The sequence below is a fragment of the Colletotrichum chrysophilum genome, assembly GCF_026319265.1.
Source record: "Colletotrichum chrysophilum strain AFK26 chromosome Unknown scaffold_90, whole genome shotgun sequence".
Lineage (NCBI taxonomy): Eukaryota > Fungi > Ascomycota > Sordariomycetes > Glomerellales > Glomerellaceae > Colletotrichum > Colletotrichum chrysophilum.
In genome coordinates, this window is record NW_026517377.1 from 84,581 (window position 1) to 153,147 (window position 68,567).

Below are 68,567 nucleotides of genomic sequence, written 5' to 3' on the forward strand. Positions count from 1 at the left end.
GCGCCATAACTGAGGCTATCGCGGCATCTGATACTCGTACAAGCTTCATCCGATTTTCCCAGTCTCAGCGTGGACGGACCGGGAGAGAGATGAGATGAGGCACCATATCTCGTTGAGCCGCGGTGCCAGCAAGCACGTGTGTTATCGCATGCATGGCGTCATACCCGATAGGGGGCGGGCCCCGGCTTATCGCGGGCAAGTCTCCGATGAGCGGCCCCGACGAGGGGAGAGCGATACCGTATGCAGCAGCCGGATTAGCAATCTTTGGTAAGGAGACGACGGGGGGAGCGGAGAGATAGTGGTGCAGAATTGAAAAGAGCGGAGATTGGCGATTGTTGCTTTTGTCGAAAACCAGAGGAGGCGGAAGAAGAAGAAGAAAAGTAGTCTTCAATTTTTTTTTCCAGCATCAATTGACTTCGGCCCCATCTTACAATGACCGGCTTACCGAACGGCGCCTCCGCCCCGTCGGAGACGTCCCCTCTACTGCGCAGCACCGATCCGGGGCCCGTCAACGGTAACGGCAACGGCGCCATTCAAAATGGCGGCGCCGGCCGCGACGACAAGCGGGACGGCAACCCCGAGATGGCCAAAAAGATGCACCTCCTGCTCCCGGCCATCGGCATCGGCGTAGGTCTCACTTCTGCCCCGCAGTCTCCCGCGCGACTCGCATGCTCACCCGGGATATACCCAGATCTACCTCTGCGCCGTGGACCAGCTTCTCACCGTAGCCACATACGCCAAGATAGGCAGTGAACTACACGCCTTGAACAACACGAGCTGGCTGGCGACAGCGTACGTACTTCCCTCACTCTCTCTAAGGTGTTTATTGTTGACCGCATCCCAGCTACTTCATCACCCTGACCTCCTTCCAGCCCCTCTACGGCAAGCTCTCAGACATTTTCGGCCGCAAGGAGTGCCTCCTCTTCGCGTACACCGTCTTCGCCCTCGGCTCGCTGGGCTGCGGCCTCGCGCGTACCTTCACGCAGCTGTGCCTCGCGCGCGCCGTCGCCGGCATCGGCGGCGGCGGCATGAACAGCGTCGTCAGCATCCTCATGTCCGACATCGTGCCCCTGCGCGACCGCGGCGTCTGGCAGGGCTACATCAACATCATCTTCGCCGCCGGCACCTCCACCGGCGCCCCGCTCGGCGGCCTGCTCGCCGACTCCGTCGGCTGGCGCTGGTCCTTCATCGGCCAGGTCCCCCTGTGCGTCGCGGCCTTCGCGGCCGTGTATTTCGTCCTCGACCTGCCGCAGACCAGTCACGACCACTGGCGCGAGAAGGTGCGCCGCATCGATTTCCTCGGCGCGGGATGTCTGGTTGCTGCCGTCGTGGCGCTGCTGGTCGGGCTCGATGCGGGCTCGAACCGCGGGTGGGCGAACGGCGTGACGCTCGCGGGGCTGGCGGCCGCCCCCGTGCTGTTCGGCGTGTTCGTCTTCGTCGAGATGCGCGTCGCGAGCCACCCGTTCGCGCCGGGGCACATCATCTTCGACCGCAGCCTGTTCGCGGGGTACCTCACCAACTTCTTCGGCGTGGCGGGGCACATTGCGAGCATCTTCTTCCTGCCGCTCTTCTTCCAGGCCGTGCAGGGCGCGTCGGCGACGCAGGCGGGCGCGTTCTTGGTGCCTGCGATGATCTTCTCGGTGGTTGCGTCGGTGGGCAGCGGCGTGATTATGAAGCGGACGGGGCGGTACTACAAGCTAACCGTGGCGGCGTTCGGGCTGATGTGCGCGGCGCTGGTGCCGGTCGTGGCGGCGCTGTGGGTACGGTCGACGGCGGGGGTTGTGGGCGGGATGGCGGTGCTGGCGCTCGGCGGCGGGGCGGGGATCACGACGACGCTGGTGGCGCTGCTGTCGAACGGGTCGGTGGAGGACACGGCGGTCGTGGTGGCGTGTTCGTATCTGTTCCGGAGTTTGGGCAGCAGCATCGGCATCAGCGTGTGCTCGGCGGTGCTGCAGCAGGTGTTAAGGACGCAACTAAGGGTCAGGCTGAGCGACGGGGAGGAGGCGCGGAGGATCGAAGAGAGGGTGAGGGAGAGTCTGGACTATATCCGCGAGCTGGAGCCGGGGGTTCAGGGGGAGGTGAGGGGTAGTTATCAGGTGGCTACGTTGGGGGCCATGGTGCCCATGACGGCGTTTTTGGTGCTTGCTTTCGCGTCGACATTCTTCATCCGGGAGCGGGCTTTGAGTAAGTGAGGGCTGTGTCGGTGGTGGTGGTGGTTGTTGTCGCGACGGGAAGCGGGTGGATATTCATGATGAAAGTTCCCTTCGACCACACAGGGCAGCTGCCAGCTGTTGGGCTCTGTATAAGGCGGGCGTAACATCTCCTGGCGCACTTATAAAACATCGACATGACGTCCAAATTCTCGCTTCTCCCGCAAGAAACATTTGATGAAAACAGCAACTGCGAAGCTGAACAGCCCTGTGTAGCAGACTCGAGCCAGAAGAGACCCCTTTTTGCCGTATTTAGAAAACCCGAGACGGCAAGATATAAGCGGTATTACCCGTCGGAATAAATGCTGGACGGAGACAGTGACGACCAACGGATGTAGATCGAGATGCTGCGTCAAGACCTCAGGGCCTTCTTGGCTGGGCAGTGAACCAATCCTATCTGGTGTTATTTTCAAGTCCATGACGGCAGAGTCTTGCCCAATTGCGCTTGGGCGTGCCTGAAGGAGCTCGCCAGGGGCGTTTATATTTGTACCACTTTCAAACAGCAATAAGTCGGCGTCATTATTTCTACATACCAAGGTACGTAAGCTGTTAGCCCACTCGTGAGATCATCATCTATGGACGACCTTGAGAAGGGTTTTGCGCGCGCAGAAGTATGAGACCGTGTTGGCATTGACCTGAGAAGTGCATATAAAATTACGGCAGCCAGCTTTTGGAAGCCCACGACCAAATCGTGGAGTCATCGACAGTTTTGAAATTTGCGGGATTGGACATCTCCACTGGCACTTCCAAATTGGCAGGAGACCCGGGGCATCTTTTCCGGTATTGGCTCCGCCTGCTTGGAGGGGTCTCCATGAATACGTGCCCTATCAACCCCAGGACAAAGCCAGTGACGAATGAAAGACGCTCTTCCACGTGTAAGAAGTCGCTGTTGCGAGCTCATGGCCTCAGGACATGTATACATTGGAAGATAGCTAAGCCTCACCTCTTGCGTGGCAACTGGATTTTTCTTGTTCAGCCACTCCTGAAATCTCCATCTCTATGGTGTTATATAACTGCACGGTGACGTTGTTTCTCTCAATAACGGTGTCAATGCGGCGGTTCTGCCCCCTGGAAGCCATGAATCTGCCCTGCCCATAAATGCCTCTCCTCAGATTCAATACCGCTTCTGAAAATCACAGAAGAATTGTGTTCTCAGTGTTAAATTTCAACGGAGACAGATGACTATGATATGCTTCGCGAAATCCGTTCCCTAAAGACAGCATAAACGCTTAAATTGTACTCTCTTTAATAATCTCGTCTCTTTCCCGGATCCGCTTTGAATGATTTGGTGGGTATAAGAAAAAGACGCTGTTAGTTAAGTGACACTCATCTCTCGCTTCTAGAGAAAAGAGGCAGAGGGGGGAAGGAGTCTGGCGAGCCGTCAGGGCAGAGTGTCTCTTACTGACCTGCGATTCGAGGATACAGTGAGGACCCGATCATTCTCGCTGGTGAAGAAGCACCACCAAAATTGAATTAGACATCGCAATATGTAGGCGAGTGAATTAATGAGCGAAGCCTCTCCCTTTCTTCGTTTTTCTTCTGCACTATCAACATTCTCATCATCTATCGATTCGTAGATCAGCGGGCACGGAGCATCCTCCTGTAAGTGCCATGACTTCGGATGCATCAAGACTCGAAACAATGCACAGGGGCGTCAGTCAGATCAATGAAGAACCATTCCCACTGCAGTATTTCTATAATCGGTTCCCGGCAAGGAAATATTGCATAATGCCGAATTCTTGCGATGGATGAAGTGTCGAGGCTGAACTAGATCACTCAGAGTCAGAGCCATAGTCCACCAAGGAAGGGGTAGCGGGCGGAGCTTTTGCTTGCGTTTGCTTCAGCCCTGGCAGCAACTTGGTCTGCTTCGGATGGCGTTTCGTTTTGATGAGGGCGTTGATGTTGGTATGTCTTGCGGTGTGTGCTTCAATCTGATCCGATACTTCAGCTTCGGACCTCGCATGCAAAGAGAAAGCGCGCCTTGCGTCCTCTTCATCCTTCTGGTCCTCCACCGTCATAGCAGCGTTCTTATCCACAGTGATCCCGTCTCGGTTGCGAGGGCTTCTTTTTCGAGATCCCCCAACGTGGGGTTTTCGGTGTTCTCGCGTTTCTCGTGCTCTCGCTCTAGTCGATCTAGACGCTCGTCCGCCGTCTCGTTGGCCACGTCGTCACCTATGCGCCATGGTTCTGTGATACGCTTTGCGCCAGTCTCACAGACATAGTCGCTTGCTTGGGGAACGGTTCTAAGAGTGATTTCTCGCGACTGATGAGACTGGGTAGCAATCTACGCCTTGAAATTCAAGTCAGAGGATGGGGGATGGGGGAAGGGGGACTTACATATCGTGTGCAACGAATGAAGAGGCGGTAGATCTGGATAGCACCCAGGTAATTCTCGTCTAGCGTCAGCTTCCGGGCATTGAACTTGCGCCCCTTTCCGATATACTCGCCGCATGAGGTGCATTGCATCGAAAAGGGTGCCGCCCATCGGACTTGTTGCCCCTGCGGTGCAGCTGCCTCCCCCCTGTGTCGTACCAGTAGCAGCTGGCTAGGGTCGAAGGTGGGCGGATAGTACTTGGAAACAGCTTTGCGTTCTGACATCTTCGGAGCAGATAAGTTTGTGTTGAAGTTGATAGTTGTGAGGGTGATGTTGTGAGCTATCAGATTGAAGATGGTATCGGGGTGTTTGGGAAGAATCCAGTTTCCAGGTGAAGAAGAAGTTGAGGAATAGTTTCTCTGCATAACCATAATATTTCTGTAGTGTTCAACATGCTTCTATTGTAAATATGAAGTTATCTGACAAGGTGCTCAGACGGAGACCTGGATAATATAGATACCTTGGGATCCTTCGATGGATACACCGAAATGGTATTCAACATCTCATATAACATTACCTAGGTCGCATCTACCTTACAGGGTACTCAATGCATGCACTTTCGAAGTTGTCTCGATACTCGCAAAGGTCTTATCAAACCTCGGCATACAAAACTTGGATGGATACTCACAAAGAGAAAACACATAGCGTCCGCAGAGCGTTTAGTAGGTCGCGAATGTGAAGTCAATAAAAGCGTCCTTTGAGAGCTTCCCTGTTCTCAATTTAAGACAACCAATGTGTTTAGCAGACAGATCTTGCTGTGAGAAGTGAGCTAATCGGAATTTTGCACATCGGAGCACCCCCGTTTTGTCATGGAGGATCCGTGTCAACATCCGAACCTTCTGTTAGTCTTGGTTGTCATAATTCGCAGCATATTGTGAGTATTCAGTGATGTTTTCGATTCAGTGGGTAAAAACCGTGTACAATGTGTGTTCATGCGGCACTTGCAAGGCTACTTACAACGCAAGGGGAATGCTCGCTCTACTTAAGGCTAGATGTACCATGAAGATTTGCGAGACCTAGGTCACGACATACAATCAAACGGCACTAGAGCCTGTCTGTCTGCGTCCTAACCCTTCATCGTCGTTACCTTGGCCTGTTCTGAAGCCATTCCAGAATTTGGAGACGACGATGTTATGCCAACCAGTTGGCATTGCGCTCAAATCTCATCGTGTGGTCGAAACTAGACCACTTCCCGGTGTATCTCATATAAAAACTGCTGAATGAGAGCTGTGCCATTGATACTTAAAGATCCGAAGTCTGACATCTGAAGTCTCGGGCCTATTGTTTCCCTGGTGGCGCGTTTCATAGAGACGATAAAAGACTGGGATTCTCGTCTGAAAAGCTCGTAACAGCTCTCAAATTCGCCAAAGCAAAGCTTTCAAAACCCCGTCATCTTTCGTTTGTATCTTCCAAGCGACGATAGATGTAAACCAATGGGTTGCTTGGGGAACATTCTGACAGGAGTACACAGCCTCGCCTACCTTAACCGTCAAGAAAGTTCGGGATATGCGACTCTTTCACGCGGCCAAAACTTGTGCCCAATGAGGACACAGGTGTATAGAGTACCAACCATGACTGACGGCGAACGGAGAATGTTCCTATCTCGCTTCACCTCACTCAGTTGGAATGCGCCGAATTGAGTTCCTCGGAGATCCCCTAATCATACGCGAGACATCTGAATTGCCATGAACAAACTCTTTCGAATTGCTTTGTAGCATACAGTGGGTTGAGGACTCGAGGCAATAAATAGTGAACGCAGTGTCTGTCAATCTGGGGGCATTGGCATTGCCAAAGCCTTCGGATTCTGAGCAAAAGGCGCAAGTGCGGTAGTATATATAACCGTCTCAGTATGATCAGCTACCGGGGGTTAAGAAAATCGCTCTTCTGTCGTTCAGTTGTACATCAGAGTCGGTGAGGAATGGGACGCATTGTCCCTTGGGTATGGGCAGTCTGAGGTCTATGTGATCAATCGGCGGCTCGTCTATCTCAACGTTTCATTTGATCGCTAGGTAATCAATGAGAAGCATTGCGAATGACTATATAATACTCTGGCAGTGGTGACAGTGAAGGTGGATGAAGACAACTTCGAACACACGTCGAGCGAAGTGTAGACGGGCATGCTGTAAATATGCTCCATTTTGTCACATTCTCTCCCAGCTCATCCAGTGACATTTGTTGGGAACCTCCGGTGGTGGCCAGCATTTGGGTTGATTCGAAAGACTTCTGGGCGTCCCAAATAAATACCCTTCGAAGATATTTCTAGAGGGCAGCTCTCGCCGTGCATCCAGACGCTTCAGATTTCATTAACCGGAAGCTATCTCTGCGCCTGCCTACAGAAAACCCAGAGCCATGTTTCTTTCACCCACCCACTCGTGCCTTCCATCACAACCTCCAGCGTTGCTCCCTCCTTCCTCACATTCAACCTAGCCCCACCACCACCTTCCCATTCCTTATCCTCAACGCGCCTTCCTGCCTGCCTGCCTACTTATCCAACTTCCGTCCCATCCCCCTCAACCAGTTCAACAGCGACGGCGTGACCCATTTGGTAATCACCTAGCTTAAACAAATTCCTCGGAAGGATTCCTGGTTATCCTAGAGGGGCGCTAAGTTCGAATCCCGTCACGCGGTATTCTTACAGGAAAGGGCCTAGAGGTGGGGACGTGTGTCCCATCTTTTGCTTTTTGTGACTCTCATTTTGATGTGATATGTGTTTATCTTAATTCTGTGGCGATGTGAGAGCATGGTGGTGTTGTCCTGTCGTTTTTGTCATTGACCCTTCCACGATCTCACCTAAAGCATACCAGGCCTGCATCACGGAAACTATCAACCCACACACATGCACCATCCGGCCCGCAAGATTTCCCTGCCCGCATCGGAAGCCCATCGTTCTTCGCCGATCACCCGTGAGACAAATGATGGGTGCATACAAGCTCGGCAAAACCGGACGTCCCTATCTCCCCCTCAGCCCTACGGAGATCGTCGTCCGCGGGGTGAGGTAGGTGGCGCTAGCCCGCCAAGGTACTTGCATAGAAGCAAGGCAACCATTGCGTCTCGCCACCTGCCTCGATGGCAGTGATGAAGAAGACTAGTCATGCAAACACTCTACGAGCCCTTGAAGTCATTGGACGGCCACGTTAAACAGCAACGGCTTATGGACCTTGGGAAATGTTTTGGTTTTTGGAATTTTATCTCTCTAGTATCCTTTTCCTAAGCGTGAAGCGAGAGTCCATCAGACACTGGGTAGTAAAAAAACGGTGATCCCCTCATTCCTTTCATATCATGAAATCATAATTGGTTTTTTTTGGTTTTGACATTGGTAGGGGGTGGGATATCAAAGCTGGCAGGGACTTCTTGCGACCAAAAGGCGAAAATCAAAGAAGGGGGAACAGCGGAGAAGAAAAGCCCAAAGATGGAAAACATATGGCAAAGACGAATAAAGATCCAGCTTTCGCTCCCAATGGTGATATCCGCGACAAGCGCCCGCGACCCGGCGGACACAGACTGTTGTTTGGGTTTGCCTTCTTTTGCTTTTTTGGTCCTTCGCAATCGCATCCCTTCTAGAGATATGCCGTTTCGTCTGGGTCCCTTGTCTATCTGAAATGAGCAATGTGGTTTTTAAATACGCGCAAGATTCCTCCCACGTATCTCCAGGTTTTCCCTCTTCTAACCTCCCGCGACTTCCCGCTTTCGACCCGTTTACAAGAAGGAGCGGCGGGGGAAGCTGACGCCCTCGACGGCCGGGTTATCGACGAACCAGCTGACGCGGTCGCCGGCGCCCTCGTTGACCAGGGCGCAGGGGAGGCCGTCGCCGTGCTCAAAGATCCTCTTCATGATGTCCTTCTTGCCGCCGCCGGTGGCGACGAAGGCGATCTTGACGCCGTGGTTGACGACGGGGAGGGTGAGGGTGATGCGCTTCGGCGGGGGCTTGGGGGAGTCCTCGATGGGAGCGACCCAGGCGGTGGTCTCGCGCAGGAGCTCGTGGCCGGGGAACAGGCTGCAGGTGTGGCCGTCGGGGCCGGAGCCGAGCAGCAGGAGGTCGAAGATGGGCAGGCGCACGCTGTCGCGGCTGGCGAAGCTGGTGACGAGGGTCTTTTCGTACTGGTCGGCCAGCTCCTGGGTGTCGTTGAGGTAGGTGGTGTCGATGGGGTGGACGGTCGGGGCGCCGAGCTCCTCGGGGATCTTCTCGAGCAGCTCCTTCTTCAGGAGGGCGTAGTTGGAGTCTTCGTGGTCGAGGGGCACGGCGCGCTCGTCGGCGAAGAAGATCTCCCACTTACCAAAGTGGACGGTGTCTTCGGGGCCGGAGGACGGGGTGAGCAGGGCTTGCGCCAGCGTCTTGGGGAGGGAACCGCCAGAGACGGCAACCTTGAAGGCACCGTGACGACTCAGGCCGGCATTCTGTGCTTGGATGACGTAGGCTCGCAGAGCGGGCGCGAGCTCGCTGACCGATGGGTAGGCGTAGAGGTTTGGCTGTTTGTTGCTCATGGTGGGGTAATTTTTTGGCAGGTGAAAGGCGGGGGCGGAGGTGTTGTCGGAAGCGAGGTTGTGAAGAATGGAAGAGGGGAGGTAGGCGGAAGCGAGCAGGCTGCTTAGGGTGCAGAATCTGAGAAAAATGTTTGCTGGTGGGTTGGCCTGAAATTTGGCGAAGCTGTGTGGCTCGGAGTGTGCAGTAAGGTATCTGCAGGATGCCGTTGATTCGGCAGGCGTGGACGGGTGGTGTTGGTGGTGGTGGTGCGCCTTTGGTTTATCTGGAGGTTCAGACGAAAAAGGCTCGAGTCGGAACGACGACACACGGGAGACAGGTAATAAGGCCCGAGGAGTGGCAGGGTCGGTCTAAGAATCTAGCGGGCGACGGATGGGTCATGGATGTTTCCAGATGCCTGGAACAACACACACGGTGACACACACTGACCTTTGGAGAGGGCAGAAAATAAAGACAAAAAAAACGATAGCGGGGCTAGAATGTTTTGTCTTTTTCGGGGCAGGATGTCCAGAATGCAGGCAGGCAGTTGCGAAATGAAATTGTAAAGCACAGCACAGACGAGGGTGCAGGCGCGGCAGGGCAGCTCAGGCTGTGGCTTGACTGTTGGTGCTTTGGTTGGATCTCGGCGTGTTTTGTCGCTCAAATCCAGCCGTTTTGTTTGTCGGTGGTCAGTGTGAGCCGTTTAGTGGTGGTTGGATGTGCAACAGCAATGCCGGGGCGCGGGCGGAAGTGTGCGAGCTGCAGGTAAATTTGTACGGTTTCACCATCGATCACGGCGGGAGACAAGAAAGTGACGCTGCAATTGACGGCCAGTGATGCGAGATGGTGGGGTTGCGATATTCCAGGTTGCCAATGGTGGACCGCCGGTTACGATATGCAGTGGACAACGAGGTGGACTCAGCGGGCGATGATAATGCGGTATTATGTGCGAGAACGAAGAGACTATCTTGCTACAAGCTGGAGGCAGGTATTTCAAGCAAGCCATCCAGGGCTCCCCGGGTGAAGGGACGAGTTGCCGTCAGTCATCATGACAGCTCACCTCATGTATCTATTCGCCCCATCCATCTCTTTGTGAAGTGAGGTGCTGATAAGAGTCAGATCCCCCATGTACGGTAGACGACGTGCCTCTGTAATTCGCAGACGGCTAGGTACTGGCGACTCAGGGACCGGATAATCTTTCGCCAGGCTTGGTTCCGCCGGCAACCGCGCAACCAGTCCCAAAGAGCTGCTGGGTCGGAGTTAGAGTCCGTCCGTCAAGATGAGGTCGGGACGCCGGGTGGCTGGCGGATGCAGAGGCCTTGGGACGGCTGGTGGTGGGCGAATGGGGTGGGACGATTGCAGTGGGATGACTGGTGTTGCTGGGATGGAGGCGCTCGATGATGGACGGGACTTGGGCCCTTGGGCTAGGACAGCCGGCCGCCGGGAAGCAGCGCCGCTAGAGCAAGCAGTGACAGCGGCCCCGTTTAGAGTCTAGAGGCAGATCCGGCGGCGTCGCCTGGGTACCGCACGCGTGGGAATTCCGAAGCGCGAGGATCAGATTGCAGGGCGACAGAGGATCAAGAGAGTTGCCTTGGATGTTCCGCTTGATGAGGTGCTCTCGGCGAAGGTCCGGGCCTTTCAGGACCGCCAGGCTTACCATTACTAAAGACCCGGTAAAGCCACAAGTGCCTCTGTTGAAAAGGCAAGAGCAAGCGTGGCTGCGGAGACGAGGCAAGAAAGAGCTGGGTCCTGTCGAGGAAGGAAGCAGTGATATTGTCATCGCTCGGGTGCCCCCCTCTTGCCTCAACCACCAACAAAGGGTAACGACTGCCGAAAGATAGCACTCGCAGAGACCGGGCCCGGAAACGCGTTGACCGGACATGAATTAGGAAAAGTATTCGGACGGCCTACCTAGTGTGAGGTAGGATGTCTGTACCTGCCTTGCCTATTGAAGGCTTAGCTGCCTTAGTCACGCCACGGACCGGCTGGCATGCGGGATGGCTTGTTTCCTGATTCATCGGTGCGCCATCTGCACTGCCTAAGGTAGGTAGGAGCAAATGCCCCGCGTGCTTTCCCGGCTTCATTCTTCGCACCTTCCAAGAGCTGCCTGTGCCTCGAGCATTTTCAGAAGGAATGGGGTGAGTTGCGATCAAGGACGAAGGCAGGCGTCGGCCCATAAGGTATGCAATTGTTGCCTGCCTTGCTGGTACGATAATTGTTACTTACACATGAACCTCCCTTACGTCCAATGTCAGGCCTCATCACTATCTGACCGACTGCAAGCGGCCGGACGACGGCTCAGATGATCTAGGAGCCATGGCCCGTCTTTTGTTGGCCAATTAACAAGCCTATCGGAGCTACCGCCGCCCGTCCAAAGCCATAGGGCATTTCAAGCCCTCCGCCACTGTTGCGTGCTCGATCATCAATTACCTCCTAAGGTATGCAGTGCTTCCGCTGGATCGACGCTGCGATGCACCTCAGAACCACCCAAGCGATTTCCCACGTTGTTGTGGCCCGTCTGTTCGTGTACGACCATCTCTGGGGTAAAGAGTCTAGAACCAACCGACGGGATGGCATGAGAGCCGGCGCGTCTGGAGCCGCGAAACGGACCAACACCAAGACGTTAATGCTATTCACAGGCCCGGTAACCGTTACAGGCTGTCGAATCCGCAGAGGCGACAAGCGACCTGCAACGACGTCAATCCGGAGTGCCAAGTCGCGTGATTTTGGGTCTCTATGTCCGTTTACCCTTCACAACCGTCGATGACTATAGATCGAAGAGATTCCGCCCTCGCGACCCAGATGCGATCCGGTCACAGCGTTACACAAAGCCATCCATGGGGGCGCGGCCAAGGGTTCAGTGCCTTATTCGCAGCCGGCAAAACAAGTATTATGTCAAATTGACGAAATACTCTCTCGTGTATCCACCATGCGCCCCTCCAGTCACCACCACCACAGCACCACCGCCCAACCCATGCATAACATTCCAACACGAAGCTGCCACCCCCAGCGCCTCGTCATTTCTCCCGTTCAGCCTTTCCCGCGCCCGCAACGCAATGGTACCGTCAGCTTCATCTCCAATCTCCGGGGTTTGAGATTCAGACTTCCGGAGAGCATCAAAAATAGGGGAGCAATGCGTCATGTTTTCCGGCGAGTTTGATGGATACCTACAGACATGACTCGATGAAGCAGTGCAAGAGGCTCGATTGACTCGGAGCTGGAGTTTGGTATCGCAAGCTGAGGTTGGTCGGAATATCCCATCGGAGTATTTTAGTGTTGCGTCCTACATCGAGGCATCACGACAATGACGTAGCTCTCGCCGGACTGACTCGGGATTCCTCGATTCACTGATCAGGGGAACCATCACGAACCGCCGGGCGGGCGGGGGTTCACCAAGCCCTGGCCTGGCGCTGCGGAGACACTGGCGTCATTGCCTTGAGTTAGAGGGGGAGAGGGAGGGGTGCTGGCGGGTCGCCGCCGCGCGCTCTGAGCTGAGACGAACAACTTTGAAACGGACATACCATCGTCCACAAACGGTCCGCATAGCAACAGACATCACGATGATTGCGCGTTGTCGACCTAAAAAGACCAAAAGAGCAGATGCTGCATCGACGATGGATGTGTCAGAGGCGTCGGCACTGCAGGACATTACAGGACATTGCAGAACATGAACATCACCCAGGGCGGTGTGCTGCAAATCCAACGTCCAACCCACACTGCGAGACAAGGCGCGAGAGTCCAGGATGTTGCAAAACGAGGCAAGGCAAATGAAGCCGCAGTGCCTTCCATGTTTTGCAATGTTCCCGGCCAATGTCACCGTCAAAGTTGGGTTGGGTGACAAACGGGACAGGGGAAGCTTTTGCCAAAACCGCCAACCATGAGCTCCGAGCTTTGGACCCTGAAGTTTAGTGTTGGCAACTGGATGCTTCAGCAGCGGCTGGGGCTGGCTAGGGCCCTTGTACGTAAGCCTCATTCTTCATATTCCGTGGAGCCAACCCCCAACACGGCCATGCAGCAGACGGTGATCAACGGTGATCAGGCACTGATCAGGAGAAACATTTATTTAGCAGAAACGACGGGGAGCGGCAGACGGCGGCAATACGCCCCCAGGAAACCGTTTCCAGGTAACAGGGCGTCAATTGCCCCATCAAACGCGTCTAATCCGTCGCTGCTGGAAGCTTGTCTCAACCCGTGACGGGAGTGGCATGTGAAATGGCACACGATAGAGTACACGACGAAGGGTTCATGCGAAAACCAAACGAGCCCATAAAAAAGGACCCAGCGCAAAACGGACGTGACGGGACGAAGGGTTCTGAGTGAACTCATGACGTCACGGATCATCATGTTCCTTGGAGAGCTTCCAACCCAATTTGCGCCGGGAGGGGGCCCATGGAGGAAGCATGGAGGAGCATGCACGGGGAGACGCATGGTACGTGAGCTTGGGGGAGACGTTGGAGGAGGGTACGCAGCACTATGCGGTATGTGGTACTTGGGGAAGTCTCCAGGTCTCTGTGTCTCTCGCCGGCTCTGGGCCGTCCTCACGTTGCGCATCGTCCCAAACCAAGAGCGTCGGGACGGTGCCATCCCCCCTAATTCCAAGGTTGCGCCAACTGTCTTGTTTTGGGCATCGGGCGCAGAAACTGTTCAACATACACAAAGACAAAGGAGAGGGGACCAGATGTACAAAGTACCCAGGGCCTCAGGAACGTCTTGGAACGCTGCATGGCCTGCCCTACCATCCATCCAGCCAGCCATGATCCATCCCTCCATCCATCGACCATCGACCGGCTGGCACGTCGTGGTGGTCCTGGTCCCGGTCCTGGTCCTGGACAGTTACCCCTCCACGCCTTGGACCCTGAAGTTCCATTTTTCAAGGGTCCAGACCCCCCACTTGTCACCGCGCACCGGAGCGGACTCCAATCCGCGCCACTATCCAATTGATGAGTTGCAAATTTCTTCCCAAAGGTCGACGTCTCGCGACAGTCAGTCCCCTTTAACCCCTCACAAAACGGCGTCGTTCTACGGCAGCTGCTACTCACATCCAACGGAACAGGGTTCAATGTGCGTCTAGCACGATTTTCAATCAGTTAATCTCCTTGCCAAGCCTGTCAAAACGAAGGAATAGGTCCGACTAAAAAAAGACCTTACGCCTGGCCCTAGGCAACCCCCTCTCCAATTCAGTCCAGGGCGCAACACCGCGCCAACCACGAACGCTCCTTCAATTTACCTACTTCATACCCTGTCTGTCCATCTGGCGAATACGGACATCGCACCGTTCTAGACGAGGCCTTTCCTTTTCCCCTAGTATTTTTCTTCCTCTTCCCTCTACTTTGACAATACCTCCGTGTTCAATCTTACCACACTTTTATTTTCAAAATCACCAACGGACCCGGTCCGGCAGGGTTGCCTTGAAGTGGTCTGACCAGTGTGGGCTCGCCCCGTTCGTTGGCCGAAAAAAACCCAAAAACCAAATCCTTGAGACACCATCGGCCGTGTGCCGGTTTTCATTTTCTAGGGTTCGAATTCTCACCGTCCCGTCCGCCGAGACGGTGTTCCAGTTAGGTACCACAGCGCTTCCGCCTGACTTGGACCTTGAGTCCAGCAAGACCAGGATCGCTGTTCTCCTCACTGACGTCAGTGTCGCTTGCTATTTCGATTTCTTCGATTGCAATCTCGATCTCTCGCCCGAATTTTCCTTCCTCTTCATTTTATCAGGGAGTCGCTCCTGCATCTCTGTGGCCTAGGCTGCTTACTGCTAGACCCGAACCGTGCTTGGCTTAACCGACAGGCATTGTACACGCTCTCTACTTTTCACAATGTCTACATCCAGCATTGGCGGCAACGAGTCGCCCATGGAAGACGACTCCTGTCGTCGCTTCCTAGAACTGGAAACGTTGCGTGAGCGTCGCGAACACCTCACCAATGCCCTTAAAGAGCTCCCCTACGACTTGATCCTCTACCTTGAGCGGGCCAAGGTCCACTCTGATCTGGGCTACCCTGACCTCGCTGTTGGGGATGCCTACCGAGCTCTGCTTTTGACCGACGAAGTTCTCACCGAGGGTTTCGAATACCACGAGCAAGCCGTGGAAGCGTTGCAGTCCCGCCCTCTCGACCCACTACCGTTAGTTCTTGACCACGGCCGCTTGTCAGAGCTCCGAAGCGATTTTATCGATGGCGAGGCTAAGGACCAAGCCGGCCTGGTTGCTCATGTCGCCAAGCTGGCTTCTATCCGATGCTATCAGATACTGTCACTCAGCTCATTGTTGTGCTCGTGTCTGAAGCCGGCCTACGACTTCGCCGAGAAGGGCCTGCAACTGGCCCCTGATAATGAAGAGCTGCTCACCAGTATGGAGCAAGTCGTTAAGATTGCTCGCCAAAGGCTCCGAAAAGATGATATCAACTCCAACATGCTACCGGAATGGGGCATGGTTCGGCGAGAGGTCTATCCCTGGAACGACCACGAGCCTGATCGTTACGGTCCTCAGACCCTCCAGTATCTCAACAACCAGCTCTCCGAATTCTCGCCCAAATGCGAGGTCAGAGTTTCCAATCTCCCTGTTCTATTCGAGGAAGACGACAACAGCCAAGGCACAATAACGTGCGAACAACTCGGGCTCTTCGCCAAGGAAGACATTGCGCCTGGAGAGCCAGTCCTCGAAGAATACTCTCTCTTGACGGCAAATAACCGCCACAAGGACCCGGTCTGCGATGCCTGCGGTGCTGAACTGCCTCCACTGGATGCCGAATCGCCCGCCATCAAATGCGAAGAATGCTACGATACAGTATTCTGCTCTCAGTACTGCCACGACAAGGCCCAGGAACTTTACCATCCAGCAGTCTGCGAGAAGGACGTGGATAATATCAACAAGGACCCCGATGCGTCAGAGGCTGACGAGGCTTTGTACTTTCTGCTTCTAGCCCGTGTCTTGGCTCTTGCGGAACACCAAGGTGTCCACCCCCTTGATCTCCCACAAGTCAAGTATATATGGGGTGACTTTGTGCGTTCGGACTCCCAGAACATCGATATATCGCCGAGACCGATCCCGCCGCCGACTTGGACGCTTCGATTCTCGTTCGAGTACAATGTCAAGCAACCTCTGCACATCCTCGAAAATATGGACGTGGATATCTTTGCGGGGATGCCTGAATACGATCTATGGGTTTTCAATACCCTCTACAGCAAATTCCGCGGCACGGCGTCGAGTCACAAGAACCCCCGCACCGGCCGGCCAGAGGTTGCTGCAGTGCATCCTTTCTGGTGCATAGCCAATCACGACTGCAACCCGAACGTAACATGGGACTGGGCAGGGCGCATCATACTGAGGGCAAGAGAAGAAAAGATCATGGGAGACGAGCCGGGGCTCAAGGCCGGGGACGAGGTTCTGAATCACTACACCGACATCAGATTGCCTGTTGAGGAACGACGCGCGTGGGCAAAGGGAGCTCTTGGCGGTTTGTGCATGTGCTCTCGTTGCCGAACGGAAGCTGCGGCGACGTCTTGAGAGGCATCGCCTGCCTCGAGACGTTTCGGACTTGCACGACGCACCATCAATGATGACGGGTGGAATTTTGCGAAAATCGAGCGACTTGCGAATAGAATATATCGGGTAGACACTTCGGTTCTGGGCGGAGTAGGCAACAAATAAGACCCAGACGACACGTGTCTTGTGGTCGCATCATTTGGTTTTGTACACGAGCGGGAACGGGTATGGAGGGAAGCATACACGACATCGAATCGCGAAATATCCTTTGCCTCTTTCATATCTCTTTGGCAGCCTCTCGACTGTCAGAGACTGCTCTTTCTAACTGCCCTCTATGTCGCGAAATTCTCTCTCACCAGACCGTATGCACAAACCCCGTTTTAGACCGTCGACCATCAAGCCCGATCTTGATTTCCGAGACCAGTGTGCTCCTTCATTCCACTCCAACGTATATACTCTGGTTAGTCGATCAAGTAGCCGTGAACGCCTTGGTGTAATCAATGGTCGGTGGTACCGCATAATTTGCTCCAAGTTTAGGGGACGAATTGGTCAACGTTTAAGGTCGGTCCAAAACGAATTTCAAAGCATCCTGCCCCGCAATTGTGCCGCCCAGTTCTGAGAGGGCTTGTCATGAAGCTGCATGTTTGTCGCTGGACTCGCTGGCAAGTCCACACCGTTGGCCCGTTGGCGCGTTAAAGAAGCCAACGATGTCTGCAGACACAATCTCGGTGATTGCTTGCAGAGTGCGTCTGCATTATGACGAAGTGGCTAGCCACCGACCACTCGGGCCAACTTGACCTGTTGGGCTAGCATGGCCGCACGGCGGGTTCCGACAACTTGCGAAGTTGACTCTCAACTTTTCCCCTCCATTCCCCAACTGCCGACATGCTGTAGAAGATGCGCGCTTCTCGCTTCTCACTTCTTTCGCCATGGTTTTGCTGGCCCATGGGCGTGCATGGAAAACAACTTGGTTGCTGCAGGCTTGCAATGACAAACTGAACCCTTGCAATTTTTTCCGTGTTTTCTGATGTCATTGCGACCATTTTCTTGGCACCCTAATTGCCTGCACACATTAGTTTTGACGTCGTCTGCTTGGGACAACTCTTTTCTGTCCTTGTGCAAGGCAGAGACCCTGGTAACAGGCTTCGCCATGGCACATGACACCTTGTTCCTTCCACCGACGTCGATGTGCCTGCCTCCTTCATCGCGATTTCTATGTTGGCGAATATGACATCAAGCCTTAGGTTCCATGTTTGTTTGAAGTACTATGTGGTCGCAGACGCCCGTCGTGACGTTTGGAGCAATTGAGGTCGGCGGCGCAGACTACTGTGGGGCCGACGTGCAGGAGCCAACTTTGCATGATGGGATATTGAACACCGTCACTGTTGCTGCAAAAACAAGCCTGTGAAAGAGGGCGGAAGTCGCGACGACACTCGGAATATTGTGAAAGCAAACGGGGGAGAAGAATTGTGGGAAAGGGAGCGGAAAAGAAGCGACAACGAGGAAAATCGCACCCAGAGATTCCCCCAGCATTGGACAACATGAATCTTTGTGTTGAGCTGGCATTTGGACCTTCGGCATCCACGGCCACCTCTTCACCCCCTGTTTTCTGGTCTTGAATCGAACGACCTTAAGTACTGTATTCGGGTCCTAGATGTGCGTTTTCTACATTCTTCGTGACGTTGTGCTGGATGGACTGGGCTAGGTGTTAATCGCGGTTCATCGACGAGGACCGGCCCCTGTGAGTTTGGCTGGTCCTTTCGTTAGATAAGAGTATTAAAGTAAGGTGGGTTCGGATACAAGATGCAAGCAGTCTTCGTTCCGTATCATATCAAAGACGCAAACACACGAATCGGACCAGAGTCCTCGCGTGGCCTTGGCGCCTGAGCGCCGGGGAGACATGCAAGTTGTCTGAGTGGCGAGTCTTATTGAAATCAGAGTTGAGAGCGACTTTAAATCCCTAAACCCTTAAGTTCTCGGATACATATCAACTCGTATGATTGAGTGGGTGAGTTGAAAGTCTGTTGTGAAACGGGCTGTATGTTTCAGCTGAGGTTGCTGGCCGAGTTGAGAGGTTGCGGCTGCCCAGGTTGAAGTGTCGCTATTCGCGTAATATTGAATTGGACTAGAGAAACCCTTATGAAGAGCTTTATACAGCGTTATTGCGGCTGAAAGAAGGTAGGTTGGGCTCGTTCTGTGATGATGGAATAGTTGATATGTTGATGCACCAGTACTTGGTAGTTCATTCAGCGTTGAGATGACGTTGCCCCGCTTCTAAAACCGCGACGAGGCCTTTCTCCCAGCGACTCAAACCTGTTCTTAAAGGGGGGGAAATGGCATTTAATTCCTTCTGAGGACCGCAAGCAATGAAACACGCAAGGCATCCGTATCGAATGGGGGAAGATAGCGCGCCGGTCCAGCTCTGCCCGGGACCAAGTCGCTCACGACAACCAACCCATGTTTGACACAACAATGACTAAAGCCGGAAATTATAGTCTCTCCTTTCGGCCTAGTATTTGGAATAGAATATCTATAGGACCACGTTGGACAGGGGTGGTTGGGCGGGGTAGCGAGACAGGTCGTCGGCGATGGAGCCCGCCTCCGAAGGAAGCGGGACGTGCTCAGTGATGGTGGTTCGACATGCGGATGCCGTCATGCCAACTCGCAGTACAAGTGACGAACACCCATACTTATTTGGCTTGCTTTCTGTTAGTACAAGAGTTCGTGTGACATCGCAGCCTTTATAGGCGACGCCATCGTCTCAATCAAGGGTGATCACGGGGATGGTCCGCCCCCTGAGTCGATGGATTGAGGTTTGAACGATCCCTGCAACGAAGCTGTTCGACTGATTATTTCACTCTCTGAAACGCGGTTTCGAGGTGCACAACAGCAAATTTGGTCGTGGATTGGCCTCCTGTCCATCACATCACGCATCTCTTCCTGGATCCACAATGAAGGGCAACTTCTGGGATCGGAGACATTGTCTCTTCAGACGCTGTCTTGTTGAAAAGCGACTCGAGAGTTGATTCAGAGTAATAGCGTCGCATAAATGAGTGATAGAAGAGAAGAGAATTGACAGGGTGTGAGTTGATGATTCGAGACGGTGATGCACCCTTGTTGGGAAGCGGCCGAGCAGGCGATTGGTTCACCTGTCACCCAACATCAACCCAGAAGGCCCAGAATCAAATAACAACATAACCCATTTGAACGATCATTTTTAGTGTTCTGGCCGTCCTATGCTACTTGTAGCAATATATACTTCCTAGACATCGAGGCGTGGGCTGCGAATCCAGGACCAAAGCGATTAGGTCAACCTGTCGAAACGTCACGACGTTTGCAACTAACCGCAAGAACTCTTCAAAAAGAAGACATCGTTGCTTTACCTGCGTTTCGAACAAAACTATCGCTGACCACGGTCACCGCCTTCCTCGTACTGACAGGTAATATGGCCCCGGCACTTTGTTGACGGAAGACCACCTACCCAGGTCAAAGCTAGGCTGTAGCTCGAGGTTGCTAGATCCAGAACTTGTCCCCTCACGACGTATTCAACATCTCTTGCGTCGAATAACGTGGAATCAATAGAGCGGGGTGAGACCGAGCCGATCATGCGGCAAAGACTGTTGAGCCCATGGCCGTCTACTGCTTAAGCGAGAATTAGGATGAGCTCCGTTGTAAATTGTGGGAGCTGATGATACACCATGCCTACGCACATTTCGTTGCGGATATCGACAAAGACATGTCTGACTCTATTTATTTGGAGCATTTACCAGAGACGCTGCTTTTGAACCAGTCCTCGGCATTCCTGATGCGTGGAATGAGGAGCCGCTTTCGAAATCTGATTGAGCATAAGTATGGACCCATCCCAAGTTGTGGGATAGCTTGGGCAGAGATTGACCATGCTTCCTTCCAATTGCTTCAATATCTAGGTACTTAGGGGCAAGTATATTGGTGGATGTTGTATGCAGTCACTTGTATGTCAGCTTCGGAGGATCGTCAATTTGTAACAACGTAGTAATAACACCCAAGTGATAGAGACAAAAGACGTACTTGGAATGTGTGGAATATGGTAAATTCAAACTTGAGTCGTGTGAAAGCACAGAACCATGCCGAAAATTGAAGAGTCTTCAACGAGATGCCGTAATTTAAAAAGGCATCTACTTCCGAAGAGATACCGCCGTCAAGAGGCCACAAAACGAGGAAAATCATATCCTGAAAGATGGAGCTGTTCCTCGGGGAGTCTTCTCAATTTCGAGACATCAAGACACAGACTCAACTTTTCTGCTAATAGTCAGTTGGCGATGCTACTAAAGCCACCCGTGTCACTTTCGCAAGACGTGCTTGCTTTGAAAATTTTCTTAAATGTTGCACACTATTTCTTGACTTCAATTTTCCCATTTATCACAAGATACACCGCTGTCCCTTCTTTGGCATTAATAGACCATATATGTCAGAAGTTGAGGTAGTAGGAAGATGAGTGATTGGGCCGTGAATTTGAGTGCGGAGGAGAGGCTATTGGGCTATTGATGAGCTGATTAAATCGAAAGATTCAGGAAGGCTTGTGCAGATCGGCCTTTCTGCCATTTCCCCTGGAATTAGCGTTCTTTAGGACATGCGAAGGTGGAATGTGGCATCGATGTTTACTTCATGGTTTCATGTACTACTCGTCACCTTCCAAACTCCTACCATCACTCATTTCCCAGTCTTATGCGAGCGAGTCTGTGCCAAATAGGTCCGGAAAAGAATGTCTCATGCTCGTGGCCCCTCGTCGGGATAGAATTTCTTTGTCAAAAATCCGTCGTTTTATCCACTACCAAAGACTAGAAGACAATGCTTAACGCACACGTGGAGGCGGATGTTTGAGCGTTGTGTGACACTATCAGGGAGCATTTGCCCAAAGCTATTGGTCATACGATCAGGGCCATTTATGGGTAGTCAATTTGAGAAGTCTTTGTACGCATGGCGTGTTTTCAGCAACGCCAACTTTGGCGAGTCTGCTGCATCCGTCGCCAATGGAACACTTTTTCTTTCGCTCAAATCAATGGCGAAGGACTCGGATGGAGATGTGAAAGAGCAACTGTGGTAAGGGAGAAAAAGCAAGGGCTGAATGCAGGCAAAAGCGCATACTGCTGAAGTTGGTTTTGAGTCTTGTTTTACTGAAAGTGTTTATATAATAGTCGTGGACGTGCAGCCATATGTAATCGGAAGTCCTACACATCATCATCACTCTCGTTTATCAAGCCAGTCCTATCGCTATTTACTTTGAACTCCAGACCGACTGTAATGTTTCAATCACTATTTTTGGCCCTCGCCGTTTTGGCAGTCGTCCCAATTGCCACCGCCGCCCCGACGGTAGATATAAGCAAAACGAATGCTCTCCTAACAAGCCCATCATCAACGCCCTCACAAGATCTGCTTTCATTCGAGTCATGGATCGACGGCATCAGCACGAATCCCAATGGAACCCACTTGTCGTCTGACGAGGCTATCGCTGCCGCTATTCGGACCCCAATGAGTCGCGGAAAGGGCATCGAGCAGCCAGACTTGCAACGCAAGAATTCTCCCACTATGAATGTTTTCAGGAGAAGTCTGCTTAAGGTTCGCAAAGTTGTCAAGAGCATTAAGCCTGGCGAGAAGGGCTTGAAGACCGACGAGGCCTCAACTGTCGGGATTGGCCTCGAAGGCGTCCAATGCAACACATATCCGAGACAGCTGTCGGTGGTAAGAAACTCCACGGCCCATCAATAACGAAGCGGGGGTCTGATTTGAATCAAAACATAGGTTTCCAACGTCGTATTTTGCATTGAGCATTTAGCCCGAATCGGGAATAAGCCTTGCTACACACAACAGGTCACGAGCTACTGCCAGTCGGGGCCAGACTTCATCCTCGGATGGAGGAAAGTTGATGAGCTGTCTATAAACGCTCCGTCTTGGTAAGAATTTCATGCATCACACGCTGGATCAGCAAATGCAGAAAGCTGACCTCTACATAGTGCAGGGGTTGCTCGAAGTGCTGGTAGGATCATGGATTTCTGCACATTCAATGGTAAGGTGATGGGACAGACAACGGCGTTCGATGACCCTGCCGTGGGTGTGATGATCAGGGCTTTCCCTGAGGGCAAGCTCCCTGACAATATCACGGCTGAGTAGCGGGAACAAGTGGTCTTTTGGGATGCCTTCTGAGAATCATCTCCCTCGGTGGAAACTGTGAAATCCCGGCGAAACCTTTCATGTTTCAATTCTATTCTTCGAGGCCTCATCGGAATCCCTCGTTGACGGTCGCTTTGTACTCACAACTCCCCCGGTTTCGCACTGAGATCTGCCCTCATCGCGAGATGATAGGGTTAACAGTTCAGCGTATTATCTTAGTTCCATATCCTTCTAATTATGCAAGTATGATTCCCTCAATTTACACATTCGATAAGTGAGATATATTGTCCTTCAGCTCAGCTGGCTTCAAGAGATGTGCAAGCAGAAGCATGTATATGCAATAATCGGGGTCACTCTCCTTATAATAACATAACTGGTCATTCAACGCTCATGCCGCACAGACTTTATGCATCTTTGACTCGCTTTCTCTGATCCCCATCAATGTCTACTTCTGCATCACGTCGCCAAATCCACACCCAAAATGGAGCTCTCTAGGCCGTTCACCTGCACAGAATGCTCCCAAACTTTTACCCGAAATGTTAGTTACCATTTGTCCAATGAAGACTCATACTGATAGATTGCGTAGGAAAACCTCGAACGGCACAAGCGCTCAAGTGAGTCCCACTCGTAACCTCCTTTTCTTGCATGATGATACTGAATACCGGCAGGGCACGGAAGCGACAGCCGCAGACCATTTAAGTGCTATACATGTCGCGCACGATTCACTAGGAAAGACGTCTGTAAACGTCACTCTGAGAGATGTCGCGGCGCCTTCGGACGTGTCCTGACGGTACCTGGTGCAGAGGGTGAACCAGAGCAGACGGAGTCAGTCATCGATGAGACCGCACTATCGTCAAATGGTCAAGACGCGGACGATTCGCCTGAAGCGAATGCTTCTGTGGACACAACTGTTGCTATGAATGATGAGACGTATCATGATAGCTCGCCAGAAACAGGCGGAGGGACCGTGTCTCGGGACCTACTATCATCAGAGTGAGTCTGAACACGCTCATTTCTCTCAGCAGGAAATCTGGACTGACTGAGAATCGCAATACAGATTTATGATCAACCACTCAGAGAGTTTCATCGCGGCTTATTTTGAATGCTTTCACCCGTCATTTCCGCTGCTTCATCGCCAGAGTGTAAGGAGAGACATGCCTAAATTGTCAAAACAGATTCTCGTCGCCATTGGTATTCTGTATTCAAGGCCAAGGCATTCCTCTGAAGAAGATGCAGATCTTGTGCTACGGCAAAGTCAAACCTTGTGGCAAGATGGCCAAGAAGAACTTTGGCGACTAGTAAGCCAACCACTCGACATTCACGATCCAATATTAATTTGTGTTGCAGGTGGAGACAGATTGGAGAGAAATCCGAAGGACGTGGGTCATGCAAGCCTGGCTTCTGCACATCATCTACGGCGCCTTCACAGGCAATGCAACCCACTTTGATAAGGCAAAGAAGATGCTGCGTTGGGTGGTGGATGTACGTGGTCTCTCTCTTTTCCTCTCTCATGCGCAGTCTGTAACATCTCTTTTGGCTAATACTTCATAAATACTCCCAGGCCGCCCGAGACCTGGGTCTTTTACGACAAAGCGTCTTCACATCTACTACAAGATTCCATGACGGCGAAGAGCAAACGCTTCATGACCACTGGATGTCCTATGTGGAATCCGAGTCTATGAAGCTTTGCATGTACACCATACTTTTCCTAGACTCTCATATCTTCTCCCCCTGCAACATCCGCCCCCTGACCACACCAATCGAGCTTGACTGGGAGCTGCCCCTCCCAGGTGCTCTGTGGGAAGCGGACACTTCACTGAGCTGGGCCCAAAGGCTCGGTGATGAACCCCGTACCCTATACTTGACTCGGTCAGGCGACGCGTCTGGCATACCATGCCCCACGACGAAATCATTGAATTTGGCCATCCAATCGCTAATGACTGATACCCCAAGTCCTCAATTATTAGCGGCACTAAAGGCTTCTACCATGGCAGCTATTTTCATCCTTACTAGTCTGGAGAGCCTCGTTAGGGAGTTTACGAGGTGTTATTATCAAATGCCGCCCGCCCTGGCCGATCCGAATGCTTTCCATATTCTCACACAATCACAAAACAGACAGGTCAGCGCAGCTTTGCGATATGCAGCTGAGATAATCACAGCGCAGCTCGCCCAGGCAAACAGTTCAAACTGGCACATCTTGAAGTTTGCAGATCGGATAGCTCTGTCCGTGAAACTCGCTCTCTGCAAGCCCGACGACCTGTTGATTGGCGGTATCGTTGAGAACAGTGTGGTAGCCGGCCTGACCACTGCCACACATCTCACTTTGGGTCTTCAAGTCGGCGCTCGGAGATCATTACAGAACCTTCTCCGCTACAATTCCGGAGACGATGGCATGCTGGTCTTCCTTGACGACCTCATGGATGTTCTCTCCAGCGTCACGAGTCTTGATAAGCAAGACCCCTTGCGTGAGGTGCCATGGGCTACGGTGGCCACGTACAGAATCCTCCTAGCCATCTGGAGATTACTGCGCTGGGCAACCGGGGAGATGCGCCGAAAAGCAGGGTCTCGAACGACGGTTCGCAGCCGCTTCGAGGCCTCAACAATAGTCTTCAATTCCATCCTGGAGGTAATCAGCTCTCCGGAGGAACTCGAATCGCAGACCCGACGTCTCTCGAGGCCGGCTCGGGAGACTACCGCATTGGGAATGACCTCGGACGACAGCGAGGCACGCTTCATGGAGACGGTGTTGCAGTTCTGGAAGGATAGGCCGGTGTGGTCCATGGGATCCTTCATGACGACGGTGTTGGAGGAGATTATCTCGGCTGGCGGCATGGCTTACGAGGTAAGGGGCGCGGAGTGAAGCGCGCTGGGGTCAAGGTCAGGGGGGTTGGGACGCGCTGAGATGGGCCCAGCGGAGCTCCGCCGCCGCCGCCTCCGCAATCTTGAGCTGTATATCTTGCACTACAAAGAGACGATCGAGAGGTCACTTGCAACCAACCTGTGACATTCCGAACCCGCCGAGACACTTTCCATTCGTCTAAGCCACCAAAATATCTGAATCGCCTTCGTTTTGTTATCCGATAAGAATCAAGTCCCGTGGATATCGACCACCGCCAAGCAAGATGCCGGAAACAGAGAGCTTCGGATGGGTAATCTCATGGGCCCTGGCTCTTATCACTGCTCCATGCTCACGTATCATCTAGTATGGCCTGGGGTCCATGGGTATCGGCATGGCGCTGAACCTCCATAACCACCTAGCAGCCAATGGTCTACCGCCACTTCGGTACAGCAACCGGACGCTGTCCCGAGGCGACGCCCTCCGAGAGGTTGGTGGATTGCCGGAACGGGACTTTGAAACGCTTGTCCTCAAGTCCACAATTATCTTCACAATGGTACTATGCACTGTCTACTACGACCGCCGTCTGAACTAACCCGTCAAAGATCTCCAACGATGAAGTCCTGGAGAGCCTGATTTCGAAAGCTCTGAGTACCTGGAGCGGCGCTCTGCTGGAAGGCAAGATATTTGTGGACACATCAACCGTTCACCCGGATACCGTGGCGAGATGCTCTGAGCGTCTTGCCAAGGCTGGTGCCTTTTTCATCTCCTCGCCCGTATTCGGCGCCAGCCCGATGGCGGCTGCTGGGAAGCTTATCTTTGCCATGGCTGGACCCTCCGCAGCCTTGGAGAAGGTTCGTCCGTATGTTATTGATGTAATGGGAAGGAGCATTATCGACATGGGCGAAGATGTCCGCAAGTCGAGCCTTCTCAAGCTATCGGGGTGAGTGACATCTCAATCATCCTCGAACAGTAATTGCCGCTAACGCCGAAATTCAACAACAGCAACATCTTCGTCATTGGCTTCCAGGAGCTGACAGCAGAGGCTCAAGTCTTTGCGGAGAAGACGGGGCTGGGCACCCGCCAGATGGAGCAGTTTATCAGCGACATGTACGGCCCTGTCATCGAGAGCTACTCCAAGCGCATGACTACAGGGGCGTACGCGCCGCCATTGGGTACTCCCCCGGGGTTTGCCGTGACCCTTGCAACTAAAGACGCAGGCCACGCGATCAGGATTGCCAAGGAGAATGGAACTCGGATCCCGACGATTGAGACGGCGTTAGCCCGCATGGAGGCTGCGCGAGAGTTTGCTGGGGACTCTTTGGATAGCTCTTCTGTATACGGTGCAGCTCGGCTTGAGGCTGGCTTGCCTTTCTGGAATGAGAATAGCAGACAGTCAAATTAAGAAAGCGAAGAGTCATCTTGTATTTTGGAAGATTGCTGTCTGAGTCTTTTCACGAGCAATCGGTTCTCTTGATATTGGAGTATCGACTCAATTGTGAGACAGTGAGAGACCACCATGATAACTAAACAAGCTAAAGTTATCTCAGAGAATCTGGCATCATTGTCTTCGGATGCCTGGTCCGAGAGTCAATGTCAACTCTGTCTGTCTTCTTCGGTGCCTGTCTATCGGAGACTTATCAATGATTACATCCGGCATTCGGGTAGCTTCTTCACCCCATTCAACCGACAAGATATCTTTAGTCATGTACACATGCACAGCTCCCCTTCCGCTGCAATCTACAAGGATAGGGGATCCCAGTCACCTCCCCAAGAATGCGGAGAGTTGGCCGAGGCGACGTCCCAAAATGCGGGGGCGGAGCTCCGTCGACGCGCATTTGACACTATGGACCCGGAGATAGCACCAAGACTAAAACAGAAATCTCCTATCATTGCCCCAGACTAACGCGATAGCCAACCATTGACATCTAGTCATGGATTCCAACTTCCTGGGTAGGTAGAGAGAGAGAGCCCTTGCCGGATGCACTGTGATCAGCCCGTCCACGTCAAGATGAAAGGTATGCCTTGGCCGTGACTGTTTCCCGAGTGACGGGACACGTATAAACTCCGAGCCTCCCTGACAAATTGCAACCTGGACTTGAGCTGCCACGTCCCGTCTCAAAGGAGTTGAGCTGGGCTTTTACAACGTTGGTCTTCCGACTGTTTCTCTCAGTCATTTGTTTCCATCTTTTGGGCCTTCATTCTTCAGGGTCCAGGAAGCATCAAACATCGAGTCAAACTTTTACGAAAGGTGGAATATCCCGCATCCTCATTCAGCCTTCACACAACAGCCTTCACAATGTCGTCCAACAACAAGAACAACAAGGACAAGACAACCAGCCCAGATGGAGGCGACGTCATCCGAACTCAGACCGACTTGGAAGACGGCAGCATCGAGAAGCTCAAGCACGGCGAAGTCGACCCTGCCCTTGCCTTCGTCAACGGCGAACAGGTCCAATTTACCCCTGAAGAGGAGGCTGCTGTCCTTCGGAAGATCGATTGGGCCTTGATGCCTCTACTTTGCTGGATCTACGCGCTGCAGTTCGCCGACAAGACATCCCTCAACTATGCCTCGCTCATGGGCATCCGCGAGGACACTGGCCTGGATCCCCACAGCCAGCAGTACAGCTGGGCATCGAGCATCTTCTACGCCGGTTACATTCTCTGGGAGTAAGTAAACAATAATCATGTCATCACATCGTGCATGTCGCTGACTCACTCAAGATTCCCAACAACTTACCTCCTCCGAGCCCTGCCCCTCGGCAAGTACACCTCTGCCAACATCACCCTCTGGGGCCTCGTTCTCGTCTGTCACATCTTCGCCTTCAACTACGCCGGCCTCCTCTCCGTGCGCTTCTTCCTCGGCGCCCTCGAAGCAACCGTCACCCCGGCCTTCGTCATCCTCACCTCGGCCTGGTACAAGCAGAACGAACAGGCCAAGCGCATGGGCTACTGGCTCTCCTGCAACGGCGTCGCCCTCCTGACCCTCGGCCCCGTCGCCTACGGCCTCTCAGGGGCCCACAACACCGTCCTCGCGACCTGGAAGGTCCTCTACCTCGTCCTCGGCCTCCCCACCGTCATCACCGGCGCTTACTGCTGGTGGTTCATGCCCGATAACCAGACCAACGCCCGCTTCCTCACCCACCGCGAGAAGGCAATCTCCATCGAGCGCATCCGCGGCAACTTCCAGGGCATCGGCAGCCGCAAGTGGAAGTGGGACCAGTTCTTCGAGGCCTTCCGCGACCCCCGCACGTACCTCTACGTCCTCTTCTCGCTGCTCATGAACATCCCCAACGGCGGCATCACCGCCTTCGGCTCCATCATCATCAACTCCTTCGGCTTCAACTCGCGCCTGTCCCTGCTGCTCAACATGCCCACCGGCGTCGTCGACATCACCTGCAAGCTCCTCTTCACCTACCTCTCCGACCGCCTCCTCGACCGCACCCTCTTCGCCTTCATCGCCATCCTGATCCCCATGGTCGGCGGCATCCTCATGATCGCCCTCCCGCTCACGAACCAAGCCGGTCTGCTCGTGGGGTACTACTCCATCGGCGCGGCTGGCGCGAGTTGGTGCCTGATCATGGTCATGATCTCCAACAACACGCTGGGCTACACCAAGAAGGCCACCGTCAACGGCCTGCAGATCCTGGCTTACGGCGCCGGCAACTGGATCGGCCCGCAGACCTTCCGCTCCAACGAGGCGCCCAACTACAAGAACGGCAAGCTGATGGTGGCCATCATGTACGGTCTCGCGGCGTGCACCATCGTCGCGATCCGGCTCGTCAACATCTGGGAGAACAAGCGGCGCGATAAGAAGGCGGCCGAGCAGCCTGAGACCGTCGCGACGGGGACCGAGTTCTTGGATTTGACGGACTTTGAGCAACCTGGCTTCCGGTATGTGCTTTAGAGAGAGGGTTGTGCCCTTGGGTTCCATGTAGATAATAGAGGAGGATCAGATTTGACACGATATTTGGTATAAGAAAGTAATTGCCTGCTCTAGACCATACCGGCTGCACATCATGATGTACTCGTGTGATTGTTGCACAGGAAAATTATGTGGGTGTGTAGGCTGTCATATGATTTCGACTCTGGTACGGCTTGCTTGACACAGTGGCCATTCGTGGAGGTCTTGTTTACAGGCGCATTACTTGGTCAGGCCTGCGCTGTGAGCGTCGGGTTTCCAACGCTGCTTGCGAGAAAAGTAGATAGGCAGGCGGGCATTATCAAGGCGATAACAAGAAATCGAGACTGTGGAACGGTGTACGAAGGTTTGAAAAGATTCCTACCCATCTTCGCGGCAGTTTTGCAAGGAGCGAGTCGACGAGGCATAGTCAAGTCCACGGCTGAGACGATCTTCTGCTGATGCGGCAATCGAGACCCAGCAGCACAGACGTCAAGAAGAACTGTCGAGGCCACAGCAGCGTTACCAGAGCCATCAGAGTAGGCTCAATCATCTTTCCTCCAAGCATGAGAAGACTGACTAAAGCGCTCTACCCGTCTACAACTCACGGATCATGCAGATAGGGCCGACAGGTTCTCTTTGACCAGGCAGCCTCGCACGCCGGCAACGTCGGCACCGGCGCGATACCAGCACGATCTTCGTCTTGCTGAACACGTAATTCAGTCCTCTGCTGCTTCTTCCACGAGCGCAGAGTAATGCGAAAAATACAAGGTAGCTCGGACCGCGACGTCCTCCTGCCGGATTCCATCTCGCCCCCCGGGCAAGTCTTGCGCGCGGGGTTCCTCAGCCGTCGAGCATTGGATATATCAGGAGTACCGGGCTCGGCCTCGACTGCCATCGCCAACAGTGCTTCGACGCCAGACGTTATCAATCATCGTTCGAAGGAAGGATGCCTCCCACATCGGCTGGTCTCATCGTCCTGCATCTAAGGCAGCTCATCGTGGGCGCGGGTTTCTATGAAACAGAACGGTCGATCGGGAGGCTAAGGCGATGTCGCGGCCTTACGCATACCGCGGCTGTCGTTCAACGTGCATTCAAAGACGCGTGGTGTTCAAAAGGTAAAGGAGACTCATGGATTGCAGCTGTGCTTCTATAGGAACTGGTGCGCAGGTCTCGAGGTGGCTGCGGGGCAAAGGATCCCCAGCGACGAAGAACGCGACGCTTGAAAGACGAGAACGCGGGATCCAAGAGCTTCGAGAAAGAGCTGCCGAGCATCTCAGTAAGTGACGGTATCCCTCACATCAACATCGGGAATTGTGACAAAGAGGATAGCTTCAGTCGCACAGGGCACCGGATCAAGAGATGCGGCATGGCTGCAGGAACTCCCCGAGAAGGGCAGTTTCCGGTGGATTCTGTGTGCGACTTCACAGGCACGATGCGCTGTTGACCTTGGTCATCGTCCTGAATTCGACCCTGAGGGCAGCACGTCGGCATTGCAGCGCTTCTAGAGACGGCACGAATGTCGCCTCGGTTGCGGACGAGAATACGGGGTCGTAGGCCAGTCAGAGACAAGGACGCCGGTGATAGACTCAGTCCGAGTACACGCAGAGAATCAGATTCCACATACAAGGAGACGGCCACACAAGGTCACCGGTGTTTGGCAGGTCACAGTCCTCGCCCAGCCAGGCACGCGACTTAATGTGATTGTACGTGGGAAGGTCGAGGTGCTCCTATTCGAAACTGCGGTCAAGACTAACCTGCACTACAGAAGAGATAGCGCGGAGTGCCAGTATTTAGGACACATGGTCCTCCTCAAGACTTGCCAAGTGGACGGCCCCTCAGGCGTGGGCTTGAATTGTCCACGAGAAGAATGCCATCCCCAGACGGCGGTCGACTGAGGCCAGCCTTGCCAACCGCGCAGTATCAACAGCAAACCGGAGTCCACTACTGGCATTATTGCACTTATTCTCACTTTCTCTCGCAAATGGCGCACTGCTGAGTCTTTGAGCAAGACCCTCGTTGATCAGGAGGCCTCACGCGAAAGCACGAAGGGCACACAGGGAGACCAGCTCGCGGCCCTGAAGAATGCAGATCCCACGAATAACCCAGATTCGACTTGATCGCAGATCAAAATGATCTCCCTCGTTGAGGGAATTTCAGCAATGCAGGTGCGGAGACCTGCAAGAAGGCCTGCTGGACGATAGAAAAACGAAGCAACTCCAAATGCTTGGCGTCTCATGGGGTGTGAGCCGCCGGGTCATTTCGGAGAGTTGATCGCAGCTGCGCGAATGGAGACGATGAGAAACAAAAATAGCTGGAAACGGAAATTGGAAACAAACAAAAATCCGCGATAGGAGAAAGGGGTTGGGAGTTACAGCTATTTTCTGCAAGTGGAGCTGTCCTTTCGTCGTGTCACTGGACCACTGGAAAGGCCAACATGACCCTGTGCGACGTTCGCAGGCCTACGGAATCATCAACTGTTCCAGAGACCAGGATTTTTGGTCGAGAGAAGTTGAATGCGCAGGAACAATGCGACCGTCGAGTTGACCTCTGAGGCCATCGTCGAACGTTAGCTGCAGCAACTTGCTGGCGTAACGACGGGCAGTAGAGCAAGTCTCAGGTAGGAAAACCGGACCTCCAAAGATACGAGGCGGTAGGACAACTGGGTGATAGTGAGGTCTTGGCGACCCAGCTGGCGATGCTAAATGTCGAGGTTATCGGTCGGTAGACAAACGCCAAGGCAAGACATCGGTAGGACGGGTAATCGCCAATTGACAGCACGGCCCATTGCTTGATGTTCATCCGCTCTGGTCTGCCGGCAGGGTCGGGTCCGGGTGCCGGAGTGCGCTCTCCGTTTCAGTCTCCAGAGATCCCAGATTTCCTCCTCATGACTGTCACATTCATCCGGCCAAGATGAAGCCAAGACCATGACCAAGGCTGTGCCGCTTTTGAGTTGCAAGCTCCGTCGACATCTTGCGGGTCGCATGAGTTTCTCGAGTGTTTTCGGAGGGTTGCGCCATGATCGCATGTCTCCTGTACAACACATGTCAGTACCAATTGTGACCACATTCTCTCAGCTCGCTCCTATTGCAGATGTGTGCCCGAGCATTTGCACCGAAGGGAGGATGAAATGAGAGATGCTTGGCCTCCCCGCCCACCCACCAGAACCAATTGGCGCCGAGACTTGATGTAATCCAAGAGTCCAAGCCGCTCAAGCCTCAGGCTGACGGACCAAGAAGACCAAGACGCCGAGAGATTTCCAAGAGCAAATGCACTGCGCGTTCCTTGCCTGCCCACCTCACAGGCTGGGATTGGCTCTTCTTGGAAAGAGTCTTCGAAAGCCTAGAGCTCGTGAGAGAAGGCCAAGAGCGCATGGGTTCCATGAAAATGGAGCAGAGCCCACAGCGCAATAAGCCCTACTGGCATCTTGGCTTGCTCCCGCCGAGCCAGGAATGCGGTGATCCCCCTCTTGGTCTGCCAGCACCGCCTGCAGAGTCCTTCCTAATCTCGGCCTGGCGTCCGAACATGTGCCACCCCATTCGAACCTCCGCATTTGGGCTTTCGGTGGCCCATCCCGTGCTTGAACTGCCGGGGTCCGTCGCGATCGTCTGGGGCAGCAAACGATGGCCTGATGAGCGCCCGGAATAACTGCGACCAAACGCGGCGAGTTCCAGTCTATGTGAGGTGGTTGTCGATGCTGTGCCGGACAGGAACGGCCAGCCACCAGGTGATTGTATCGACGCGGATACTGTTGCCACGGAGCACGAGGGCGGGTGCGTGCTTGTCCCTTCCCTTCGCCTAGACCTCAACTTTAAAGCTTGGTACGATGGCGCAGCATGGCATGCCAGGCTGTGGCGAGCAATCCCGCGGCGTGCAGAGCAGCCAATGAAATGCTCATCCTGTACAAGGAGTGTACTTGAACGTTAAATTCTCGGGGTCTTGTCAGTGACTAGAGACTGCCGTGGTGGTGAGCGCAAGGAGGCATCCAACGTGGGACAAACACCGACCAATGCGGATAGAAGAAGTCAAAGTGATGATTGACGGGGATCGGGGCTTCGAGGTTGAGACGGCCCAAACAAACTCACAAATCGCGCAAATGAAATGCAAGTGGCGGCCAGACATGGAGCGGACATGGAGAGAGCTCGCAGTGCCAAGACTGATTATAGGCCTCGTTTTGATTGCACGTATGCTGACTGGCGAGGCGGCGGTGGTGCTGGTGGTTCGGTGGTGGTTCCCCCCCTGAAGGCCGAACTAAACGGGCGAAGGTTGAACACAAGTCGAAACTGACCATCCTCGTAGGTCTTGGCACACTTGCACAGCCTCAATCGCAAGTCGAGTCGGCGGCCGCAACAAGGTAAGAGACTCAAGGACCGCGAGACTGGCCAGATTGTCCGTCCTTAGTCCAGAGTCAAACTGGGGATGCAAAGCATCGCGTAAGGTGCCCTGTCACTGTGCCGCAGAGTACAAGCTGGAGGTGCTTGGTATCTGCAGCCAAGACCGCCCAGGTTGCCGAGCCTGCCCAGTCTTTGCCCAGCTTTCCTCTGGCTGGGCGATGAAGCGGCAAATTGTGAGGTCTGGCTGGTGGTTTGTAGCGAAGCAAAGCAAAGCTGCAGCGTCTGCAGTCTGCAGCGACGCATGGTGCTGGTAGCAGTACGTGTCCCGTCTCTGCGCGGGGAAATGGCGATGGACAGATGATGCGATGGCATGGTTTGTGAGACGGGTTGGCGATGCTTGGGTGGTTCGTGTCTCTCTTGCTGAAGCTTGGCGCGGTTCACTGGAAGGCAGGAGATATCCAGTGCCAATAGCAGGTACCAGTAACAGTGGAGGAAGGGAGATCAACACGACGCCCGACGGAACGCCAGGCGAAAGCGACAGCGACGGAGACATTCAAGTGACGATTCTGACACCGGTTGGCGTACCGTCAGCGTGGGTCGAACTGCCAAGGTCGACCGACCCGCCCATCTGAGTAAAGACGGGCGTTGGCGTTGATGGCGACGGCACGGGCACGTTGGATCCATGTTTTAAGGAACAGACGGGATAACAATCGCTCGGGATCGTGGAGGCTGTGCCGGTGCGTTTAATTGCTGGGTGTGTGTGTGTGCGATGCGCAGAATCGATATCGATGGGTTGGATGCTCGATGCTCGATAGGCAATCCGACAACGAGAGCCAAATTGCCAAAAGGTAAAAAGGTGGGAAGCGCTGCACCGGTGCGGCAAGAAACCCGTTGGGCAGACAAAATGAGGGGGAGCTTCTCCCTCCAGGGAAGGGGTCGGGTTGGTTGGAGGTCGGGTCGCACACTGTACCTGCCGGCACCAGAATTGACGCCGCGGTTTGGCATTCATCAGAGTTGCCAGCCAGATTGAGTAAGGGCACGTACCTGGTGCAAGGTACGAAGGTACAAAGGCAGTGTTTCCTGGAGTGTGAGGTACATCGTCGGACCCCGAGTGCTGCGCACCACCACCACCTCAGTCTCAATCTCGCACTCAACAAGGCTGCCTGTGGTCTTGGCAGAGTCCACCCATCTCACACCGAATGCACGTAAAATAAAGGCGATAAAAACAGCCGGGACATCGGCTTCCTTGCGTGGGCCACAACTGGCGATATTGCGCAACACTCTCAGGACGAGCCGGTTCAACGGCCTCTGCTGGACCAATTCCAACAGACGACAGTATCGCCATGAGGTAAAGAAGAGGGGGCACAACAGGCGAGAGTCTTTTGGCTTGCGCGTAGCCCTTGGCGCTAAGAGCTTGGCGGTCTTGGCTGCGGCGGAGAGGCCAAGAAGAGAGGAGCGGAAAGCTTCTTTTGTCGCACTTGGCTTGCCAGAAACCGAAAGTCACCTGTCCACAGCAGGCCCAGCTAACCCTGCTTATCGAGGAGGTTGAGTCGAAAAGGGGAGGTGGGGAACGGAAGGGCTGCTCGGTTAAGCACATTAGCAGCCCAAGTGCCCCGTCCATCACTCACTGTGAAGACCGATGACGGGCTGGCTGCAGCTGCATCCCGTTCGCGGTGGTCCCACCACGATTACGTTATTATGGAGTTATGGGGTAGGTGCCTTATGAAGACTAGGTATGCGTTTAACAGATGCTAGCGCCGTGCGCCCGGAGGCCCCGTGTTTTGAGCATTCTCTTGGTGTTCTTGGTGCTTCTTGGGTTTCTTGGGAAGGAAGGCTTGTCACGCTTATCCCTCCCCCTCCTCATCGGCCCCTTCCCTGTCAATCGTGCTGGCACTCCCATGTTGCCCCCCAAGCCTCCTGTCAGTCGTCCTATCTTTCCACTGAGTGTGCCCTGGGCAGAGTGTACTTGGGTACGACTGAAGGATGCTCTAGCAGCAGTGACATCAGCTGTGCGGCAGTACCTGGAGGCATGTACCCGATACCCGTGCCTCTGTTTCTTGGGGGTGGTCCTGTCCCGGGTGGTCACACCCAAGGGCCCCAAAAATACTCGGCTCCAGTGCGCCGTACTTGGCTGGAAACAGCATCTCTCCATCTGAGACGGTCGCAGGCCTCTTTTGAATTTCAGACGACACAATCAGAAATAATCACTGCCAAAAAAGCTTCGACCATGATGGATCCTGCTGCCGATGAACGCGACCAAGAACCGTGGCCGTGGCCATGGCGACTCTACCCTCAACGGTAGTGACACGGAAACATGGGAAACCACAACGGCCGCCGCGCAAATGAAGAAACCATACGCCGCGCTTGCGGTCATCAGGTGATGGCGAGCTATTGACCAACACGAATGGTAAACGGGTGCTCGCAGGATGAAGCAATGCGCGCCAAGGACGAATGCCAAGATCTCGGCGAAGGGAGAAGAGTGAAAAATGGAGATTTGCCAAGACTCCCAAGACAGCCAAAAGTCTTGGCATCGTATGCGCCCGGATGTTGCGGTGTTGGCGAGTGACTTGCGGAGTCAGCGTGCGCCGACTGTGTCGAAACAGAGCTGGCGACTGTGGCAGCAGCCTCATCTACCACCCTCGACGCCATTTCTGCAGCATCAGAGTTAGTATCAGCCGGGCCAGCGTACTGTGCTAATGGTCGGACACTCGGACGCAGCATAAAGCTCCATTGTCTCCCCCCATCTTCCGCGACATCAGCTCGGAAGCCCTCGCCACCACCGTCCAATCACAAGTCAGCTGGTCTCACAGGCCCCTGGTCGCCAAGACTTTGCCAAGACTCGCCAAGGCTCTTGGGAGGGTAGGAAGAGCGGAGAGGAAATGTGATTCATGAATAAAGAGAGAAGCCGTCTGTCCATGCCCCCAGATCAGTCTGATTAATTCCCCTCGAAAGCAACTCTTGGTCTTTTGACCGTCAGCAAAAAACATAAAGCATCGCTGACCGTCTCTTTTTTCCCATTTCCAGCTGCTTGATCGATCCCAAGTATCTTCTCGCCTGTTCTCGGCAATCGGCCCCTCCACCTGCCTTAGCCCAGACTTCGACTCCACTCCCACTTACACAGCATCCTACGCCCACGCACCTTGTTTTCGGTGTCCCAACCAAACGGGTCCCGGCAGAACCTAATCTTCCGGACTTCCTCACCGAGCTAGCTCGGTCAACTCACACATCATGTCCACCAAGCAAGAACACGAGTCCTCGGGGAGCAACTCCCCCAAGAGCAGCACTCCCGCGCCCTCGACAGCCACCAGCAACACTTCTCAGAGCGCCGGCAGCACCAGCGCCGACGACAACCTCATCTGCAAGTGGAACAGCTGCAACCTGAAGTTCGTTACGCCTGAGGCTCTCTACGTAAGTCGCACTCTCATAACACTCAACATGAGAATCTCATGACTAACAAACTCAACAGGAGCACATCTGCGAGCGCCATGTCGGCCGCAAGAGCACCAACAATCTCAACCTGACCTGCCAATGGAACTCCTGCAGGACAACCACCGTGAAGCGTGACCACATCACCTCTCACATCCGCGTCCACGTCCCGCTCAAGCCTCACAAGTGTGAGTTCTGCGGCAAGTCTTTCAAGCGCCCTCAGGACTTGAAGAAGCACGTCAAGGTAAATCAACCTCCAATCTCAGGGGAATCGCACGTCGCTCACACTCCCAGACCCACGCCGATGACTCGGTGCTCGTCGGCCGATCACCTCAGGACCAGGGGATGAACGGCTATCGGGCGCAGCCTGGCAAAGGTATGTACAGCTCAGTTTGCGCATCCAATGTCCTCTCGTTTTCTCCCAACCAGAGGCTAATGTGCCTCCAGCTTCTTCTAGCTACTATGATCATAATGGCCACATGAGGACTAACTCGGCCGCCTTCGCACACCAGGCTGGGCATGCTAGCTACTATGCTCCCCAACCATCTACAAATTATGGACTGTACTTCAACCAACAACCCTTGAACCCTCCCCGAACTGAGTACATCGGCCACCATGGCGGCTACGACAACCGGAAGCGCGCTTTCGACATGGTCGACGACTTCTTTGCACACGCCAAGCGCCGCCAGGTCGACCCTACTTCCTACCAACAAGTAGGCCGATCCCTTCTCCCCCTCCACGGTGCCCTCGGCCTCCACGCCGGTCCCATGCCTGGCTCCGACTACATGGCGGCTCCTCCCCCGCAGCACGTACAGCACCACCAGCACGTCGGCGGCGCTCCCTCTGGTCCTGGCCCTCTGACCCAGCAGTACTACTTGCCGCCCATGCCCAACGCCCGCACCAAGAACGATCTGATCCAGATCGATCAGATCCTGGAGCAAATGCAGAGCACTGTCTACGAAAACGCGAACCAGGCCACCCAAGGAATCCACATCCACGGCCAGAACACGTTCGATCTCCGCAACAGCCCCTCGCCTCCTGGCGGCCACAGAGGCTCCGCCGCCGGCATTCCAGTCTCAAACGGCGGCTACGACGCCGTCTCCGCTGCTCACATGGCGTCGCCGCTCACCGCAATCTCCTCCACTGGAACGCCCGCCGTCACTCCCCCCTCAAGCACCATGTCATACACCTCTGGTCATTCGCCCAGCCCCTCTTCTTCCGGCATGTCTCCTCAATCAAGACACTCCTCGACCGCATCCTCAGTCATGTACCCCAACCTCCCTGCTGTCAGCTCCGTCTTCCCCGGTCAATCCACGACCTCTACTCTCGGACCCAGCTTCGACAGCAACGAGCGCAGACGCTACTCGGGCGGCATGCTCCAGCGTGCCAACCCCTCGTCACCAAGATCTCCCATCATCAGGGAGGACTCCTCCGGCTTCTCCACGCCGAAGGCCGAGTCTGTCGCCTCTTCTATCGGTTCTCCGTCCGCCTCTTCCGACTCCGACATGAGTGAGGGTGCCCGTGACCGCGAGGAGAAGTACGACCAATGGCTCGAGAACATGCGAACCATCGAGGCTCTGCGCGAGTACATCCGCGAGCGTATCGACCGCAAGGACTTTGCCGAGGAGGCTCGCTCCCCGGAGGCCAGCCGTCTCAAGTCTCCTGAGCCTATGGAGGTTGACGCCAAGCCCGCTCCGGCAGCGCCGCTGTACCCTGTCTTGCGCATGCCCAACTGAGATCCGCAACTCGACATGAGCCGGTGCTGAAGAAGCGAGGCCCCAGTCACTACCAAGCTGGGTGCGTGTACCAACAGTTGTCTACAAGCGTGTTTGTGAAAAGTTTTTTTCCAAAAGGAAAGGGCAAAGTGATCGGTTCAACCTTGGTTCGTATTCTATTCTACTGCATTCTCTTTTACATTGCCTACAAAGCGCTTCTGGCAAAATACCTCCCACCTGTCGAAGCCCACACCTCTTTGTTACGTTACATACCCTGGTCGGTCGGAAGTTGAAAGGGGAAGTGGATTGATGCGCAGTCCCCAAAACGCAGATGGATTGTGGTGGTTTATCACCCCAGGTGCCAACTGATGGTCACCGGAAACCCCTCAAAAAACACGTCTTTTGATTTATTTCATCTATCACGTCAACGAAGGGGAGCGAAAGAAGCTTTTTACATTCGGGAGGGCTTTGCGAGCAAAGCAAAAACAACCAACATCTTGGTGCGGAAACACTTTTTTTCAAACGGTCGCGGATTATGACGGACGGATATTGGAACGGGAATGAGATCATGAAAACAAGTCATGTTGCTTCGCCATTGTGTAGTCTCCTTGGCTCGATTGAGGGTCGAATGAAAAATGCTTATTGCACCTCTGACATGACGTTCTCACGGTGACTTCATTCCAATTTGCTCTAACATCGCAATGAGACTGTCTCAACCACATACTTGATTGAGGTTGGCCAACCTCGTGTAGGGTCCTTGGCAGGGTGATGAAGTTACCTATTGTGATGGTTGATCAAGAACATTTCGGTTGGCATCGGCCTTTTCAAGACAGCTAACTCTATCAGCCCTTGCTGTCCTCTACTCGGTTGGCCCTGTCATATCTGATTGTCTCACAAATGTTCCGGGAGACAGCTCGAAGCTCGAAGCTCGTGGTGTCGCAGGCTGGAAGACTAGGGCACTCCCGAGACTCACGACAGGACCGGGCCACCTTCAAAATGTCGTGAACTCATTGTAGGTTTTCGCCGCCTCCGTCATCTCGCCACGATCCTTTTTTTCCCTCTCACCACGGCCAATGGTCTCTTATCACGAGCCTGTACTCATCACGTTGCTGTGCTATAAATGGTGTTTAGCCCGATCTCCCGTCTAAACCGCCGTCGAGGTCCGCAAAGTGCCGGATCCGGGGGTGTGGCGTCATCGGCAACGTCTGCCCAGGACGCCTTCCGTCGGACCGCACCCGTCTGTTCCACGTCCCTTGGGATCTATATTTATAGAAAGAGATGAATTCATCCAAATCAGAGATGAAAATAGCTCATGTGGTCTTTGCAATCAAGCTTCTTTGGCAGACTAGCATGAATGAGTAGCACACCGTTGTCTAGATCTGCTACTATCCTGCTGACCATGTTCAGACGTCGAAGATTAGCCCGAATATCTGGCTTTGGGATGCGTCTGTGGAATGCTCCTAGCAAGCGAGGAGCAGGTCGACCTACTAGAGTCCGATATCAACCAGCAACAAACGACCCCAAACACGCCGAAGCTGGCCTGGACTCCAAGCCATCGTAACACAAACCTCATTCAGCAAACCTCATGACGCTTCTTGGCAGAACACGGGCGCGGTGAGACGTCTATACCCATTGGGTCTTGCATGTCTTTCTCATCCCTTCAAACATTCCAGAGCTGACCTTTCGCCGGCCCGAGGACTCCGACAAGTGACACAAGTGACAAGTCAGCCCTGTGGTCGGCCCTTCTTCCGAGAAATCACTCCCACAAAGGTTTCTTGGAAGCTGAGCTCAAGATGACTTCACCCAATGGTCATCCTTCATTAGCATGTCCCCAGATCATGAACTTGAAGTCACAGCTCGCTGACCCAACTGCCAAGCAAACGGTGCGATGGCCACCGCCCACCGGGGCGAGGTTGTAAGCAGCCCTACCCCGAATTTCCTCGTTCGGTCACATCTTCTACGATACGATATGTCAGACGCGAGGAGTGGAAAGTTCCCGATTCGCCTGTCACTTGAGATTCCAGAGGCGGAACGGTCGTAAGGGGTAAGGTAAAGAGGAAAACTTGAAGCGCTAACGACCCGATCCTTTAGGTTTTGCAGGGAGCGAGTTGGAGTCCATACCGGGCGCTGATCGACAGACTCGTTCGTCTGGGCAATGGTATTTTAGTCTTTCCGAGACATACCTTACCACAACGGCTTGCTACTAAGCTGTAAGCTTGCAAGTAGAGGTGCTCACTCTGTCTTACGCTCGGTGTGTGCTGCTCCGTCGAGGGTAAGGTAGGATACTACGCATCCCGAATGATCTATAGTCATGCTTGGCGATGTTGTCATCATTGGCTTGTTGCCTTTGAACGACACGGAGCAACAATAATCGCTGGTCGAAACCAACTGCGCTGTGTGTTGTTGTGTGTGACCGCGGGGATATATAAACCATCAAAGGGAACCAAACCTCGAGGACGTCTTTCTTTCTCATCACACAAGACACAAGCAAAATCCACACAAAATATCCCCTTAAGTCCTAATACATAATCCATATTATCACTCCAAGTCTCCTCCCAGACAAACCAACCACCTCAAAACTACCAAAATGAGATTCTCCATCGCCAACATCACGACCGCCGCCCTGGTCCTCCTCCTCAACGCCGGCCCCACAGCCGCTTCCCCCGCCGACATCGACGTCCGCGACGCCCCGCGCCCCGCCGCGAACCTCTGCTGCTGCGACAGCAGCCGCCCCGGGTACAACTGCAAGGTCCCGGAGGCGCAGGGCGGCGCCGAGGACCCGATCTGCACCCTGCAGCTGTGCCCGCACGACCCCGAGACGCAGAAGCAGTGCTGCTGCTGCTTCCCGAACTCGGAGGTTTTCCCCGTCAAGTGCAGTGCGATCCCGAAGGACGAGGAGTGCAACTGCCCTGCGGTCTACTGCCCCTTCTCATACGGCGAGAAGTACTTGCCTGGATACCCCTGGACCCCGGCTGCTTGAATGGGTTGATCAAAGAGAGGGACAGGGAAAGAGCAGAGAGCGGAGACGGGATGATATGGGATGAAAATGGATTCTCTCTTTCGTTGTGCTGGATAGCTCTTCGTCTTTCTGAAGATAAATTGATTAAATCCTTGGACATTCTGTCATCACGCTACGTGTGTGCCTTTGATGTTCCTAACAAGCATTCTACCGGGAAATCTGATTCAATCTGTCAATTCCTTTTGTCCTAGAACACTTATATTGTGACCAAATGTTGTCAATTACAAGGACTAGTCCCGCTTCCTCTAAAACCAATCCGAGTTACGCAACTTCTCAAGGTTATCGCTATCGGTTCCCCAGGATTGCTCTTACTAAGTCGCCTCCGAATGGTCCCCAGCACCACCTCGAGATTGGTCCATCTCCTCTGCTCCACCCTGATTGCCGACAATATCGTGCGAGCCAACACACTTCGCGCGGCAGATGTTCAAGGTGTTCCTGCGCTGACTGCGGTGGAGGCGGAGGCGGAGGTGGCGGCGGAGTGAAGGCCGCGGGTGAAAGGGGACAACCCTCGCAATAAGTGGATATGCCTCTTCAACCATCACGCGCTTGTCTTTAGCGGAGCTCCGCAGGCTCAGCATGAGGACGCGAATTAACGCCGCATTCGCGGGGTACGACGGATCGCCAATCGTGTTACCAAAGTCTCAAGTTGCCATATAAGAATGATCTTCCCGAAAGATAACATGTTATCGCTTCTGAGGCAGTCGCAGCACATTCTCTCTTTTCATCACTCAATCTCATACTCACTCTCAACAGCAACAACAACCCTGGCCGATACCCCTGACCAACTCTTCCCCGCCCCCTGTTCAACCCCCCGGAGTTGATAAGCGCAAACATGGGTTCTCTCCCCGCCCCGGTCAAGCCCGAGTACGAGATCTTAGAGAAGCCGAGCCGCAGCGGCCGGAAGCTCCGCATCGTCTGTCTCGGCGGCGGCGCGAGCGCCCTCAACCTTGCGCATGAGGTCAGCATATGCAACACTCTCGATCTCGAGCTTGTGTGCTACGAGAAGAACCCTTCAATCGGCGGAACGTGGTACGAGAACCGCTACCCGGGCTGCGGATGTGACATCCCCTCGGTCAACTACCAGTTCTCCTGGGCGCCTTCGCCTGAGTGGACGCAATTGTGAGTGAAGAGATCAGATTGATCCTAACCAGGGGATCATTTTTGCTGACGAGGTGCACAAAGTTACTCGAGTGCCCCTGAGATTCTTCAGTACTTCAAGGATGTCGCGGAGAAGTATGATTTGAACAAATATATCCACCTCAACCACAGAGTTGTCGGTGCTTTCTGGGACGAGCCCACGCAAAAGTGGAACATTCGCGTCGAGCAGCAGGATGGCACCGTCATTGAAGATACAGCCGACATCTTTGTCAATGCTAGCGGTGTTTTGAAGTAAGTCTTCACAACTTTCTCAAGTTCGATCATAATCTGACCAAATGCTCCCAGCAAGTGGAAATGGCCCGCCATCAAGGGCAGGGAAACCTTCAAGGGAAAGATGCTTCACAGCGCCAACTGGGACAACAGCATCTCTCTCGAGGGAAAGCGCGTCGGCGTCATCGGCTCCGGTTCTTCTGCAGTTCAAATCGTCCCCAACATCCAGCCTAGTAAGTTGCTTTCCCTCCGTAAATAAATCTGTGTGCTAACTGTGCATAGTCGTTGGGAGCCTGAGCTGTTTCATTCGTAGCTCTTCGTGGGTTGTCGGTGGCTTTGGCCAACGGTTTGCCGGAAAGAATGGTAGCAACTTCAAGTGTAAGTGGTTCCTCCGCGCAACTCAAGCCTCACGCAGCTGACTCGCTTGCTTGCAGACAGCGAGGAGCAACATGAGATCCTCCGCAACGACCCCAAGAAGTACCTGGCGTACAGGAAGAAGATCGAGTCAGAACTCAACTCCCGCTTCCGCTTCATCCTCAACGGATCAAAAGAGCAACAAGATGCCAGAGATGTAAGTGAACCAACTTTGCTTATCCACCTGGAATAGCCCCACTCATCATCTTGTCGTACAGTTCGCAGAGAAGGACATGCGCTCCAAGCTTGCGCCCAGACCTGATCTTCAAGACCTCATCATCCCCAAAGACTTCGCCGTCGGCTGCCGCAGGCCGACGCCCGGTAACGGCTACCTCGAGGCCCTCTGCAAAGAGAACGTGAACGTTGTGTCATCAAGTATCCAGGAAATCACACCCAAGGGAATCAAGACGGCAGACGGCACCGAGCACGAGTTCGACATCATCGTCTGCGCCACCGGCTTCGACGTCAGCTGGCGCCCGCATTATCCCACCATCGGCCGTAACGGCGTCAGTCTCAGCGAGTACTGGAAGGAGACGCCAAACACATATCTGTCGTTGACGGTGGCAAACATGCCCAACTACATCAGTAAGCAACCTCGGAATCCTCCCATTGAAGGAATATGCTGGCTAACACTGAACCAAGTCTTCAACGGGCCCTTCGGACCCTACGGCCACGGAAGCTTCCTCCCCATCACCGAGGCAGTGGCCCGCTACGTCATGCAACTGCTGCAGAAAATGTCCGAGGAGGAAATTGCATCCTTCTGCCCCAGGCAGGAGGCGGTCAACGACTTCGTTGAGCACCGCAGGAAATTCCTCCCGCGCACGGCATGGACTTCGCCCTGTCGGTCGTGGTTCAAGCAGGGCACCGTCGATGGCGAGCCGATGATGTGGCCCGGTTCAAGGATTCAGTTCTTTGAGACCATCAACACCCCGCGGTGGGAAGATTACGAGCTCAAGTACACCACGACGAATCGGTTCGGGTACTGGGGCAACGGGTTCGCGGTTCGTGAGCAGGATGGTAGGGACTTGAGCTGGTATCTGGGCCTGCTGGATGGTGTGGACGAGCAGCCTGCGCTACCCGATGAGGATTTTGAGGAATTTTTCATGAACAGATAGATTTTTAATGTTCTAGACTGTAATGTATCTTTGGTTTTCGGAGTTAGATATCAACTGAATTTTATGAAACGACTCACTCCTTTGAGGAAAACATCGCCTGACTACGCTATGATGAAGGAACAGAAGTGGAAGTCAGTGCACAGGTCTTTTCTCACTACCTCGGCTTGGGAATTAGTCCTGAGCAGTTTCAAAACGCCAAGGCCAGTTCTTGGTATATGATTGATGTCTCAAGGTGACAGGACTTTTGCGCGAGGGAGTCCTCTTATCACCGAGCACATCGGACCGAACCGGCCAACTTAAGTCTTGACCGAACCTTGATGCCGTACCTCCAGCTAGGATCCTTGCCGACCCCTCCTCAACAGCAGAATCTCAACAGTCCTGGCTTCATGACATTCTTCCTACCGATAACATTCTTCCAATCGCGTGTCTCATTTCTTAATCTCTTGGGTTCTTTTTATCGTCATTTCAAAATGAGTTCTTTCAAGTCGAAGCGAGGACAGTACAAAGCAGTCCGGCGGGATGAGTCACGAGTGTCGTCATCTACCAACGACGAAGAGCGCCAAATTCCGGATGATCCGCCCCCGATCAAGACGGTAGAAGACGAGCTTGAGGCCCTGAGGAGAAAGGTGCGACGATTGAGAACCAGCGTGGCGCTTTTGGTCGCTACTCTAGCCATGACTCTTATCTTCTTCCTGCTCTACGTTCAGCTTGCAACAGGGTCTGCACGATACGTGCTGCTAGGGCAATATGGGCTCTGATGTGGTTTGGGAGTTTTCGATTCGATGGTAAGACTCTTCTAGTGAAGTTTTACTCGTATTTATTAGGAACTGAGGTGTGATGAGAACAGGTCGCAACCTTGAATCAATGTCACACTGACAAAGAATGATACCAGCCAGATCAGAGTTATTAGATGCGCAGTCAAAGGTCAGATCAAAATATGTAATGTAAAGTTTAGACGGAGAAGGATGAAGCCATAAAGACTGCGTCATCATTCATGATCAAGGAGTTACGCACGGGTTGTTTCTCATGACAGTCTGTTGTAGTGGTCTCACTGATTTGATATGCCAAAAAGACACAACCCCTCAGGAGCTTTTAACGTGCCAAATTATTCCTGACCGCAGTACTGACTGCGTTATTACATGCTATGTCTATTGTGTTGAAGCAAGCCCTTGGCCATTTGTAGTCTGTGGTAGTCATGTTTGTGTGTGCCAGGATCATCATGGGCTTCCATCCTTTAGATGACACCCTTCATCAACTTCAAATTTCCTCTCTCATCCCCCTTCTTTACCTCAAAATTCAAGTTATTTAGAAATACTCGCTGGTCATCCAGGCTCAGTCGAATCATAGTCTGCTGAAGATTCCACAAACTGTAGGATCAAAGCTTGATGTCGTGTTATCGCCGCGCAAGCTCTGAAAGTAATTAGCATGCCTTACAACTCAAAATGGCTGACGCAAGTACGGGCAAGTTAAGGCAGGAGGAAGCTTTGGGGCTTGTTTGTCCGTTTCTGATCATGAATTTGGCCGTATCATAAAACGATTTCCCGAAAGAGTTTTGCTATCCGGGCGGATACTTCTGGCTAACCGGGCGGGTAGTCGATATATAAAGATAGGGATAGTCGATGAAAACGATAATGATACCGACGACGACGACGACGACGACGACGATGATGGTAACCTAGGATGGAGAGAGGGATAGAAATAGCGACAATAATAGTAAAAATTAATTAAGATAAAACAAAGTATTAGACAGTTAGTTATCCGCCTGGTTAGCTCGAAGTACCCGCCCGAATAGCAAGACTCTCCTAAAAAGTCGAAGGAAGGAAAACAGACGAGGTTGGCCTCTCATCACCAGGCATCTTTATGAATAAAATAGAGTCTTGGATAAGAGGAAAAGAACCACTATTACAGCTAAATTCTACTCCAGAAGAATATACGAGGGCAAGTCTGGCCAAAGAGGACCAGTAGCAACTCAGGAGGCAAAATTGGAAGCCAGAAACTTCAGCCAAGGCCGATGTGCCTATGTCACACACAGGCATACGCTCTCATACGTCATCCCAGCCAATCGTGTGCCAAAGAAGGCCACTGTCAGCAGAAGAACAGCAAGCATTACGGTCTCTTGTCCCACCGCGTGGAAATAGCTGCCAATGACCTGCAGACTAGCAGGCCTACAACTGAACATATTGATGTTTTAGATTAGTTTCGCCAACTCGTTTAGAGAGGCGGACGTGAGAGGGAAGAGCGGGAGCAAAGGGACACTCGATAGCCGTTAGGACATGACCCGGGCTTACAGATTCCTTTTGCCGTGTCAGTGATGTTATCGGTGGCACCAACTTGGCTTCGGGCTGGGCCGATTTGGGGGCGCTTAGCTCGTGTGGCAGAGTTCATCCTTGCAGGTACAACAGAGCTTGATCCAGGGCCGGCGTTTGATGCCGACACGGACCGGATGAACCCTCGCCAGCAACTATCCACCCATGGAACACCAAGACGAATGGAGAATATGAAGAAACGTTAGAAGGGAAGAAGGAATCTTTTCAATTTGAACTCTTGAAGAAGCGACGGAACAGCCAGTTCCTCAGGTAGCATATCAGAAACGATTCAGACACCAAGCTATGATGTTTGAGAGGAGCGAAACGTCCACCAAAAGCATGAGCAAAAACACACAAACGTAGCACACTACACCAGACATTCGCAAGTCATTACCGACCTGGAGACTACTCCAACCTTCACTGGCGATTTCGAGGCGGTCCGAAGACTTTTCCCCAGATGACTTCGCCAACATGGAGCACTGTGACCCAAAGCAATTAAGTCCGAACGACAGACGCAGTTACACAACTGGATTAAGTCCGCACGGCAGAAACCGTGACCGACTGAGCATGGTAACTTCGGACGGCATCAGAGCAAAGATTAAGGAACCCACTTACCGCACGCCGCAGCAACAGTAAAGACCCGGTCTAGCAGTCCTAGCGCGCACTACCCCTCAAATCAGATGTTCTATTTTACCAATCACAGGCCTACGCACCCCCGCGACTATAGGATAACCTTTTCTAACAGAAATGGCCCCCGTACACTTTCGTCCAGCTAAGACTCCGCTGCCGTAAGCGGCCTCGTTTGTTACAGGTCCTGAGAATGTAGAGTTCATACTAGCCTACTAGGTAGCGCTGTTCAGAACCAACCCAGTACAGCTTATATGCGGCGGCGGAGAGTCTACGATAGTACGGAGAAGCAGCACGCGAATGCTGCAACATAAAAACACCGTTCTGCAGATTGGAATTGCTCCTGTCATAAATGCTATTCAAGGAGGAGGAACGCCGCGCATTATAAAAGCTGACCAATATGGTGTGTTATATTACATAGCGTCACGTTGAGGTAGATACTTCAAGGAAGTCGGGAAGAGAAGACGCACTCTTGATGATGAAAACTTGAATCTTATTATAGTGTATACTGGTCGCAAAGGAGGGGGATATTTCTTCTACCAATGCAATCTTCTGGTGGGTCTCATGTCTTTGCGGCACGGCCTAACCAGCTCGCTACCTAGCTTAGATTATGTAGTACAAGACAGGGGATAACGATTCCCGGCCATTTCAACCTTCTCTCGGAGTCACAGGGACGTCAAATTCCGCTGGCATGAGCAAGAGAACATCGTGATGGACTCGGTTGTTAACTGAAGAAGGAAATCAAATGTCGAGCAGGTGAATACGGTAAACTAATTCTACTACTTTGTCATGCGTATAAAGAGGATGCTCCTGCTTGCCCTCCTCGGTTCACTTACCCAAATCATCAGAGCAAAACCAACCATTTCAACAGTCTTCCTGAAACCAAGATCAACATGGTTCACATTCTGACTTCTATCACACTCTTTACAGTGCTGCTCGCCAGCGGCACCGCTGCACACCCGGGCGACCACCACCCAGATATATCCCATTTGGAGCGAGAACATGCCTTCCATAAGCGAACCGCAATCGCCGGGGCTGAAAAGATGAGTCGTTGTGCCGATACCTCGGGGTCCGTCAGGCAGAGTGCCATCCAACGACGCGCCGGGACCTTGGAGCGCCTACGGCAAGAAAGGGGCTTCACGCCCCAAGCTGACGTGCAGCGCCGTAACAAGGCAGAGGTATCCTACTATGACTCCCTCAACCACAACCTGACGTCCATAGTCAAGAGCGGATCCTACGAAGAGTTGTTTGGTTCGAATGCCTCTTGCGTACTGGGTCGAGCTGAGACCATCGGCCCTTACTACGTCGAGGGCGAGCTCATTCGCAGTAACATCACCGAAGACCAAATCGGCATACCGATGCACATGGAGATACAGTTCGTCGACGTCAATACTTGCAAGCCAGTTCCCGCACTCTTCATCGACATCTGGGGTGCCAATGCAACGGGCGGCTACTCTGGAGCGGACTCGCCCGCTGGCTTCAGCGGATTCGGCGGTCTCAACTCCACCTTCTTGCGAGGCATCCAGATCACGGACGAACATGGTGTGGCGATTTTCGACCTAATTATACCTGGACACTATTACCCTCGCGCCACACATACACATATTGTGGCATGGGGAAATGCTACAACGTTTGCCAATGTGAGTCAAGTGATGGCTTCTGCCATGTATCCATTCTGTTACGCTTGACATTGTCCGACTACTGCAGAAGTACTTTGCTATTTCAGAACGCTAACGATTTGAAGGGTACTATAGCTGGTGGTCTTGCAACAGACGACACGTTTGTGCGCTACGTAGGGCAGCTGTATTACGAGCAGAAGCTACGTGATGCCGTTGACCCAATCTGGCCTTACAACACCAATACAGATAAGGACAACTTCAAAAATGTGGATGATTACATTCTGGCCGAAAACAAGACGATCAATGGCAACACGGTTGGTGACTTGGGGCCTTATGACCCTTTCCTCAAGTATGCCTACTTGACGAATGATCTGGCGGACGGCATCTTCGCCTGGCACACCATAGGGATCGACATGGGCGACAACTTCAATGGCGGCTTTCAAGCGGCTGCCAAATACGAAGAAGACGGTGGAAGGGCCCTTAACGCATGGGGTGACGGTTCAATCACCCCTTATCCAGCTGTAGTGCCACCCAAGGGCATGGCCACGACTACTGCGATGGGTAGCAGTGCTACGTGACTGTGACGACCCTTAGGGCATGAATATCATCATAGGCATCCGGACTGTAGCGTGAATTCTGTATCCCAAAATGACTAGAAAAAATACGGGTTTTGAAATGGAAGATCTATGGGCAGGTTCTGGGACGAAGGAACAAGACACAGAGTACCAGTTATATACGTAGTGTGTTAGATTCCGGCTAATATTGTCGTGGTGATATGTCACTGAATGGACCGCTATATGGAGGACGCAATTCGAATCCATATTATGTCTCACTGTGCCTATTGGGACACATGGCCTAATGCTACCCCAAAACTATCCAAGCCTTGGGTGACTTGGCTGAATCCTTTGGGTGCGTGGACGCCATGAACAGCGTCTGAAATCTCGAGTCCCCGCAGCTACATGTGGTCTGCCCGACTATCGTAAAGCCGGCCTCGAAGAAGGCCTTGCGCCACTCAACTTCACACTGTTCCCTCTTGTCCTTCCTGCTCCACCAACTCTCCGTAGATCCAAAGAGGAAAGCAGACAGCATGGCACTAAAGACACTAACAACAACACACGCTCAAGAGGCAAATAATAGGAACAAGATAATATTATGCATGGTGATCGAGTTGCGAATGTTCTCTTTTTGGAGATAACTTGACTCAGGTTTCCATGTCGACTATCTATTAAAGCTTAGTTCCCTATTGATTGGGGACGTTCTGTTTTCTGCAGCTTCATGACGTGAACAGATCAACTTTCGGCCTCGCTTAATCAATTGGCCGGAGAGGTCGACCACGCACTGGCGTGTGAGGACTGACTTGCCGCCTTTGTGACCAGACCTAGATGGTGTTCCAATAGGTGGTAAACTGCCACAAAATATTTCCAAAAAAATCTTGCACACTACGGGGCCATGAAATTTGAAAACCCCGACTGCTGGTCTTTGACCGAGGCCGAGCTTCTCAAGGTGGAAACTCTCGCCGCCGATTCGGCCGGCATGAATACGCCGTACTTAGTAGGAAACCTCTCGCTCGGGACAGGGGTGGATCAAGTTAGATCGTTCTTGCAGAAAAGAAACTGATTGATAAGACAAGTCAACTTCAACATCACTCCATCAAAGGTGCCATACACGAAAACCCCTGGTTGGTGTTCGCATCACCCCCGCACCGTTGCATGACTTTTTTTCTTTGCAGGCCTCCTACTTATTTTCTTCATCGGACTTCGGTACTCTTCCAAAGAACGCAGGTGATGCAAAATCACTAAATCACTATTGGGCCCCTTCCTCATGCGTCCGTTTAATCAAGCAGGAGGATGGGAACCTCTCCATAGGCTCGGGTCCTCCACTCCAGGCACTTGCAGGCGGGAGCTATCCGAGGCCCGTGAGTGGGGCAGATGCGATCGAATAGCATCGCGCTCAGGAAGCTTCGCTACAACCTCTTCAACCTCTTTTCGGAGCCAACTGTCTAAACAAGCTCTCGCCACGACCCTTGCCTCCCACGTTGCCAAGACCTTAATCGCCCTCCGCAGGCGGAAAACGGCAATTGTGCGGGAAGGAAGCGTTGTAATCTTGATGGACACCAATGAACTCGCAGTGATCTGGGCTCGGTGCCGATCCCCTGGACCCTGGTCGATTAAGAATTCGTCAATGTCGAACTTCGGCGTTGAATCTCCAAATGCGCTCGATGGCGAATGCAGGCAGGCTGTGCAGAGCGGAATACATATAAGACGACAGCATGTAGCGGCCTCATAGACCTTCCCTTCTCCTACTCGCCACCCAGCCTCTCTCCTCTCGTTCGTTTCTTCCTCGAGGTTGCCCCAAGATGCGGTCGTCACTCCTTTACTCTGTCCTTGGCCTCGCCACAGGCTCAACCTTTGCCCGCCATGTCCACCAGATGCGGGCAGATTTCAACTCTGCGGCCCTCCCGCAAGCCCACTCCGCTCGTGGTCTTCCGGCCGCAGACGGCAAGAAGGGTGTTCTCCTCATGAACCGCATCGGCCCCTCTTCGTCTGAACTCTACATCGCCAATGCGGACGGCACGAACGAGCGTAAGCTCCTCGGAAACAGCTCCTCCTTCGAGTACCACGCCTCCTTCTCGCCGGACGGTCAATGGGTCGTCTTCACGACGGAGCGCAACGGCGACGGCAACTCTGACCTGTACAGGTGCCGTGTATCTGCCGCGGCCAACGGGACTTGCTCGGACTTGGAGAAGCTCATCGCCACACCGTCTGTCGAGGATGCCGGTGCGCTCTCTCCCGATGGGACCCAGCTCGCCTTCGTCTCGACCGAGAACGGCTACAAGACCAACATATGGGTCCAGGACCTGGCCACCGGAGAGAGGCGCAACCTCACCAACACCGCCGAGATCGCTGGCGACCCGTTGTTGCCGGATGGATACTTCCGCCCCAGCTGGTCTCCTGACGGCGAATGGATCGCCTTCGCCTCGGACCGCAACACGGCATGGCGTGGTCACGGCAACGGAACCGGTTGGGAACACACGCAGGAACTCTCCGTCTACGCCATCCGCCCTGACGGCACTGGCTTCCGCGAAGTTGCGACAAAGTCCGGATACTGCCTCGGCTCCCCGAAGTGGTCTACGGATGGCAAGCGCGTGGTATACTACGAGATCACCGTCGAGGACACATGGAACGCCCATCGACCCGAGTCCGTCGCCGCTGTCACCTCCGCGATCGTCTCCGTCGACTTTGAGACTGGAACTGATCGTGTTGAGCATGCGTCTGGCTCCGGCCTTAAGATGTTCCCCCAGTGGTTGTCTGGGGAAACGGATGCCACCGATGACATCGCGTACTTGATCAAGGGCAACGATAACGAGGGCTACAACTACACTTCCGGCGCGACAGCCGCCGTCAAGGCCGCCATCCGCTCCCCGGCTTGGTCCCCTGATGGAAAGTTCGTTGTCTACGAGAAGGTCGGCTTCACCGCGCGTGCTCAGGAGAAGCCCCTTTACAGCTGGGATGAGGACTGGGAGTACCGATCCACGGACGTCTTCCCCCAGCTTTCTCTCCAGGGTCGCCTCGTCATCACGCAGAAGCAGCTCGGCAACTCCTCCATCGTCTCCATGAACCCCGACGGAAGCGATCTCAAGCTCGTCTTCGACTCCTACTCCACCGGCGAACTCGACTCCGCCCTCGTCGCGAAGGGTCTTGCCGGCGCTTTCCAGCCTGCCTGGTCTGCTGACGGAGAGTGGGTTGTCTTTGGTCTTGGATCCTGGTTCCAGTCCCGCGCCACCGGCAAGGCCCGCGTCTACCGCGCCACCTCCAACGGAAGCTACTATGAGGCTTTGACCGACGGCACCGTCCACTCCGGTTTCCCCAGCTACTCCCCCGACGGGCGCTACGTCGCCTTCCGCGAGTGGGGTCTCCGCTACGGCATCCGTATCCTCGACCTCGAGACCCGCGAGGTCCGCAGCCTGACTAACGCCACGGACAACCTGCCCTTCTGGTCGCCCGACGGCGAGCGCCTCGTCTTCACCCGCAAGGTGAGCTCGACCAACTTCGACGTCGCCACCATCCGTCCCGACGGCACGGACCTGCAGATTCTCACCTCCAGCGGCGCCAACGACGCCCACGCCGTCTGGACCGCCGACGGCAGGATCCTGTACTCAAGCGGCATGTACGGCTTCCGTGACGAGGCCGCCATCTACGACCAGACTTTCCAGCCGTACGGGCAGATCATTGTCATGGATGCTGACGGATCCAACAAGCGCATGTTGACGGACAGCTTGTGGGAGGATTCCATGCCGCTCTACGTGCCCAATGAGTTCCTGGTCTAGGGTGGTTGATATGTATATACTTCATAGCGAATCAGCGACATAATGCAACATATTGATACCAAGATATAAATTGATGTCTATAGCCCAAGTTGCAAATGAGACGTCAGGGCAACAATTCTACCATTCGATCTCCGCATCTCCTTTGTCTCAGTGGCGGCATCTGTGAGCTTGTCTTTTCCTCAAGGTCGGAATCTTTGAGCCTTGCTGTTTCCCATTTCACGTCAATTACGTCCCTCTTGTATACACGTCACATACTCTCAAAGACATAGGGATGAAGGTCCCGAAGACCGGAGGAACACCTTTCGCAGCCTTCGGAAACAGACTCTGAATGAAAAGCCTGATTAGTCTCCTTCTGGCCAATCTCATGCGTGTCACTTCATGGAGACCGCTGGTCACCTATCGAAGATTAGCAATTGCTGCCGAGAAAGATGTCAACAGCAACAACTTCTCGCTTTAATAGTTGAGTCCGTCCTCTCAAAGGCCCAGTTCTGTGGCTATAAAAGACCAAAGCTAGGTTCGACCGATGATGAGCTCCAAATGCAATCGATGTCTTGAGGCATGATTAATTCCTTTCGAAGTGCTGCAAAGCAGCATAAGCCTCTTGCGATACACGTGCTTCACGCCAACAAAACTTCAGCCCTCGTTTCAAAAGGGATTTCAATGATGGTATGTATCCTCTGAATAAGCCCCAGAGGTCAACAGAGCCAAACGATGGTCGTAGTTGAAGACTCCATCGGTCCTGGAACCGCCCGCGCAAGGTCCCCGTTCCCAGCCCGGACAGAACGTCTTGGAAAAGGCACAACTCAAATGCTCATTGTAGACAAAACATGCCAAGTACTATCAGATTGTCGAAGCGGGTTACTTCTCCCAGTAAGGCACGTCTTAATATATAAACACGAGACTTCCTCTGATCCTCTAGCTTACCCCTGCCTAGACCGTTGCCGTCCGCGTTGCGCGGCACAGGCGAAAGAAACCAGACGTCATCCAGCTTAAAAGCAACAACGAAATCGGGTTTCTAGGCCAGGAACCCCAATGGTAGAGATCTGTGACGTCGTTAAGTGGAACTTAAAAACCCTTAATGGAGCTCATTTCATATTCTTCGCTCTCATCAACACCAGACTTCCGAGCCCCTGAACTCAGTCTACCTTGAGCAAGGCTCGTTGTCAGTCGTCTTTCATGGTATAGTCCACAGAATAACAACCGAATACCAGCGGCACCTACTTTGATAACGAATCTCAGAGCCCTGTCAAATAATTAACCGTCCCAAAAGTGGAATCTCTTCAGGAAAGTCTGTTCACACCAGGAAAGCGAAACGTTCAAAAAAAGACATTGCTGAAGAAGCCAAGTCTCAGCGGCAGAACCTCCGTTTAAATATCCTCGCCAAAGTCCAGACACATGCCAACTACAAAAACAAACCTGTTGCCGTTTCGCGTGTCTAAAGTTGCCAATGATGACCATTGACGGAAAATTGCGTAGTGCACAATCCTAAGGCTCGTCACTTGGCAAAGACCAACGACTCCAGGGCCGAGCAAAACCTATGCCGTGAAAGTACCCCCCTCGTCCAAGACAACAAGCTTCGCTCCTCATCTTCTCTGGTTCTTTATTCGTGTTCCTAACAACCCAGGAGTTGCTCGACGTCATGACAAGACGAGCGTCTGATTACCTCTGCATGGCTGCATAGTCTCGGGTATGAGCCTGCCACATCGCACCATCCATCAGAAAGAGATGAGCGTCAGATATCATTCTTGGTCGTGCCTTTCGACTTGACAGTCAAAGCAAAGGAACAGTTATGTATCCTCAGCGCTTCCCCGGCTTCCCTCAAGATGCCGAGATAGAACGCAGACCAGGCAAAGGCCCTCAGGCTCCTATAAAAGGCCGTGCAGATGTAACTCCTCAGTCAACCAACCTGCCTGCATCAACAGGGGTTTTGCGATGCAGCAATGCCTCAGTCCATCGTTGATGGGATCAAGAGCGCTCCCGTATGATCTGATTCGAGTGCGATAACTGCCATCTTCCCTGTTGCTATGTGCTCCCGTCCATGGCTGATCGTCAAGCGTATCAACCAGCGATAATAGAGGTAGCCGTCGAGACGACCAACATGCAGTTGATGTCAGTGATCATACACACGTTTACCAGAGCATGCTTTGGATCATCTTCACAATGACACTGGCTCGAGGAGGATTCGGTCACCGTCCTTCCGGCCCCGGCCCATTGTTGGGCAAACCCCGAAAGCAGTCCCAGCTGAGTAGCCTTTATAGCTCATCCCCCAGACGTATCACAACCCTCAGTAGCACAGGTCACGATAACGATAGACCATCATAAATGGGACCAAACAGTCAAGAGTTCCATTCTTTGAGCTAGACCTAGCCGCCCAAGCGTAGAAAACCCCCAAAGCCGCCGTTCACCAAAAAAAAGGGGGAGGTATTTTTTGTTTAATTCTTTTCGAATTTTCTCCTCTGCTCATCCTCATGCCCCAAAAGACATAGTGCTCCAAAGCCGATCAAAAAATGGACGATATCAGCGAGCCAAGCATCACCGAGTTTTTGTTTCCCTCTTCCTACGCGTCCTGTCCTCCGCGGGAGTTGCTAAAGACCACTTCAGGTCCAACGTCTCCAGTCCGCAAGACACAGTATGTGTATGTGTCGATATTTCCTTTTCTCATTCGGTGCCGAAACAGCCCGAGTAGCCATAGTGTCTTCTTCGAACCCCCGGGTAATTAAACAGTGATGAGAAGCGTGTAAATGTGGCGGCTGACGAGGTGACGCTCGCCCAGCCTAGATGTGTTGTGTTGTTCCTCCACGATTGTTGAAGTGGGGGTATGCAGATGTAAAAAGAAACAATGGGGTATGTGCAAAAAGAGGTATACGCATGAATGGGAGAGAAACGAAGTGTGGGAGTGTGGTGTCAGGCCAGCCTTTTCCAACCTGTCATCGTTCCCACTCCGTCCATGATCTCCGTGCCATGGCAGCTGATCCTGAGATACCGAAGCCTGCAAGCGCGTGCCATGCTGCGTTGGTTCTTGCCATCCGGTTGCCAGGGTACACTCGACCAGAGATGGAGGGCGATGAACGTCCCAATGGCCAACCGGCCAAGCGTGATCCGTCGAGAGCCGACAGACAGATGTAGGGGTATCCTCCAATAGAGCCGTGATCGTAATGCAAAGTGGTGCCCAATGCCACATTGATTGCCCTTCGCGCGAGGGCGTGGTTTGTCGTTCCAATGCCAGGACGCCGAACCCAGAAAAATGTAGTGTCGCCGTGTCAATGGAGAGAGGTGAGATGAGATGTAGAGCACGCCGGCCCAATCACCATGATCATGACACGGAATGCTTGGCCCAGCCAACCCAGCCCACCGTTCCGAACCCAATCAAAAAAGGGAGACGCTTTCTCATCAGCCAAAAAAAAGGCCGATCGCACAGCGCATCTCCCAACCCCAACGCCGTGCTATGCAAAATGGTATTATACAGAACCCAGTCGTAGGAGAGCCTCCACCGCCTCACGCTCTTGCGCGTCAGACGTGGCCCCTAGCGCCGAGAAGTCGAAGGGCAAAGGTTGGTGCGAACGAGCCATGCCGGTTGCGACGGAACGCAGTCCTCCAGAAGTATATACACCGTTGGAGAGGAAGCTGCGTCCGGCCGAATGAGCGGCAGCGTTGTAGGACTCGGCGCGGAGAGCGGCAGCTCCCACAGCAGCCCAGTCCTCGTCATCGGTAGCGTCCTCGGGGTCATCGTTCATGATGTCATCGTCGTCCGGAGCCTCAGAGCACGATGCGGACGCTGAGCCATCCAGGGACATCTTGTCCGCTTCGCATTCCATCATCATGGCGTCGCGGTCGTCGTGGGAGAAGACGAACGACTCGTCGCCGTTGCTGGAAGAGGCAGCGTTCAGGCGGGACCTGTCGGTGCCGCGTCCGCCGTTCTTGCTAATAGGGATGCCGGAGCGGTAGTCTGCAGGAGGCGAGCTCCGCGAAGGCTGTCCGCGTCGTCGGGCGTCCCATCGCCCCCAGCCCACCTTCTCAAACTCCACGTCGCCGTCGACACCGCCACCTTCGCCTCCGCGGCCTTCCAACGCACCAACCACTAGACGACGAGCCTTCGTCGGGGGGATTCCTGCGAAACCCGGTACCGACGTTGTCAGGTAGCCCATGATGTGGCGGATGGCCAAGGGGCCGTGGTTGAGGAGGATCTCGGGGAGATGGTGCTTGGCCAACAGGGAGGTGCTGATGGTGCCTGTCGTGTCGTGGGAGGGCGAGCGCGAGGCTTGTCGCCGGGCCTGCTCGTCGTGCAGGTCAAGGTCGGAGTCAATAGGCTCGAGCTTGGCCTTCTGAAGCTGGGCCTTGAGGCCGTGAGGCGGCAGGGCGGGAGATATGGAGTTGGGAGGGGTGGGGAGGGCTTGAGATCGTGTCACAGTCGTCGCAGGGACACTCCGAGCCGCTACAACAGCTAAGTTGTCTCGGCTCATGTCGGAGGCCTGGTTGAAATCGCGAGCAGCAGCTGCCATGGTCGCCATGATGTCGTTTAGACGTGTCTGATGCTTCTAGACGTGTCTGGGACAAGTCAGTAACGAGGCAGATGACCAGTGTTGGTGTCTGAGGAGGGAGAGGCGGCAGGTGCACACGTAACACACAAAATATGGTGATATTTTGGCGGTGGTGTTGAGTCACCAGGGGGATGACGGGTGGTGGTAGGGTTATTGTTGACGTACTGCTAGAAGCGGAAGGGATGCGAAAGCAAGTGTGGAACTTTGCGGGTAGGCAAAGCGGTCGACGGTCCGGCTAGTGACTTTTGGCAGATCAAGGCTGGCAGAGCTGTTGCGATTATCTTGACTGTGACAAGAGAATCTCGTCAGTATGGTTGTGCGATTCTTCGTATTGTTGGATTTGTGTTGAAGAAGAAGGAAAAGGGAGGGAAGGGGAGCGCGAGGAAGGGCGACAACCAGGGCTAAAGTAAAGGGAACGGCGACGGATACGGCGTGGGATGGGCGATTGGGGGAGAACAACGAGTGACAGACTGACAATGAGCCATGAGTCTACTACTCTGTGCTTGCCCATACCTAGTAGTAGAGGAGGGCAGATACTGCGCAGATACTTGGGGTACACTGAGCGACCTTGCAGACGTGGGAGACCTGGGGTGGGCACCTTTCAGAGACGGCGGCCGGGGAGGAGGTACCCACGGTACCGGACGGATGCAACCCAAGGAAGGGCCAGGATGGGGAGGTACCTGAGGAGTACCTTACCTTACCGGCCACGAGTGTGAGTCTTGCCGCCTCCACGCTGAGTGATCCGCCCCAAGTACCATGGTTGGTACCTACCTTACCTGTCGATGACAACCGATCAACCGACAACATCAGCGACACGGATACGTCAAACCAAGGTCGCGCGCCCTGTACGCAAGTGCTGCAGTGCTGCAGCTGCTTGGCCTGCATTTCCCTGGCAATGAAGGCGAAGAAAGGCGAACAAGTGTGGTTGAAGGCCCAAGCCAGGCTGCAGCACGCGCCGCACCAGAAACCCAAACCACAAGGCAACCAACCGGTAGCCATTGCAGCAGCAGCAGCAGCAGCATCATCATCAGCAGCAGCATCATCAGCAGCAGCAGCGGCGGCGACAGCGAAAGCCGAACAAAGAGCGCCGCCGACAGGAATCGCAGATGCAGAAGGGGCGTGTGGGCTGGGGAGTCCGTTGCCAGGTGGTGACAACCTGTGGCTGCGGCCAGAGGACCAATGGTGGCTATCCCTCATGTCCTTGCACCGTCCACTCCCTAAAAAAGGAGTCCCCAGCCAGTTGTACCCTCAAGCCATGGGCAGCTGATTGTTAGAGTCACACCCCAACGTCAAGCTGGTGTGCTTGGACGGCCGGCCACCCATTTCGCAGCATCAGCACCAGCAGTAGCAGTAGCAGCAGTGTGTGTGTCCAAGTCTCAAAAGTCCAAGGTCTACGGGAATAGCTTGGGGGCCAGCTGACGGCGGACAAGGTCCAGGCATTATCGCAGGTTGTGTTTGTGGTGTGCGCGTCTTGTAAGAGAGACGACGGCGCGTTCAGATGGTTGTATGTTGTTGGTCTTTGCGAGGACACGTCGCGCATTCTTTTCGCTTTTACTTGGAAAATGTTAGAAGCAACTGCACCTAGAACCAAGACTTACTTCTTGGATTCTAGACCGTGTCTTTTGATTCCTTGGCCAGGTTGGGTTGGGTCTAAGTTGCAAACTCGTCCTGTGTAATATAGTTGTACCACGCCCCAAAAGCCCTGGTCCAGAAAGGGGAGGAGAATGGATTATGACGACCAAACTCGCCCTTTCCGACCATGTGTCTTAGACAATCGTCTGTAATTGTTCATGGAAAGGGGCCCGACGGGGACGGACATGAAGAAGAGAAGACAAGACTGATGGTTCTGATTGATTGAACCACAGACACACTCAGCTGGTTTCTGCACGAAATTGCAGTGCCGGGCGGACGGTTCACTCAGACACCCCTGCTCTGCTCTGCTCTGCTGCTCTCTGTGGCTGCGTTTCTGCTCCCGTTGATGCTTCTTGCTGCTAAAGTGTGGCCTTTCTATTTTCGAGGCGCATCGTTGCTTTTTCCAGGCACCGTCATTCCCTCGGATCTCGCCTTCGCATAGGAAGGAATTCCAATCTCGCCAAAGAGGGCATCAATTTTCTCTCTGGCGAATCTCGATCTTATACGTGATCTGAGCACTCCTCACTCCAAATTTCGAAATTTCAAATTTTTCTCAAAATTGCAACGCAGCACACCAAAAAATAGGAGAGGTGTGATTGTGAGGTCTTCGTTGCCCTTGTTGTTTACCAGGTCCCCGGTCAACCGGCCGGCCGGCGCGCGATGGGCCACGCCCGCCAGCCCACCTCATGTTCTTTCGAGGTTGTCGGCGATTGATGACGACACTGTCACATTTCCCAAGCTTGGGCAGAGGAAAGCGGTCTCGTCTCCGGGTAGTGGAGAGCTGTGGGAGTGTGCGCTGTGGCCTGCGTTGGTCCACGTACCAGAGAGAGGCCACGCCCAACAAGCAGCGGCTTGCAGGCGTGTAGCAAGGCCCCCCGTTCCGCCTCCTGCGCGCGCGTGGAAACACTTTGTCGCTGTCACCGCCCGGTGTCTGGGAAAGAAGAGTGCGGCTTGCTTGCTGCTGGCGGGTTTTGCTTGATACTGTGGACCGAGACCGTGGCCGCGTCTTTTGTGTGTGTTCGCTCTCTTTCCAGCGGGAACTCCACGTCCCAAAGCCAGGGGTTGGAAAGAAGACGGTGACAAGGGCGCCCTGACAGATGGGTCACGGGATGACAGGGGTTGGCCGACAAAGGAAGCGGATACGGACATTGACAATGCCTCCTCCCAACGTCGACGATATCGCACAATTCTAAATCGTGAGAAAAAAGTGTGTGGTTGTGTGGGAGGAGTCAGATCGCGATTGGGGTTCTGCAACCCTACGACAACCTAAAAGGCCTCGTGGGCAGAGCGAGCAACCATTCATGAAATCAAGGGGTATGGTATCGAGGTTCATGAATCGAGTTTGTGTTATCGATGGTGGAGTTCAAGGGGTGGAGGGGGGAACTGAAAATGGAAACGGGCAATCTGGTGAGAGCGCAAGTCGCAACTCGCATCAACCAGAGTTTCACGGCCTTCTTCTGCCTTGGTCTTGGTGCTGCCCATCTCCGACAGATTGGTAAGCTTTCTACGAACACGATATGCCGCAAGGCCGCCACGCACGCTGTTGCCGAGGTGTAGGTTCGATTATGCCTTATGTGTCGATGACGGGGTACATCGTTGGCTTTTGTGCCGATAGAGTCGATTCAAGGTTTGTGGGTGCGTCAAGTGACTTGACACTCCTGCGCCGCGGTTGCGATTAAAATAATAATGATTCGGGACGAACGGTGGCGTGTGGTGGCCGCGTCGGAGTATTCGTCGAGACGTGATGCCCGGCAGGGAAGCACTGAGGCTGCTGCAAGTCTGTCACTGGTGATCCCGTCAAACCCGTCTTGCCGTCCCCCTTTCGCCAAAGACAAAGCCGGCCTTCTGGAAGGGAGCCTTCCCCTGTACCTTGTAGATACCTACCCAGAGGATCCGGCAGAGGGACGGGATGAATGACAAAAAAGACATCCAAGGGGCCTAGAAGCCCACACCTGTTAGGCGAAAATCATGTGTGGATATCGCTGCAATTCCGGAAGGCCACGGGTGATGTTCCCCCCGTACCCAGAAACTGTTTGTCCCAGAAGGCCCTGCTTGACCCTATCGGCAGTCCGGGGAAGAGGTCGACGGGTGGGAACTTCGTTTCAGCGACTCCAGTTGGCGGGGGGCCAGCAGAACAACGCGACGTGAGCACATGGGCACGTCGCGGGCCATTTTCTTCTCAACCTCCATGGGACCCCATGGAACCATGGGTAAGGTACTTTGCGACTACCTGCGGCGGTCAAGTTGTTAAAAAAGCTCCCAAACTAGAGGTATCCATCACGATGGAGAACCCGCGGCGGTCAACCTTGGGGCCAGCGCCGCGGTGACGGAGGACCTGTAGGCTCCGCCATGTGGGTTGTTTTGTTGAATTGTCGCGATGTTAGCAAGTATTCGCGGTTGAGTTGTGTATCTTTGATACCCTAATCACACAGGGATGTTTCCGAAACTCAAAGACAGAGTTGCCAATTGAGTAGGGGAGGAGTGTAAGGGACGGTTGAGTCGTTGTCCCCTTACCCATCGTCCAGCGACAGCGGGAAAGGCGCGCTGTCGCAACCCAAGATGCCTTTGGGGTAACCGCAATCAACGTCGAAACCAAGAAACCATGCGTGGCTGACACAGAGGCAAATAAGGCCCAGCTCAAGTCTGTCCTCGCCGTCGGATTCCAACTCAGCCATCAATCAAAGTTGACACTCCGCCCGGAATAGGAATTACACAGAAGCGAACTGCGATTGACCTCTGTGTAGTCGCGGGAATGAGTGTGCGACACACTGTGTACAAGGTCAGCTCTTTCGACTCTCTACCGTGGATCCAGCAACGTGATGCTGGGTGTGCAGGGTCAAGTTAGACTCACCCCAGCTGCGGTGTGGCTTGGAACTTAGGACGCATGGGGCTGGAACTGACCCTTCACCTTATTAGGTTTGTGCCGTTTGGAGAGACGTATTGTCGAGTACCTCGCCGTACGCCGTACGCTCGCCCTACCCTCTCTCCACAGTAAAGATACACAAAAACCGAGAGATGCACAATATCTCTACGCGCACACGGCCTGTGTTGTCAACAACCTGCCAGAGGAACCTTGCCTCGAACAGATAAGCCACGCCCGTATCTTCGACGCTTATCATTATCAGCCAACAGCCAAGGTCGGCTGAGGCGCTCAGATGGCTGACGATGACCTGAAAGTGTACCATGCTCATCCAAATATGATGTCGCCCGATGCGCCGTAGTCAGCCCAGCCAGAAAGCCAGGCCCTTCTTTCGCCTTCCTTTTCGTACTGGCCGACAGCTGACGACCTTCTTCAGCAATCGCCGCCCCTCCGTCAAATCCGTCCATGTGCCCCCAATCCTCCATCGCATCTCATCTGATCTGATTCCAGCGAGCAGCATTCCACCCCCTCTCAAAGCCTGGTAGCAACGAGAAAAACACCCCCTCTCGTTCCCTTGCCGATGTGCTGATGCTGATGTGCATCACATCGTATCGTATCCGTTGCCGCCGGTACCTTGCCTTTACATGACGGACAGGAAATAATGTAGTGGAATCCGAATGGAGATCGTAGGTTGAACCAGCCACCCCGTGTATCCGTGTTCCTGTCCGTACCTGTCTCGGTTTCCTCAAAATTGCTGGCCGCAGCAAGCTTGAGCCTAGAATTGCAGCACATCCGACTCAGGCCTCCCCGGAATTCGCGCAACCCTTTACGTCGCACGCCGTCGAGAGCAACCATCACGTTGCGCCCAGGCTTCAAGCTGATTGGTTTCTCGCCTAAACGTGGAGGTAGAGGAATCTCGTCCCAGTTTGAGCCCCGAAGCGCCAGCCGCCACAACCTTCGTCGTCGTCTCTGAAGAAACGCAACAGTGAATGTGCCGCTCCCAATACCTCCATGTACCTCCACTTGTACTTGGTGTTGTCTTGACTTTGTGGGCACCTGTTTCTCAACTCCTTCACTTCCATTGTTGAAGTCGCTATGGCATAACCGCTGTCGAATCATCGTGCTTCAACACGAGCCGTGTTCGTCACTCATCCACTTACGAAACCCCACGTTGTGACATGCTGCATCGTTGAGGCTTCGGGCTCCAAGCTCCTCCAGATGGCCCCTCTCCCGATGCTGCCCTTTGCTTCCCATCGGAAGTCTGTGGGTATTCACCCGCCGCCGCTCTCTGCGTTTCTCGGCCTCAGATCCCAGGAAAATCCTCCGCCTTTGGACCGACTTCTTTCCGGGTGCCCCCTCATCGCGGCGGCACCACTGCAGCGACTGCAGTAGCTGCATCCCCAGGAGTAATCACCCCGCTTCTTGTCCAAGATATCGCGGGCGGGGTTCATCACACCCTCACCACTGCGCCTCTCCGACCTCTTCCGTGATTTGCTTGGTCCCGAACGGCCGGTCAACCAAGGCCACCAGCTGTCGTTCTTAGCCGCCGACAGCCTGCATCTTCAGATATGTCGCGCAGCCAGACAAGCTAGTAATAACTGCGCCGGTTCTCGGAACTTGAGGCTCCCATTGTGCCAGTCGTCGCACCCACGTTTGGATTCTGGTGGACACGATTGATAACGAAATCTCGCACCGTGGTCCTTGTGCGTATGGAGCTTTGCAACCGTGACGACATCATTCAGGATCATCCCACTTCGCTTCGGCGCCCTGACATTTCGCATTCATCCAGGGCTCAGCCCTTATCAACATCATGAACACAATGCCATATTGAACTACAGTGCCATGTATTCGCGACACGCCTAGGAAAGTCAGCGCGCGTGAACATGTTAGTGATGGGTCCCTTACAGCTTTAAGCACGTTCAGTCTCTCTTGAGAGTCCCGGAATACTTGCCGGTACTGGCCAAGACTTTCGCGCAGGACGGCTTCTTTGGACATGCGCCCGTCGCATATTGCCTTCATCTTGTTCTCCATCTCTTTACGCAGGAAAGGTTTGCCCAGACTCATTTCGAATTCCATGCGATCGAAACCCATGATAAGAGCCACCCCGAGCTGGGTCGGGATGAAGACCTTGAGACCTGTGCGGCCTCCTGATGCGGCGCGCCCACCACGCCCGCCGCGTCCGCGATTGCCGCGTCCCCGACCTCTTGCCGGCGGCGATGGAGGTCTATCCTGGTCATCACCGTCGTCATCATCCTGGCCACGTCGTCCGCCGTCCGCTAGCTGTACATACTCCCTGTCTTGGATCTTCTGAATGTGCTCTGCCATTGTCGCGTCTGTACCAATGCCGTTGGCGTCCATTAGCGCAATGAGGTCTGCTTCTGTCAGGTAGCCCGGCGGGCTAGTCTTTCCATCCGTCATCATGGCCTCTGTGGGAACGAATGTTTCTCCCTGGGTATAGTGTGGCAATTCTGCCGAGTCGTTCCACTTCTCGTAGATGAAGACGTCCAAATAGTTGCGCTCCAGGACGCGTAGGCCACGCGCGTGGAATGTCTCCTCGCCGTAGAGGATTTCGATGTCGGTTGCCATACCTTTGGCATCCTCGGAGCAACAGGCAAGAAACCGCCGCACAACATACTCATAGAGCTGCGCCTCTTCCGGCTTCAACACACTCGGAGCAGCATATGTAACTGGATGAATAGGCGGGTGAGCCTTATCGTCGTGTCGGCCCTCGCGCGGTTGGCCGAAGTTTCCATTCAGGAGGCCTTCAGCATATTCACCCCATCGTTGATGTGGCGTCTGCTTTCTGACCAACGCCTTCAGGTCCATGCCTTTATCGAACCGATCCGTCTCTGTTCTGGGGTAGCTGATGAAACCCCTGTTGTAGAGGTTTTCCGCAATAGTCATGGCCTGTTGACCACTCATGCGGAGGAGGCGAGTGGCTGCCTTCTGGAGCTCAACGGTGGTCAAAGGGAGCGGCTTCCATTTCCTCGTTGCCTTCTCCTGGACCTTTGTGACCTTGGCCTCCTTTGCTCTAATGCATCGCTCGTAAAGAATCACGACAGACATGCGATCAAAGAGTCTGTTTCGTGACCAACTGAAGTTGGCTTTCTTCCCTTCGCGATTGTGCATGACTTTGATACTCCAGAACTGCTCAGGCACAAAGTTCTGGACTCGAAAGTACCGATCAACGACGAATCCAAGGGTGGGAAATTGACAAGAGCCTATTTAAGAGTCAGAACGGAAACTTTTCGAGTGTTGGCTGGCCTACCGTAGCTGATGGTTTTCTCCTGCAGCGCGCCCCCGAGAGGCCGGAGGCTGAGGGTCAGGAAACGCGTGAAGGCGTATCCAATCCTGAGGTCTAGTTCTATTCTGGTGTCTACAGCGTCGACTTGCTTCTGGTCTAAATCGGTGAGCCGACGTGCTGCGGATAGGATGTGTCTGTTATTCATCAGCATGGCCCTCCATGGCGAAGAAGAACTGGCGCCTTACGCTCGTTCAATATTGCTGAAGGTGGCACGTTTAACCTGGATATCAGGTTTGCCTTTTCTGGCAGCGTGTACAATCTCCTTACCAATATGCTCTCCCTCACGATCACAATCGGTCCAGATAACAAGTAGTTGGCAGTAACGTGCTTGGCGCTCAATATTCTCGGCGACGGTTTTCTTGTCCTGCGGAAGTCAGTGACTGCCACGTGCTCGATACGATGGGCATAGACGTATCGACACTTACATCCGGCACTAAAGTCACCACTGGAGCGGTAAAGAGGCTTTCCGGGGGAGGATGCTGCCAGCTCTTGTTTGCGGGAGTAAAATCCAGGGCAGTCAGATGGCCCAGAACAGCTGTCATGGTGACATCGCACGCGTTCCATGGCGGGCCAAAGTTGAAGTTGAAGCCGTAGTTCTTTATGTATGTCGAGCGCGTGTTATGCTGTCACGAAGTCAGCCAGTTGATGCAAACGCAAATTCGTCGATGTGCGCTCACAACTGTGGGATTCTGTCCAGCCAAGTGGCCAGCCACGGCCTTGGAGATGGACGGCTTCTCTGCGACGCAAAGAACCTTCATGTTGCTGAACTTTACGGGACGACAAGATCACATGTGTCTGGCGATGTCCAAAGAGACCTGCAGCAACGTCTGAGTTTGTCGGATGAGAAGCAGGTGTCATTGCGGTGAAAGCAGGAGCATGTCGTCGTGATTGCGGTTTTGGGAGACGTTTTCACAGGGCAAGTGCGCTCTCTCCTCCGCGTCCTCAGCAGTGCCCGTATCTAGGCGCTCGGTTTCTATAAAACAGCCCTAGACAAGTACTTCAAGACCTTGATATCACGATACCAAGTTTTGGTTTCCTTATTCATAAAGGTCGCGTCGTTGACGATACCAAGGCTTGACGTGTTGCAAGCTGAGGTGAAGTTTTGTTTTGGAGGTCCAGCTCCTCGCCTAGCTAGTGCCTAGTGCAACCCCACAGCGGGGCTGCCGCGTTCATTGGAGCTCCCCCGGCACTGCGACGCGCCGTGCTTTCAGCTTTGGAGGGGTGACCTGCCCGCTGAATGGCGATGACATTTACGGGATCTAGATAGCCATCTGCAAGGACGAACTAACATGAACCCTCCATTTTGATTCAAGTTGGAAAATATTAAAAATGGGGGCTGGCGCAGATCGATGCTATCTATCCTCACATCAACCTCGATATTCTTTGAATCGTCGTTAAACAAAGAAGCTTGGGCGTCTCTAGACTTAAGCGAACGGAGCATTCGGTGGTCACAATGCCCGAAGACCCCTGCACTTTGGGCGGCACCAGAGCTCTCCCGGCGTCCAAATTATGGATCTATGACGCTCTGTTTGCACCAGCCCCACGGTTACCGCAGACTAAACCACCAAAGCTCTCTGGCGAAAACATCACGACCTGCTGATTCCGACAGTCGCTCTGTGAATTGTCTTTATAATTGAGATCTTTGCCTTTTTACAGGCTTTGTAAACCAAGCATACGACCAGTCGCCGCTGTAATCTGTCTTCGATCCGAAGTAAACAATGGCGCTCCCCTCAATCAGCTCCCTCGAGCATTGCTCCGACTGGGCCAAGGCCGCTGAGCCCTTCATTCCGCAGCTTCTCGATCTCCCGCGCCGAATCGCAGCGAGCCCGCAATCTCTTCCGCAGATCTACCTCGAGACAAACCCGCTCGTCTCCGGCTTCGCGTTCTCGCTCCTAATCGGTTTCCTCGCCCTCGTGGTGTCGGAGTACAACAGGAACTACTCCCAGATCGACCGGCTATGGAGTCTTCTACCTAACTGGTACATCATCCACATGGCCGCGTGGGCGCATTTGAACGGCATTCCCGCACAGAGGCTGATCTTGACTGCTGTTGCGACTACGCTCTGGAGCGTGAGTAGCCCCGTCCGACCCAGGCCTTCGTCCTACGCCAGCTAACCATATGCGCTTCCAGGGTCGACTGACCTTCAACTACTGGCGCAAGGGCGGATACGAACGTGGAAGCGAGGATTACAGATGGGAAATCGTCCGCAAACAAGTCCCGGCCGTCGTCTTCTTCGTCTTCAACGTGACCTTCATCTCATTCATCCAGTCCATCCTCCTCTTCGCCTTCTCTGCCGCGCCGGCCTACTCCCTCCTCCTCGCCAGCCGCGTCGAGCCCGCGATTTCCGCCGCCGACTGGTCCTTCTTCTCCGTTATCGTCGCCCTCGTCCTGAGCGAGTACATCTCCGACGGCCAGCAGTGGGACTACCAGACCGCCAAGCATTCGTACCTCAAGGACAAGAAGGTGCCCCGCGGCTGGGCGCAGGAGGATCTCGACCGTGGTTTCGTGACCGGGGGCTTATGGGCTTACAGCCGCCACCCCAACTTCTTCGCTGA

At 53.8% G+C, this 68,567-nt stretch overlaps 14 protein-coding genes across 14 annotated transcripts in view; 10 read left to right on the top strand and 4 right to left on the bottom strand.

The window, feature by feature from the left end:
- Positions 1-432: 432 nt before the first annotated feature.
- Positions 433-2,192, top strand: COL26b_009398 (uncharacterized protein; the record flags this gene model as incomplete). Its single annotated transcript, XM_053182129.1, has 3 exons — positions 433-627; positions 692-792; positions 845-2,192. 3 exons carry the CDS (start codon positions 433-435, stop codon positions 2,190-2,192), a joined length of 1,644 nt encoding a protein of 547 aa, XP_053033920.1.
- Positions 2,193-4,224: 2,032 nt separating this feature from the next.
- COL26b_009399 (uncharacterized protein) lies at positions 4,225-4,808 on the bottom strand (the record flags this gene model as incomplete). The annotated part of the gene is made up of 2 exons (XM_053182130.1): positions 4,225-4,494; positions 4,548-4,808. 2 exons carry the CDS (start codon positions 4,806-4,808, stop codon positions 4,225-4,227), a joined length of 531 nt encoding a protein of 176 aa, XP_053033921.1.
- A 3,472-nt stretch (positions 4,809-8,280) lies between these two features.
- COL26b_009400 (uncharacterized protein) lies at positions 8,281-9,066 on the bottom strand (the record flags this gene model as incomplete). The annotated part of the gene is made up of 1 exon (XM_053182131.1): positions 8,281-9,066. One exon carries the CDS (start codon positions 9,064-9,066, stop codon positions 8,281-8,283), a length of 786 nt encoding a protein of 261 aa, XP_053033922.1.
- A 5,793-nt stretch (positions 9,067-14,859) lies between these two features.
- Positions 14,860-16,545, top strand: COL26b_009401 (uncharacterized protein; the record flags this gene model as incomplete). Its single annotated transcript, XM_053182132.1, has 1 exon — positions 14,860-16,545. One exon carries the CDS (start codon positions 14,860-14,862, stop codon positions 16,543-16,545), a length of 1,686 nt encoding a protein of 561 aa, XP_053033923.1.
- An 8,182-nt stretch (positions 16,546-24,727) lies between these two features.
- Positions 24,728-26,912, top strand: COL26b_009402 (uncharacterized protein; the record flags this gene model as incomplete). The annotated part of the gene is made up of 4 exons (XM_053182133.1): positions 24,728-25,513; positions 25,875-26,063; positions 26,113-26,450; positions 26,513-26,912. The coding sequence occupies 4 exons, from the start codon at positions 24,728-24,730 to the stop codon at positions 26,910-26,912; spliced, it is 1,713 nt and encodes a 570-aa protein (XP_053033924.1).
- An 894-nt stretch (positions 26,913-27,806) lies between these two features.
- Positions 27,807-29,414, top strand: COL26b_009403 (uncharacterized protein; the record flags this gene model as incomplete). The annotated part of the gene is made up of 2 exons (XM_053182134.1): positions 27,807-28,177; positions 28,232-29,414. 2 exons carry the CDS (start codon positions 27,807-27,809, stop codon positions 29,412-29,414), a joined length of 1,554 nt encoding a protein of 517 aa, XP_053033925.1.
- Positions 29,415-36,970: 7,556 nt separating this feature from the next.
- Positions 36,971-38,904, top strand: PAC1_2 (protein with putative role during mitosis; the record flags this gene model as incomplete). The annotated part of the gene is made up of 4 exons (XM_053182135.1): positions 36,971-37,150; positions 37,209-37,412; positions 37,463-37,544; positions 37,616-38,904. 4 exons carry the CDS (start codon positions 36,971-36,973, stop codon positions 38,902-38,904), a joined length of 1,755 nt encoding a protein of 584 aa, XP_053033926.1.
- A 2,566-nt stretch (positions 38,905-41,470) lies between these two features.
- Positions 41,471-41,863, top strand: COL26b_009405 (uncharacterized protein; the record flags this gene model as incomplete). Its single annotated transcript, XM_053182136.1, has 1 exon — positions 41,471-41,863. One exon carries the CDS (start codon positions 41,471-41,473, stop codon positions 41,861-41,863), a length of 393 nt encoding a protein of 130 aa, XP_053033927.1.
- An 871-nt stretch (positions 41,864-42,734) lies between these two features.
- On the top strand, positions 42,735-44,799 carry COL26b_009406 (uncharacterized protein; the record flags this gene model as incomplete). The annotated part of the gene is made up of 7 exons (XM_053182137.1): positions 42,735-43,021; positions 43,085-43,291; positions 43,346-43,503; positions 43,553-43,648; positions 43,705-43,841; positions 43,903-44,269; positions 44,327-44,799. 7 exons carry the CDS (start codon positions 42,735-42,737, stop codon positions 44,797-44,799), a joined length of 1,725 nt encoding a protein of 574 aa, XP_053033928.1.
- Positions 44,800-48,775: 3,976 nt separating this feature from the next.
- COL26b_009407 (uncharacterized protein) lies at positions 48,776-49,929 on the top strand (the record flags this gene model as incomplete). The annotated part of the gene is made up of 2 exons (XM_053182138.1): positions 48,776-49,274; positions 49,487-49,929. The coding sequence occupies 2 exons, from the start codon at positions 48,776-48,778 to the stop codon at positions 49,927-49,929; spliced, it is 942 nt and encodes a 313-aa protein (XP_053033929.1).
- A 1,778-nt stretch (positions 49,930-51,707) lies between these two features.
- On the top strand, positions 51,708-53,678 carry COL26b_009408 (uncharacterized protein; the record flags this gene model as incomplete). The annotated part of the gene is made up of 1 exon (XM_053182139.1): positions 51,708-53,678. One exon carries the CDS (start codon positions 51,708-51,710, stop codon positions 53,676-53,678), a length of 1,971 nt encoding a protein of 656 aa, XP_053033930.1.
- A 3,458-nt stretch (positions 53,679-57,136) lies between these two features.
- Positions 57,137-58,186, bottom strand: COL26b_009409 (uncharacterized protein; the record flags this gene model as incomplete). The annotated part of the gene is made up of 1 exon (XM_053182140.1): positions 57,137-58,186. The coding sequence occupies one exon, from the start codon at positions 58,184-58,186 to the stop codon at positions 57,137-57,139; it is 1,050 nt and encodes a 349-aa protein (XP_053033931.1).
- A 6,354-nt stretch (positions 58,187-64,540) lies between these two features.
- Positions 64,541-66,770, bottom strand: COL26b_009410 (uncharacterized protein; the record flags this gene model as incomplete). The annotated part of the gene is made up of 6 exons (XM_053182141.1): positions 64,541-64,567; positions 64,614-65,929; positions 65,977-66,146; positions 66,198-66,376; positions 66,438-66,635; positions 66,690-66,770. The coding sequence occupies 6 exons, from the start codon at positions 66,768-66,770 to the stop codon at positions 64,541-64,543; spliced, it is 1,971 nt and encodes a 656-aa protein (XP_053033932.1).
- Positions 66,771-67,730: 960 nt separating this feature from the next.
- COL26b_009411 (uncharacterized protein) overlaps positions 67,731-68,567 on the top strand; it is a gene marked incomplete at both ends in the record, with an annotated part of 1,114 nt that continues 277 nt past the window's right edge. Inside the window, 2 exons of the mRNA XM_053182142.1 lie at positions 67,731-68,081; positions 68,143-68,567. The exon at positions 68,143-68,567 is cut by the window's right edge and continues 277 nt beyond it. Coding sequence (XP_053033933.1) covers positions 67,731-68,081; positions 68,143-68,567 — 776 coding nt within the window. The remainder of the gene's footprint in view (positions 68,082-68,142) is intronic.